Source organism: Helianthus annuus, chromosome 12 (genome assembly GCF_002127325.2).
Source record: "Helianthus annuus cultivar XRQ/B chromosome 12, HanXRQr2.0-SUNRISE, whole genome shotgun sequence".
Classification (NCBI taxonomy): Eukaryota; Viridiplantae; Streptophyta; class Magnoliopsida; order Asterales; family Asteraceae; genus Helianthus; species Helianthus annuus.
In genome coordinates this window covers 4038304-4110392 of record NC_035444.2, presented here as the reverse complement: position 1 = coordinate 4110392, position 72089 = coordinate 4038304, and the positions used below count along the sequence as shown (strand labels likewise).

The window sequence follows — 72089 nt, the reverse complement described above, 5'->3', positions numbered from 1 at the left end:
CTATCTTTCAAAACTTGGATTTCAACCGTGAAATCACCAAGATCTAGGTGTTCTTGGGTGATGTCATCATGGTGTTCTTCAAGAACACTAAGTTTTGACATCATTCCACTATGAATAGCTTAGATCTAACCGATTTCCACATAAACAACCTAAAATCTACCAAGGATCTTAACATTTCACGGTGAAAAAGGATTGAAAGATGGGTTTTTCTCTATCTTTCAACTCTTTTACACTCAAACCGGTGAAAACGGGACTTGAACCAATTTACAAATCAATCTAAAACAAACACATGGTTCAAGGTTCGGATTCTACCACGAGATTTACCGGTTTCGGGTTAAACGTTAAACTTAGGTCCTGAAATACTCACTGACCGGACTTGGGTGATTCCTGCCCGAGTCAGTGAACCAAGCAAGGACTTAGGTTTTGTGGTTCAACTCGTAATCAAACTATCTCCAAACCACGACAAATAACGGGAATAACCAAGTGTTAAGAGATAGGCTAACCAGGTCAGAATGCTGGCCGAACGGCTAGGCTGTCCAATCGGACAGCCCAACCGAACGGGCTACACCAGCCGATCGACCGGGCCACCCGATCGACTAACACCTGGGCCCACAAACTCACAAAGTGTAGTGTTGACGAGGTACTGTTCGATCGAACCTACCACTCGATTGAACATTGCTACTCGAATCATGAGATACTATACTTCAACACTCAACCTTTTCGAAACATTGGAATGTCACCCGATCGAGCATGCCACCCGATCGAGTGACACGTTGCCAAATGATTACACTAGAGTGTCTAACCGATCGGTTGGGCTAACCGATCGAACGACCCGTTCGAACGACCGACCTGAAAGGTAAGAACACTTTGATGTTCTCAAATGCTGAAACTAAAACTTCAAAAGTTCAAACCATCATACACAAACACATCCTTCTCATTAAAGGAAGAAACAATCCACTTGAAAGGACCAGCCGATCGAGCCAGCCGGCCGATCGAATGGGAATGTTCAAAACGGACTTTCAAACCAGTTGAACAACCTGTCCGATCGAACCAGCCGTCCGATCGAATGGCCTACTCGATCCAATACCCATTACTTATTTTTCCGCGTTACTCATCGTTGTTATACCATCGAACTATTCAGGCTAACCTATTCTCAGTGCTCCATTCAATCCACATCAAACCACTGTGAGTATACTCGATCCCCTTTTTGCTTTTAGCACTTTTGGGTGTTACATACGTAAATTATCAAAATCACAATCAACACAAACTATTTGCACGCTAACCTATCTGCATGTGCTACTTGACTAAATGATTGCTGTTTATTATGTTTACACGTGGAGTGTTATCTACCTGCTTTAGCAACATAGTACTATAGTTTGGACTCAGCACCCGTTCACACGGGGGTTGCTAAGGACAATTACTTGCATGGATTACGGTGGTAATCATGTATTGCGAACTGTCTCGGACAGTCAACCCGCAGTCGTTGGTATCGATGGTCCCATGTTGATAATTTACATGCATCGTTTTCCCTTGTGTACGTGCCTGGTTATGCGTAAACTATTCGAACTCTATATGCTATATCAAACTTGTGTACTCACCTTTACATTATATGTATTGACCTTTATTTTTACGTATGTGACAGGTGTTTAATGTGTTAGCTTGCTAGGGAAGCGAGGCGCTAATAAGCTTCTAGGAGCCCGTAACCTATGGTCCCTGTCCACGTACCTGTTCCAGGGCCATAGTTATCTGTAGATCTTGCCACTGGCACCTGTAGCCAGAGGGGTCCACAAATTAGGGGTCTTAGAAACATCAAACAATATTTAATTCGGTTTGTAATAAGTAGAATCTGAGTTGTCGGAACAGTGCTACTTGTTTAGTTGCTTTCTGTAATAATTAATTTGAATATTTGGGATACGGTATGGGACGTATCTATAACTGAATATTATAAATAGTTGTTGTGGAAACTTCTGAACAATCTGTTTCGATCAGTGCCGCGCCCCGATGATTCCGCCATCGGTTGGGGTGTGACAGATTGGTATCAGAGCCATAACTATAGGGAATTAGGTTAGACACGACCTAGTCCGGGTCGCTGTCTTAGAGACCTAGACTATAGCTAAGAACCAAGAGACCAAGTTTATTTGCTTATTCATGATATTCATTCTATTCTACCACTGCACTCAAACTCCAAGCCAAAACCTGCAGTTTGGACAGGACTAGGTGTGAAAGCCGTAAATTCCTGCCTAAATTGCTGGATTTTGCTGATTATTTATGTGTGATTTCAATCAAAAAACGGGGGAAAATTATACCAAATCAGGGCTGAAACCCACAATTTGATGCAAATTTTCCTCTGAGATTTCTGAAAAACAAGGAAGAAATTGCTAAGCTAGGGGTGAAACCCTAACCTTGGCAGTTGTTCCAACCCTATTTCATCTCGCCAAGGCAATTGACGGACTCCAACGACCTGAACTCACAAGTATGACCTCGGGAACACGTGCATAATGCCCGAGAATTGAGGCAGAAACACGACCCCTAGAGTCGAAAGTGACGACAAGTCTAATGTGAATAGTTGAATTGCCATGGTTAGTCGATGTCTAGTAGCCGCAGACAATCTATTTATCAATTTTAAGTGTTGTTTCGCTAAATTTTATACGTTTTGCCTGTTTATGTGTTTTAAATTTCCGTTGATTAGTCGATCTTGTTGTCAATCTGCACGATTTGTAGTGCTATCCTACCCCGATTCGATTCCCAGCTGACGTAAACTAGACGATACTAGTATGCTATACTACGCTAAACGATCAAGTTAGACGATATGATGTGATACTACTCAATGTACTATACGAACGACACTTGAACTAGAATGAACAGATCTTGAGACAGTCAGAAAACTGCATGTGCCTATAGGAGTATTGTATTAGAATATCTGCCTCTGTGATAAAATGTGTACGTGTTTAGGAAATAATGTGCCCTAATTGCTTGTTTGCTTATGTGCCCTACCTGCTTATGTGCTTCTGTGAATTATGTGCAATCTGTGTTTTGTGCCTAGTTGTTATGTGTTAAGTACTTCGGCATGATTCTAGGCTTTAGTAATTTAAGACGTGTGGGATAAGAATCGAATTCGTTGTGTTGAGCCCTGTGGCGATGTCTATTGCAGACCATGTCGTCATCATCAAGGTCTCGCCAACGTCTTACCCGTCAGGAAAAGAGGGACAAACGCCTTGCTGCAATCATCGCGAAGCAAGTGGCTAAGGCTGTAAGTGACGTGTATGAGAACGCTAGCAAATCTTCGGAGGAGTCCAGAATCGACGCTCCGAAAGACGCCAACAAAGCTACTTTTAGCTTCAAACAATTCAAGGCATGTGGACCAAAGGAGTTCACCGGTGAGAATGGCCCTACGGCTCTGTTCCATTGGTTTGACTCGGTAGAAGTTACCCTTCGACAAAGCGGATGCCCAGATCACCTCCGTACTCTCAATGCTACCGGTGTCTTCCAGTCACGAGCTTTGGACTGGTGGACCGCCGAAAGGAACAAGCGCAGGAACGGCGCTGCATACGAGCTGACGTGGGAGGAGTTGAAAGCGATCATGTTGGACGAGTTCTGTCCTCCTCACGAGCGCCAAAAGTTGGAGGATGAGTTCTGGAGTATCAAGCAGAAAGAGGGCGACAATGCTGGTCTCACTGCCCGTTTCAAGCAGTTGAGTATTATCTGTCCCGACCAGGTCAAGACTCCTGACATGACCATCAAGAAATACATCCGTGCTCTTCCAGACTGTGTCGCGGATTTCGTTCACGCCTCTAAGCCCGCAACGATTGAAGAAACCTACTTGCTCGCCGCTGAGATTAACGACAAGCGAGTGAAAGCTGGTTTTTGGGATAAACAAGCCAAGTCTCTGCATCAAGTCACCACCGCATCAACCGACAACACCACTGCTCAAGCCTCCAAGTCATCGAGAAGAAGAAAGAAGAACAAGAGTTGCGCCGCCGCAACCACTGCTGCTCCCATTCAGTCTGTACCAGCACAGCAGCAGCAACCACAGCGCACCGCTCCAGTGATCAATGCGCCGCCAGCTAAGCGTGCGTACACCGGCCCCCACCCACTTTGCCCAACGTGTTCATATCACCATCCAGCGGGTGTGGCTTGCCGATTCTGCGCACACTGCAACGTCTACAGGCATTTCACTGCGAGTTGTCGCTATGGTCCCCGTCAAGCTCAAGCTCAAGCCGCTGTCAATCAGGCTCTACTCCCTGCTCCTCAAGCTCAACAAGCCGCTCAGGCCCCAGCAACAAATGTTCGGACCTGCTTTGCATGTGGTGACCCTAACCACTTTGTGAATCGGTGCCCGAACAGGGTGGTGAAACAAGAGGCCCAACAACCCCAGCCCCAGCAACAACAGCAGCCTCAACAACAAGCAGCTCACGCCAGAACCTTCAACATCAATGCACGTCAGGCTCAAGCTGACAACAACGTGGTCAATGGTACGTTCCTTGTGAATGGTATATATGCATCATGTTTGTTTGATACTGGAGCCGATAACTGCTTTGTGTCATTTGAATTCGAGAAGCTTCTTAGTCGTAAGCGCTCTTATCTTTCGTCGTCATTCGAAGTTGAAGTCGCTACCGGAAGAACTATCGCTGTCAATTCAGTGCTCCGTGATTGTACTCTCGAGCTCAACAATCATATTTTCCCTATCAACCTCATTCCGATGCAGCTCGGAAGTTTCGATGTCATAGTAGGCATGGACTTTCTTCGCGAAAACCATGCTGAAGTTGTGTGCTTCGATAAAATGATTCGATTTGTGTTAGCTAGTGGTGATATTCTATGTGTATATGGTGAAACTACTGCGAAAGGTCTCAAGCTCATGTCATGCCTTCAAGCTAGCAAATATCTCCGCAAGGAATATCGAGCCTTCTTGGCCAACATTGTTGTAGCAGAGGAGGACAAGAAAAAGAAAGTTGAAGTCAAAGATGTCCCAGTTGTCCGAGAATTTCCTCAGGTATTCCCTGATGATCTTCCTGGATTACCTCCAAGTCGTGATATCGACTTTCGAATCGACCTTATTCCTGGAGCCAATCCTGTAGCCAAAGCTCCTTACCGACTAGCTCCATCCGAAATGCGCGAACTTTCGAACCAACTCCAAGAACTACTCGAAAAAGGCTTTATTCGCCCGAGCACTTCTCCTTGGGGCGCACCAGTCCTTTTCGTTAAAAAGAAGGGTGGGTCGTTCCGGATGTGCATCGACTATCGGGAATTGAACAAGCTGACTATCAAAAACCGATACCCCTTACCCAGAATCGACGATTTGTTTGACCAGTTGCAAGGTGCTCAGTGCTTCTCCAAGATCGATCTACGTTCAGGCTATCACCAGTTGCGGATTCAAGAGGAAGATATACCCAAAACCGCTTTTCGAACCCGATATGGCCATTACGAATTCGTTGTTATGCCTTTTGGTTTGACAAACGCACCCGCGGTCTTCATGGATCTGATGAATCGCGTGTGTAAGCCATTCCTAGACCGTTTCGTCATTGTGTTCATCGACGATGTCTTGATCTATTCCAGATCGAGGGCCGAACATGCGCAGCATCTGCGGTTGGTTCTCGAGTTACTTCAGGGGAATCAACTCTACGCCAAGTTCTGCAAGTGTGAATTTTGGCTAGAGGAGGTTCAATTTCTGGGTCACATTGTGAATAGTCAGGGTATACACGTTGATCCCGCGAAGATCGAGGCAGTTAAAGGTTGGATTACGCCTAAGAATCCGTCAGAAGTTCGTTCTTTTCTCGGATTAGCAGGTTACTACCGACGATTCATCGAGGGATTCTCGAAGATTGCTGTGCCGCTTACCTCTCTTACTCATAAAGACAAGCCTTTCGTGTGGGGAACCGCACAAGAGACAGCCTTTCAAACCCTCAAACACATGCTGTGCCATGCACCGATTCTCACACTGCCCGACGGAAGCGATGATTTCGTTGTCTACTGTGATGCTTCAAACCTTGGTCTTGGCTGTGTCCTCATGCAACGAGACAAGGTTATAGCTTACGCTTCTCGACAGCTCAAGATCCACGAGAAGAACTATACGACCCATGACCTCGAGCTAGGCGCAGTTGTCTTTGCGTTAAAGATTTGGCGACACTACCTGTATGGTACAAAGTGTACGATCTTCACCGATCACAAGAGCCTGCAGCACATCTTTAATCAGAGAGAACTCAATATGCGTCAACGCCGATGGGTAGAACTCCTCAACGATTACGACTGCGAGATCCGTTATCACCCAGGCAAGGCGAATGTAGTTGCTGACGCGCTTAGCAGGAAGAATTATGTGATAGGTGTTCGAAACATCCAAGCGCAGTATAACCTCGAAGCTCTCATTCGTGAAGCACAACATGCTTGTTTCAACGAGCGCACGTTGAAGAGAGAAAGAATCTATCACGATGGAGCTCATCTCATCAGCAAAGCCAATGGGATATTCTATTATCTGGACCGAATCTGGGTTCCGAGGAGGACAGATTTGCGAAAGATCATCATGAACGAAGCCCACAAATCCCGATACTCCATTCATCCCGGCGCAGACAAGATGTACCAGGATCTTCGCTACAAGTACTGGTGGCCTGGGATGAAGCGGGATATCGCTCTATACGTTGGTAGCTGCCTAACTTGTGCAAGAGTCAAGGCTGAACATCAAAGACCTTCCGGCTTACTCGAACAACCGCCGATACCCGTATGGAAGTGGGAGAGCATAGCTATGGATTTCATAACTAAGCTTCCGACCACGCCATCAGGTCACGACAGCATTTGGGTTATAGTCGACCGTCTAACCAAATCAGCCCACTTTCTGCCAATACGAGAAGACTATAAGGTGGCCAAGCTAGCCCAAATCTACACTGACGAGATCATTAAGAATCATGGTACGCCTCGAGACATCATCTCTGATCGTGACGCTCGGTTTACTTCGAGATTGTGGGAAACATTTCAAGCGGCTCTTGGTACGACGCTGAATTTGAGTACCGCATTCCACCCGCAAACCGACGGACAGACTGAAAGAACGATCCGTACTATTGAAGACATGCTCCGTGCGTGTGTTATCGATTTTGGCGGTAGCTGGAGCAAACACCTGCCATTGGTCGAATTCTCGTACAATAATAGCTACCATTCCAGCATCGAGATGGCACCTTTCGAAGCCTTGTATGGTAGGAGATGTCGTTCGCCTATTGTATGGCACGAGGTCGGTCATTCGCAATTGACCGGGCCCGAGATTCTGCAAGAAACGACCGACAAGATCCACCAGATCAGGGAAAACCTGGTAAAGGCCCGGGATAGACAAAAGATGTACGCCGATAAACGACGCAGGCCCCGCGAATTTGCTGTTGGTGACTACGTACTTTTAAAGGTGTCCCCTTGGAAGGGTGTAGTCTGATTCGGCAAAAGAGGGAAACTTGCGCCTCGATTTGTTGGACCTTTTAAGATTCTGGAAAGAATCGGAAAAGTCGCCTACAGACTCGAATTACCGGAGGAACTCAGCAATGTCCACCCGACTTTCCATGTGTCAAACCTTCGAAAGTGTGTAGCCGATCCCGACACAATAGTACCGCTTGACGATCTTCAGGTCAACGAGACGCTACACTTCGTGGAAAAGCCTGTCGAAATCATGGACCGACAGACCAAGCAACTCAGACGCTCTCGCATTCCGATTGTGAAGGTCCGATGGGAAGGCAAACGAGGCGCGGAGTTCACTTGGGAACTCGAAAGTGACATGAAGGCTAAGTACCCGCAGTTATTTAGATAGATCTGAAGCGTCAAAATTGGTAAAATCACACGGCGATGTACGACTCTCAGCCTAATTTCGGGACGAAATTCCCTAAAGGAGGGGAGGCTGTAACACCCCGTGTTTTCCAAAAGTCAAAGTCAAAGTCAAGTGTTGACTGTGATTGGAATTAAAGATAATTTTATTTAGTTTCATTTTGATTTTCATATTATGTGGTGTAAGTGCAGTATAATCAAACTAATCGATCGACAAATCTAAACCGCGAATCAATGACCGACTGTGAATGATAGGAAGTAACAATGTGATAAAGTTAATCAATCAATGATCAAGCTAGTCAAATCAATCATCGAACCCCAGTGCGGAATTTTAGTACTTTTATACGTGTGTGTGCCTTACGTGTTACTTGTGCATGTTTATTTACGTAACGTTGTGCGGTGAATCAATTAAATCAAATCGAAACTCGAAGGATAATCAAACTCAATCGACATCGAATGTGAAGATTAGGTTGTAAGGATGCTTGTATGTTAAATATAGTCCCGACTACTACTAAAAGTAATTTGAGTAGAAACTCTATCCTACTCTATTCCTCATCCATCGAAATCGAAATATCAAAAATCGTCGCGAAACGCTCAAAACAGGACATTCTGATCGAACAGGGCATCCTGATCGAGCAGGCTAGCCGATCGAACAGGCTGTTCGATCGAGCAGCCCACTCGACCAGGAATGCTGCTCGATCGGATAGACCTTTCCTCTTTTGGAAGCCTATAAATAGGGCTGTCTTTGTCAAACTTTCCACTTTTGGAAAAGCTCTGACCGACCAGCCTCTTCTTCTCGCTAAATCTCAGATTTCTCTCAATCCGGTAAGTGTTTCACTCAAATTCTTGTATGTTCTTGTTCATTAATCGATTCTACACCTTTCTATCTTTCAAAACTTGGATTTCAACCGTGAAATCACCAAGATCTAGGTGTTCTTGGGTGATGTCATCATGGTGTTCTTCAAGAACACTAAGTTTTGACATCATTCCACTATGAATAGCTTAGATCTAACCGATTTCCACATAAACAACCTAAAATCTACCAAGGATCTTAACATTTCACGGTGAAAAAGGATTGAAAGATGGGTTTTTCTCTATCTTTCAACTCTTTTACACTCAAACCGGTGAAAACGGGACTTGAACCAATTTACAAATCAATCTAAAACAAACACATGGTTCAAGGTTCGGATTCTACCACGAGATTTACCGGTTTCGGGTTAAACGTTAAACTTAGGTCCTGAAATACTCACTGACCGGACTTGGGTGATTCCTGCCCGAGTCAGTGAACCAAGCAAGGACTTAGGTTTTGTGGTTCAACTCGTAATCAAACTATCTCCAAACCACGACAAATAACGGGAATAACCAAGTGTTAAGAGATAGGCTAACCAGGTCAGAATGCTGGCCGAACGGTTAGGCTGTCCGATCGGACAGCCCAACCGAACGGGCTACACCAGCCGATCGACCGGGCCACCCGATCGACTAACACCTGGGCCCACAAACTCACAAAGTGTAGTGTTGACGAGGTACTGTTCGATCGAACCTACCACTCGATTGAACATTGCTACTCGAATCATGAGATACTATACTTCAACACTCAACCTTTTCGAAACATTGGAATGTCACCCGATCGAGCATGCCACCCGATCGAGTGACACGTTGCCAAATGATTACACTAGAGTGTCTAACCGATCGGTTGGGCTAACTGATCGAACGACCCGTTCGATCGACCGACCTGAAAGGTAAGAACACTTTGATGTTCTCAAATGCTGAAACTAAAACTTCAAAAGTTCAAACCATCATACACAAACACATCCTTCTCATTAAAGGAAGAAACAATCCACTTGAAAGGACCAGCCGATCGAGCCAGCCGGCCGATCGAATGGGAATGTTCAAAACGGACTTTCAAACCAGTTGAACAACCCGTCCGATCGAACCAGCCGTCCGATCGAATGGCCTACTCCATCCAATACCCATTACTTATTTTTCCGCGTTACTCATCGTTGTTATACTATCGAACTATTCAGGCTAACCTATTCTCAGTGCTCCCTTCAATCCATATCAAACCACTGTGAGTATACTCAATCCCCTTTTTGCTTTTAGCACTTTTGGGTGTTACATACGTAAATTATCAAAATCACAATCAACACAAACTATTTGCACGCTAACCTATCTGCATGTGCTACTTGACTAAATGATTGCTGTTTATTATGTTTACACGTGGAGTGCTATCTACCTGCTTTAGCAACATAGTACTATAGTTTGGACTCAGCACCCGTTCACACGGGGGTTGCTAAGGACAATTACTTGCATGGATTACGGTGGTAATCATGTATTGCGAACTGTCTCGGACAGTCAACCCGCAGTTGTTGGTATCGATGGTCCCATGTTGATAATTTACATGCATAGTTTTCCCTTGTGTACGTGCCTGGTTATGCGTAAACTATTCGAACTCTATATGCTATATCAAACTTGTGTACTCACCTTTACATTATATGTATTGACCTTTATTTTTACGTATGTGACAGGTGTTTAATGTGTTAGCTTGCTAGGGAAGCGAGGCGCTAATAAGCTTCTAGGAGCCCGTAACCTATGGTGCCTGTCCACGTACCTGTTCCAGGGCCATAGTTATCTGTAGATCTTGCCACTGGCACCTGTAGCCAGAGGGGTCCACAAATTAGGGGTCTTAGAAACATCAAACAATATTTAATTCGGTTTGTAATAAGTAGAATCTGAGTTGTCGGAACAGTGCTACTTGTTTAGTTGCTTTCTGTAATAATTAATTTGAATATTTGGGATATGGTATGGGACGTATCTATAACTGAATATTATAAATAGTTGTTGTGGAAACTTCTGAACAATCTGTTTCGCTCAGTGCCGCGCCCCGATGATTCCGCCATCGGTTGGGGTGTGACACCTGATAGGTTCTCTCAGGTACTTATTGCATACAAGACCAGATCTATGTTACCCAGTCAGTCTACTTAGTAGATTCATGCAAGAACCAAAGGAGCAACACCTAAAAGCAGTAAAGCAAATACTACGTTACATCAAAGGAACTAAAGAGCATGGAATCATCTACAGAAGACAAGGAGGATGTAAGATCACAGGTTATAGCGATAGTAGTTTTGGAGTTAATACAGACAAAGGAAAAGGAACAACTGGTCTGGTATTCTACTTTGGAGAATCACCTATAACCTGGTGTACACAAAAGCAACAAACAGTGGCACTATCATCATGCGAATCAGAATTCATGGCAGCCACTGCAGCAGCATGTCAAGCACTGTGGCTTAAAAGATTGTTAAGTGAAATCACAGGCTGGAAGGAAGAGAAGATAACACTCAGAGTAGATAACGTTTCAGCAATAGCACTTATGAGAAATCCAGTCTTTCATGGAAGAAGCAAGCACATTGACACACGCTATCACTTCATAAGAGAATGCGTGGAAAACGAAGATATCACTGTGGAACACATAAGCGGAGAACTACAACGAGCAGATATACTAACAAAGGCATTAGCAAGGATCAAGTTTGCTACAATGAGGGAACTGCTCGGAATTCAAGATTTAAAGCAACTCATGGATGTTCGAGATTAAGGGGGTGAATGAAACCAGTTAATCTCTTAACATCATGTACATAGTTAGTTAGTTTGAATTATTATTAAGTAGCGGTTACAAAGTACGAGGACCAGAAGTGACAAAATGGAAGTTGGAAACTACCCTAATAACCGAATGGGTGTGTCTCTACACACACACCATTTCGAATCGGTGCAAGGCAAAGAACAAAGGGACGCGACTGTTGATCAAGTGGACAATATTCGACGCACCTCTTCAAGATTCAATCTCAACCACATATCCAAGAGACGTGTCCTTTCACGAAGAGACGCAACTATTCACTCGTACCCGTAGAAAACTATAAATAGGGACATGTAGATTCATTTGTAACATACTCTCATTCGATTTGTAAACATTCATTCGTTTATTACAAGTTATTGTTATTCAAGTTATTCACGCTCATTTAGAGATCAAGATCCAAGTTCGGGCCAACAGTTTTAACCTTTCTCTTGCACGGTCTTACTGTGTTGTGGACAATTGCTTTATGTGCAGATCCGGTGACAAATCCAACTAAACCCTATGATTCCGCATATAATAGGTCAACGTTAGGTATTTTCATAGTACAATCTATCAGAATCATACTTGGTACAGTCGCACCATTTGTTAGATGTTTTGCATCCTTAAGCTTTAAGCTGTCCATTAAAAGCATGTTTAAAGTAGTGAAATACTGGTTTCAAAAGTTACTAGAGTGGAAATATGGAAGTATTTCTCTCCCATTACTTAGTATTTCATTCCCATTTGGTAAACACAAATCCAAGGTGGTCATCAGGACTTTGAAAAACGTAGTTCTCAACTTTTGTATAATACTTCAGGTGGTAGTTGTGGTAGTATGCAAGGTAATAGTGTTGGTCCCCTTTCCCCTTACCATATGTTTGCGTTGTTTGAAGTGGTTATTTCGGGCCGTGTTTAGTTCGGGGGGAAAACGAATGAAAACACAGAAGAACGCAAATATGTTTTGCAAGTTGGAAATGAAAACCAGCTTGCTGACAGCACGTTGAAACGTTTATTACGATCTTTCAGTGAATTGATCAAAAAGAGTGAAAAGAAAGAACCCAAAAGTCTCTTGAACCTAATAAAAGAAAACCCCAATAAAATTTTTCAAGGAGTTAGAATGTTCGACAAGGACGATCATCATGTTCAGTGTTCACCATTAAAAGTAGAATATCAGGATTGTTGGAGCTTAACAGTGGTAACCTTAACAACCATTGCCATTACTCTTCCTAACATTGAAAAGGTGAAACTTGATAACTTGTTGAAAAGTGTGCGGCAAGGCCTTCAATACGTTACACTTGTAGAAGAAACCCTCGATGTTAATGTTAGCATTCAAAAGGCTGCAAAAATACTGTGGGAAGAGGTTGATTTCCGCCACAAATGGTTAGGAAACAAGTTGAAAAAAATTGCTTCTCAAGTGAAAAAAGATGGTGCCCAAGTAGATACAAATCTGCAAATTGTTCAGTTGTTCTTGAAGAAAGCTACATCCAAGATCGAGGAAGGGAGGGGAAGTTCAAATATTTGTGCAAACTCAATGTCTCGTGTCACTGAAACCATCATTAGAGACAAAGAAAGCCACAAGAAATTATTCGATGAATTATCATCAAGGATCACCGACATAATGGCTGCATGTCTCACCAACCTACCTCAAGCCATAGCAAAGAAATGCCACACTAGTGTGATAGAGAAAAGGGAGGAAAGTGTTAAAGGTGCTGTCAAACTTCTAGGTGAGACTAAGGAGATAATCAACATCCTTCAAGAAGATTACGATATTCCAAATATGGAACTAAAAGACTTGCCATTTATTGATAAATGGTGTGCTTATTTAAGTGGACCCTGAATCACAGCAATAAAGTAAGTTCATTTAGATTTCCCTCTCATATGATTTTCTGAGCATACATATGTAATTGTACCAACACTTTTTTATGTACCACAGTGCCAAGCTAATATGATTCATATGGACCACACCTACTCCTCAAAGTAAATCTGATGAGATCAAGATCGAATTAAAATGATCCTTTTAAATAGTGTGTTTTATATTGGTTTCTAGTTAATTGTAAAGTTATATAACAAGTTCTTCTGTTGAAGTCCTTGTTTGTAATAATGTACCCTTTCCTATCCTACATGTAAGATATATTTTGCTCGTTATATTGTATTTTATTTTTGGTGTGGTTTAGAGAATGTTTTAAATTTCATATGTGTTGGTTTTAATCATTTGATCAAGCTTGATAAATGTGGAGAATTAAAGTTAAGGTGTAGGCACCTGAGGTGTCACACACGGATCAAACAAGATCAATCACACTAGAAAATCGTGCGGATACGATCTCTATGTCAAACGTACCATCTTGAATTGCACTATCTATTTTAGGACTAGTTTTGATTACCTTATGGTCAAAGCAGATCAATCTAGCAATGGTTATACCCTTCAAAACATATTGAGGAAACTTATTAATCTCCCTCTCACATCCCCTTCAAAACATATTGAGGAAACTTTTCTCCTTGACATATCAAAACCAGTAAAATACAGGAGATTTGGTTATACCCTGTTCGAAGTATTTGGATTTTATTTATTGGTTTGGTTTCATCATATTTCTAACTGAGACGGAGAGTCGTGACATCTACATCATAAACTAAAACACAACAATCATCTCCTCTATATAAAGAAATCGATGGTAAGAGTTCTTGTTATTCTGTATTGATTGATACAAAACATGACCAAGATCAAGGAAATAAATACAGAAAATGAATGCAAAATATAGAAGGTTGATATAAGGACCAATTGAAGGGAATGATGGAGAGGAAATTATGTAGAGAGATAAAGAGAATATCTCGTTTCCAATATTCCCCCTCAAGGTGGATGGAGCATGTAAGTCTTTAACGCCCAGCTTGTCAAGTAGTGATCTGAGTTATTGTGTCCCCAATCCTTTGGTGAGAAGGTCGGCTATCTGTAGTTTTGTATTAATGGCCATCGGTCTCGTTCTTGAACAAAATAACAATCCATTTCCACGTGTTTCGTTGTTTCATTTTCACGGGATTGTTAGCAATGTGCCTAGCGGCCTGATTGTTGCAGAATAGGGGAGTTGGTCGGTGGATGTAATATCCAATTCACTTAAGAGCTAACTTAACCATAGGACTTCACTGACTGTAGCTGCCATAGAACGATATTATGCTTCTGTGGAAGAGCGTGAGACCACAGACTGTTTCTTGGTTTTCCAGGAAATTGGTGCACCGCCAAGAAGAACTAGGTACCCTATTCGTGATTTTCTAGTGAAAGGACACCCGAGCCAGTCTGAATCACTGTAGGCCGTGAGATTGTATCCTCCTTTTCGAGGGAGAAGAATGCCTTGTCCCGGTGTCCCCTTTAAGTACTTCAAGACCCGATATATAGGATCCAAGTGGTTTTGTCTTGGATCAGCAACAAATTGACTTATAATATTTACTAAGTAAGCGATGTCAGGTTTCGTAGCCTGAAAGTACAATAATCTTCCCACTACGATAACAGCTGGTATCTACTTTAGGTTCGACACTATCCTTTACCAACTTCAGATTTTGTTCCATTGGAAAGGCACTTGGTCTGCATCCTTGAAGGCCATAATCTTCCGGTATGTCTAAGATATATTTTCGTTGACTTAGAACAAGACGCAGTCGAATTCCCATAGTCAAGGTTCAATGGGAAGGAAAACGTGGCGCAAAATTTACTTGGGAACTCGAGAGTGAAATAAAGACCAAGTATGCGCATCTTTTCGTTGAGTCTTCCTCTTGAATAAATTTTGGGACGAAATTTCCTAAAGTAGGGGAGATTGTAACGCTTCGCATTTTGTACCTTCCTTATTTAGAAAATGTAATCGTATTTCTGTTTATGGAAACTTGTATTTGTATCACGTTCGTATTTCATTTCCAGTTTTGTAATTCAAGACTTTGATCATAATGAAGTTCACCTTTTATACATACTTGTTATTCGTATAATTAATCAATTAAATACGTGTTTACTTGTAAACCAACACTTGTTATACATGTAAATATCCATACATACATTCCCGATACTTGAATTAAACATGCATACACATTTCATACTTAAAAACACATCAAAAACCAAGTTATTGCATGAAATAATAAAGGAATCAAAGTTAAGGGGCCAAAATGCAATAAAGCAAACTTGGGGACGGATTCTGATAGCGCCACTGGGCGCGACACCCTAGGCCTTTTCCATCGCGGTCCATCAGACTCCTTGATCTGCAGATTATTGTTTCTTGGACATGGATTGGCCACTATTTTCACTCCCCAATCACCATTTAACCTCCTTTAACACCAAACCCTACCTTATCCTTATATAAACAAGCCTCCATCCTCCTATTTTCACTTTCCCAACTCATCTCCACACTCAAATTTGCTCTCAAATCAGCTGTAACACCAAGAAAAGGTAGAATTATTCCAAGTTCAAAAGTGAGTTCAAACTCACTTTTCTTCATCTTTTCTTCCACTACAAAGCTTAGAACACCTCTAGGAGTGTTTCCACAGGTTTATCATGGTAAACTAAGGTGGAACATCACCATTTTGAGCCCCAAACTTTCTGTTTTGGAAGAACTTTTGTATAAACTTTATGAACATGTTATAATCTTGTACCTACCTTGCCTCCAATCAAGTCCATGGTTAGAGAGTTTGTGTATGGTTGATTCTTATGAGTTTAGTGGTGCAAACATCCTCTAAGCTTTCTATTTTGATAGGGTTTAGACAACACACAAGTGTTGAAACCATCCAAGTCTACCATAGTTCATATGGCAAGACTTGTGTTTTGGTGAATGTGTGAACCTTGGAAGCCTTGGCTATCCTAACCTGTTCCACCACCTCACTTGATGTTTTTATTCATATCCACTAAGTAGTTTCCTAGCCCAGATCAAGTATACTCACAGTGCGTGCTCAGCAAGTAAACACGGTCTGGAATGGAGTGGACGCCGGATCAGCCTGTGTGCGGGAACAGAAGTGCGTAAGTCCTCCAAAGTGCTGAAACGGTCGAATCGGAGTGTCGAGTAGTGAACAGGCTCTTGGTTCGAAGCTGGTGCCTTCGTACGAAGGCGTGCCTTCGTACGAAGGTGGTGGCTTCACACAATTGGCTTGTTCCGTGTTCAAAATCGAGTGTTCTTCGCGTCGTGCTTCAAGAAATCGAGTGTTCATCCCTTTAGCCTTAAGCTACTGATTAAACTTAGAGCCGGAGAGATCTTTGTTCAAGTCACAGGTGAGAACTTGTGTTGGGTTGGGTTGTGTGAAACCAGTGCCTTCATACGAAGCCATGTGCCTTCGTACGAAGGCAGTGCCTTCGTACAAAGCCGGCTTCGCACAGAACAATCCAGTTTTCACAAATGGCTGTTTCTTGCGTTCGGAGCTGTGTTTTAGTCTGAATCGGATGTGTTTCGAGTCCTATTCATGACGGTTTCGACACTACCTCGTCCCACTATCCAATGAACGAGATACACGTCGTTTTAGGTCCGATTCAGTGTAAAAATCAAGTTTAAAAGTGGTTTTAGAGGGTTTTTACCTAGATCTACCATTTGGTGACTGTGAAATCCGTATATTTCTAACTTCGGAAGCCGAAGCTAGGCCCAATACACTCGGTTAAGTGTAGATCTGTGATAAAATAAGAAGATTTGATGAAAAAGATGAAGGTTTTCATAAAAATAGAGAAGTTTAGAGGAAAAATATGAAGTTTAAGTGAAAACCCAAGAGTTTGGATGAAATCGAAGTGAATCTTGTGGAAAATCGTAGTGGAAAACGTTGTGTAATCGTGCAAAAATGATAAATCTTACCTGAAAATAGCCGAACAACAATTCAGCAGCGTTTCAGTGCGAATTTCAGCAAGTTAGAATGAGAGGAGTGCGGATAGGTATTTATAGAGGAGGCTGGCAGCCTTTGTTCGAAGCTAGCTGCCTTCGTACGAAGCTGCTGGCTTCGTTCGAAGGTGCCAATTTTGCTTGAAAAGTTTCTGTTTCGCGTGTAGGGTGCTCGTTAGGTGTGTTTTGTTGCGTTAGTTAGTTCAAGTACTTTACGTATTTTAGCAAGGTATTAAGTGTTGCTTTACGTTGCATATTAGAGCGATAAATCGAGTTGTGCGAGTGAGCATTTGAGCGTTTTAAGTGAGTATCACCACATAGATAATGATATATAACTAAGAATATAATATATATAAGTAATCGCGTTTTGAGTTTGCGTTGCGATAGTGCGAGAGCGAGCGAGTATTTTAGATACTCACGTGATGTAGTAGTGTAAGCGTAAGCGTTATTAGCGTAAGTGTTGTGAAGTGCGATATAGCGTGTTGTAATAAGCGTTGTAGTGCGAAAATATGCGATGTAGCGTAGTAAGCGATATAGTTTACATTATGATCCGAATCTCAGTGCTAGGCGTAACGAGAGTAACGAGTGCGAAAGTGCGGGTTGTTACATTAGGGGTGTTGCAGGTGGGGGTGGCCGGAGTGTTGGTTTCAGGATGGTGAAGTTGGGTTAGGCGGTGGTGGGAGGTGGTGTTAGGGGTGTTTAAGGTGGATTGATGTTGAAGATAGGTAGATTTATAAATTATTTTGTTTTATTTTTTAAAATGGTATTAAATAAATGGGGTAAAAAGACTAAAATACCACTGGGTGACCAAATTTAACAGAAAAAAAACTGGGTTAAGCTCAAAGGATATACCGTGCAAGATTTTGAAACATTAAAATACAAAACTTGTCAATTTTAAAGGCAAATGACACCGCATGCAATTTGGTGTAAACATAAATGACAAAACTTGTAATTTACTCTTATTAAATTTAAATAAAGATAACATCCTAGGTCTCGGTTTAAAGCGGCTGCCCTAGTTTGTAGTTGTGACCATGTTTCTTCCTCTTGCTCCTCTCCATGATCATCTGTTCTGCGTGCATAAGGAAGTTCGCAAAAAATAATTCGCTATCACCCGAAGATGACGAACACCACGGACACCACGATGAAGAAGAAGAAGACATGCCTATAATTTTATAAAAATATGGCGGTGTATAAAAAAATGAGAGAGATTGGAAAGATTTGGGTTAAAAGTGAGGGAATAAAGGGTATATTGTTGTGAAACTACGACTTACTAGCAACTAACATACAGATAAGAACAAGGATTATATGTATTGTAGAGAGAAATATAGAATATGGAATTTGTATTCGTATTTATTGAGATGTAATCATGCAATACAAAGAACCTCTATATATAGCGTTCTTACATTAATACAAAGGATACAAAGAGACGGGAGTTAGAATGTGGATAGTCACCATAATATAGTTTATTTATAACACTCCCCTTTGATTATCCACGTGATATAAGAAAACAGTTTATTATACGCTTGGTGGTGCTGCCTCGTTAAAAACTTGCTTGGAAAACCCAGTGGTACAAAACCTCAGCTAAGGGAAAAAGAGTGCAGCGCGTATTTTCTCCCCCTGATACTATTGGATCAGGGATTTTGTCTCATTAGAAACCTTACTAAGAAAACAAAATGGGACAAAACTTAGTAAAGGAAAAAAGTGCAACTTGAATAAGTCTCCCTTCATTTTAACATGTATCCTTTAAGTGACGTGTGTCAATCTTCCTTAAAAGTCGAACAAAGCTTTTGTAGCCAATGATTTGTCGCTTGATCCCTTAATGTGCAATCCTTTATGTTGAGCAATGTTGTGTTTTGTTACATTCCTGCATCTACAAAGCTAACCAAACTTGTTTTGATGGGTTAGTAATATATTATCAAATGTCGTTTATACTTGAAAGATTTCTTTGAACTCATTCCAATGTCTCTTCGCTTGACAAAGGTTATATTATGACAATAAGCTCAAGTGAAAGATATTATAACCATACATAGCTAACAGAACATATTAATGCACTTATGCATTTAACGATGTTAATTCTAGAATGAGAATCTCTACTTTAGTAGGAGATGATAATAGGCATTTCTTATAACAAATGACTTAACAACCTGTAACATACTTTAATGTTCAACTATGTCCATACATCATCTTCTAGATATACTTGAGAGATTAGTAAAATATAATTACATATATACTCGAACTATAGTTCGAGTAATAATTAGACCGTGCCAAGGTCATTCAAAAATTTTCCCTCTAAAAGCTCGACAATTTCTCTCGATGATGCCTAGACATCATTACTGGAAGTGCACCTGCAACTTCCAAAGTTGAATTAAGTGCACCTACAATTTGAAAATGATAAATGGGGGCCAAATTTTTACAAGTTGGGATCGTTGGAGGGAAACTTTTAGAGTTGGGATTATTATCGGCCAACAAGTGAAACTTACCCTATTTAAATATTTAATGAAATGAATATCAATTTTCAAAGAACTTTACTATTTGAACATGTAATCGAAATCTAATGTGTGTTAAAGTAAAAGGTCTGAAGATGCATACGAACTGCTCGATGCAATGCTTTAACCAAAACGACCTCTATTTCACATGTTTTCTAATTAGATAATGGATCTTTGAGAATTACTTTCTGTTGATACTTGAAATATGCAGATTCGTTTATGCAAACCTTTATTGGCGGGGATATGAACAGAAACATGTTGCTGTTGGAAATCTTTTGAAACTTGAATAGGGTTCTGCAGATTTCTAAAAGATATTGTTCATATGTAAATGAATTGATGATTACAAATGTGATAATACAGATATATATATATATGCGTACATACATAGGGATATAACTTGTAACTGCCCTATAATATAACTTAATAATAATAATAATAATAACTATATCTAGCTTATCAATATATATATATATATATATATATATATATATATATATATATATATATATATATATATATATATATATATATATATATATATATATATATATATATAAATGCCGGACATATATGAATCCATATATATCTAACACCCTCCCGTAAGCTAGATTATTTCTGGTGACATGCGAAGAAGCTCCTTAAGTCGAATGAAGTCCTTTGGTTGTAGTGCTTTTGTCATAATATCAGTTATCTGATCTTTTGTTGCACAAAAGATGACAGTTAATTCCCTTTTCTTGATAAGATCTCTGATAAAATGATACTAAACCCTTATATGTTTGCTTTTTCCATGATAAACCGGATCCCTAGCCAAACATATAGTAGACTTATTGTCGCAGTATAAAGGAATTGAGGAATCGTTCTTTTCTTGTAAGTCATCTAAAATTCCCTTAATCCATAAGGCTTGACAACCTGCCAACGATAATGCCATGTATTATGCTTCCGTTGAAGATAAAGCTACTACCTTTTGTTTCTTTGACTGCCATGAAATGGGACCTGAACCTAAATGAAATATATACCCGGAGGTGCTTTTGCTATCATCCATATCTCCTGCATAGTCACTATCACTAAAACGTACAAGAATTTTCTTTCCTCCTTTGGAGTATGTAACTCCTTGGTTTTGTGTTCCTTTGATGTATCTAAGTATTCGTTTAGCTGCTTCCCAGTGACTCCTCCTTGGATTTTCCATAAATCTACTGACTTTGCTTACTGCAAACATTATGTCTAGTCTCGTATTGGTAAGATACATTAGACTCCCTATTAGACTTCGATACACACCTTCATCTACAAACTCTTCTGGGTCATCCTTTGACAACTTTAATCCATATTCCATAGGTGTGGATACAGTGTTGCATTGTGTCATTCTATATTTATCTAATAAATTTCTCATGTACTTTCTTTGAGACAGTATTATGTTTCCATTCTCATAAATTACTTCCATACCCAGGAAATAATGCAATCTTCCCATATCAGTCATTTCAAACTCCTTATTAATCGACTCTTTGAATTCCGTAATTAAGTGCATAGAACTACTTGCAATGATTAAATCATCGACATATAAGCATATCACTAATTTTCCCTTATTAGTGTCTTTTATATACAAAGTGTGCTCATATGCACATTTTCTAAATTCATACTGTAAGAAGTATGAATCTATGCGACTGTACCATGCTCTTGGTGTTTGTTTAAGACCATAGAGAGCTCGTTGGAGATGACATACCTTTCGTTCTTCTCCTTGTTTAATGTATCCTTGAGGTTGCTTTATGTAGACTTGTTCGTTCAGTTTTCCATTCAGAAAGGCTGTCTTAACATCCATTTGATGAAGATACCATCCATAATGTGCAGCTAGAGCTAACACTATTCGAACTGTTTCAAACCTTATTACAGGTGCAAATACCTCTTGATAATCTATACCATATTTCTGCCTGTATCCTTTCACGACTAACCTGGCTTTGTATTTATCTACATTTCCCTTTTCATCATATTTTGTTTTATAAATTCATTTTACTCCTATTGGCTTCTGATGCTTTGGTGGATCCACCAGTACCCAAGTTTAATTTTTGTTGATGGAATCCATTTCCCTGTCCATTGCTTCTATCCATCTTGTATCTTTACTTGCTTCTTCATAACTCGTCGGATCTGTACTTGCATAGAGAACAAAATTCACCACTTGATTTTGGTTGTATTTCTGTAACACCTCTGCATTTGAGAGTTTTCTAGTATTGCGATATACATTACTGATGCTTTTAGTTTTAATAACTTCATTTTATGAGTCTGTAGATGAAGTGTCATCATTGTGTTGTTGATCTTGATCAGTATTTTGCTGTTGTGCTTCATCTGTCCCTGAGTCACTAAAAGCTTGTTGATCATTATTGGTTGTTTCTTGATTTTGTTCTCCATTTGTGTTATCGGCTGTGGAGTTATCAACTCCCTATTCTCGGTTCTTGTTATTCTTACCATCATCTTGAGTTAGTATTTCCTCTCCATCAGTGATAACAAACGGTACGTTTGATCCTTCACCTTCGAAAACCCATCTTTTATTTTCATCAAAGATCACATCACGACTGATGATAATCTTGCTAGTTTGAGGGTTATATAGCTTGTAACCCTTGCTAGCTTCACTGTATCCAACAAATATTGTTTTTACTGTCTTGTTGGATAATTTGTCTCTGTGTTGTTTGGGTACAAGAGCATAAGCTCGTGTAACAACTCTCATTAAAATCAATAATTAGGATGGTAATTTTCTATTAAGAAAACCCTAATTGAGACACCCAAGTAATTCTACATAAACCCTAAAATTTCCAGAACAATCGGAATAAGGATCAGGGCCCCTAAAACTCAGGGGGGATAAACCCTAGCCAACGATTATCAATATAACTCGCTGTCCAAAATTCGTTTGAGAAAAGTGTCAATTCAGCAAAGCTAGTCCCGAACCTAGGCAGCCTATAAATAGACTGCTTCCCTTACGGACCGTAAGGGAAATGGCTTACGGTCCGTAAGCGTGTCCAAAAATCAGTATAAATAGCAGACATTGGCACTTGCCTTCTGTCTTTGAAACGACGTCCAAATTCCCTGTGTACATCGAGTTATAGCAATAACAGTCCACACCACACACTAATTCACGAAGTGCTGCCGCAATCAGGGTAATAACTCGATCGCTATTACGATTCAACGTCCGATCAATTATAACTATCCAACGATTGTCCGAGTGTTGCTCAAATTGAGCTTGTACTTTGATTATTCGTCGTGATTTCGACTTGAATATTTGAGTGCTGTTCGAATTCGGACTATGCTCTGTTATTCGTCATGAATCTGTTGAATTATTAAGTATTGCACCTTATTAATCGTTGTGAGGGTTTAATCTCGTGAATTGTCGTAACTGTTGTATTAGTTACTAACCCGTTTGTGTGTGTGCTGTTGTTAAATTAGGTTAATCAAAGGCTAATCAGTAGGCTTATATCTTGCTCGTTAAATTTGCAATGTGAGTCATTCTCTTTTTATCAATTGTTTTACAAAACTCCAAGTTATTTTCAAAGTTATAATTACAGGGATTAAGTCTTTGTAATCACCAAGTTAGCCGGTATGTGGGGTTTTGTATACATTACTTGATAATCGTCACCATTGGACAACGAGTTAGCCAATGGGTGATATGACCATAGTCACAGACACCATTGGACAACGGGAGGGCCAATGGGTCGAGTGACAAATACTGTGGGTAGTTGGTTGATATCTGAAACATTGTAATCGCTCTTAATACTGTAAATTATAACAACCATATTGTTTTCAGTAAAATGAATGATTCACTTAGTATTTCCCCGCTGACAAAACCTTTTTCAAACATGTTTAAGGTGATCTGTTGTGATCCAAGAAAAGTGCCGTGAAGCACTACAAGCTCAGAGAAGTGGCTCAATGTGAATAAATAAAGAAACATGTTTTGAGAAATAAAGATTTCCTTGCGAAATCATCTTATTGTAAATTATGGGATTTTATCCCTAACTTTATGTAATATATATTAAACGGGCATTTTCAGTATTAAAAGATCCCGAATTAAAAGACTTCCGCTGTCGCCTAAATTAAATACCACGGGATTCCTGCCTCGCGGCTCTTGAACCGTGTCAAACCGGGGTCGAGGGCCGTGACAGCTAGACAACCAAACACTTTCAGATGTTCTACGTATGGTTTTTGTCCATTCCAGGCTTCAAAAGGAGTAATGTTTGGTCTAGTCTCCGTGATTGTTCGATTTAGAATGTAAGTAGTGCATGCTACAGCTTCCGCCCAGTAACAATTAGGTAATTGCTTAGTATTCATCATGCTCCTACTTAATTCCATTAAAGTCCTATTCTTCCGTTCGGCTACTCCGTTTTGTTGAGGAGTATAGCTGTTAGTAAGTTGATGCCGAATTCCATTGAGTCTCAGATAATCTTGAAATGATTTGCTGCAATATTCTCCTCCGCGATCCGACCTTAATGTTTTGATTACATGATTCGACTGTTTCTCGTTCAAGGCTTTAAAGTTCTTGAAGTGATATAGTGCTTCGGATTTAAATTTGAGAAAATATACCCATGTCTTTCGAGTGTAATCCTCGATGAATGTGATGAAGTATCTACATCCACCTATGGATTCTGTTCTCATTGGACCACATATGTCAGAGTGAACTAATTGTAGTGGTTCAGTTGCTTGCCAGGTCATTTTCTTTTGAAAAGGTTTCCTAGCATGTTTTCCAGATATGCATCCTTCACATACACTATCGTCCTTCTTCATCTTTGGTAATCCAAATTCTAGTTCCTTGTTTCCCATATCAATCAGAGTATCCATGTTCACATGTCCATAGCGTTTGTGCCATAGATGTGAGGAGTCGTAGGTAGTCATATTCATAGCACATTGCAGATCGCTTTCGGGATGTAATGGAAACATCTTATTGTTGGTCATCTTGACAATACCAAGAAATTCATTATTTGAATCTTTGATAACGCATCTATCTTCTTTGAATGTAACTTCATACCCTTTCCTTATGAGTTGACCTACGCTTAACAGGTTATGTTTCAAACCCTTTACATAAAATACATCTGGTATCTTCCTTTCTCTCCCTCTAACAGTAATAGAGACATCTCCGCTGCCTAATACTTCCAACCGTTTATCATCTCCTGTTCTCACCTCCTTTTTTAATGATTCATCAAGGTGAGAGAATAATTCTCGGTTACCACTCATGTGGTTACTGCAGCCACTGTCAAGATACCAACAGTCACTTTTGACTGTCTCCTCCATATTGAATATCATGAACATAGTGTCATCTTGTTCATCGGCTTCGTCTTCTTTATGAATTAATACGTTATCCATTCTTTCTCGTTCATCCTTCTGTTGACAAAACTTGGCTGTATGTCCAAGTTTATGACAAAAAGCATCTTATCGAACTCATATTGAAATTCCTGCCCCTAGTTTTGTTTCGTCCCCTTCCTGTAGATTCATTCTTGAACGTCTGCCTAGATCGGTCTTGACTTGCATTTGTTACTTGAAATGCATGTTCAACCGGATTATCTTCATATCTTTTTAATCTTAATTCATGTGACTGAAGTATCACCATTAATTCTTCGGTGGATACTTCTGCCAAATTCTTTGTTTCTTCGATCGTTATAACAACCGATTCATAGTTCCTAGTCAGACTACGTAAGATTTTTTCTACAACCCTCTGTTCATCTATTTTTTCTTCATTCATCCGCAATTGATTCACATCGTTCTGTTGAAGTATTCCTCAACAGATTCACCATCTTTCATATTTAAAGAATCAAATTCACATCGGAGGGATTGGAGTCTTACAGTTTTTACGCGTGTTTCACCCTTGTATGATTTATGAAGAATAACCCATGCTTCCTTCGCTGAACTTGCCTGCGAAATTCTTTCGAATACTGTATCGATTACAGACTGAAATATAATGTGCAGTGCCCGTTTATCCTTTTTAATTGATTCTTGGTATGCAGCGGTTCTTTCTTCAGACGGACGTATCCTTCATCGACAACCGTCCACAATTCTTGTGATTCAAGCAATACCTTCATTTGAATATGCCAATGATAATAATTTTGTCCAGTCAGTTTGGGGATCTGCGTTTGAATTCCTTGTGTTTGATTCATGATCTTGTATTCGATAGTGAAGTATAACTGTTAACGTAAACGGATGTCTGTTTCTTGGATCAGATGTTGTGGCTCTGATACCACTTTGTTGGAAATCTTTTGAAACTTGAATAGGGTTCTGCAGATTTCTAAAAGATATTGTTCATATGTAAATGAATTGATGATTACAAATGTGATAATACAGAGATATATATATATGCGTACATACATAGGGATATAACTTGTAACTGCCCTATAATATAACTTAATAATAATAATAACTATATCTAGCTTATCAATATATATATATATATATATATATATATATATATATATATATATATATATATATATATATATATATATATATATACTAGTCACGTACCCGCGCGATGCGGCGGGAGTGGCAATTTACAATAGTATAATTGTTTACCGTTAGTTTATCCGTCGTCTCGTAATATATTGTATAGTACTTAAGTTAGTTTTCTTATTCGTGATATGATGGCACTGGTTTTTCTGTTAGTTTATCGATTCTTTGGTGATCTTCTACAAGAAGAGTACAAAACAAGGAAGTAGATGTAATTAAAAACAAGAAGAGTTCAAAATAGTCAAGTAGCTGGACAAAACAATAAAAACAAAATGTGGGGAGTCTCTTGTATAGGATGCATAGGAAGTATAGGGGGGTTTGAAGGTGGAGGATGCATAGGAAGTATAGGAGTGTTTGCCACCGGACGATGATGCCCCTCCTCAATTTGTAGTCCACCAAATTGTAGTTGAGCGAATGTATAGTCATACGCCCAATTCAACTCTTCATCCGTCCAACCAAATGGATCATCGTGTTCAAGGTTTGTCACCGGATGAGGGTTTGACACCGGAGGTGGGTTTGACACCGGAGGTGGGTTTGACACCAGAGTTGGGTTTGTTGATCCTTGTGGTTCAATAGGAATTGGATAACCACCACCCATACCTCTCAATTGATATTTGTTTGGAGTGATTTATAAACTGAAAAATACAATTTTGATTGTATATAAAGATCAATTTTAAAGCAAATAAAAATAGTTTGATTAAAAGGCGTTTCCTTTTTACTACAGGAAGTGGCTGAGCTTGTACACAGGACACATTTACTCTGTTTAATTGGACGGGGACGATTGATTGATAGTGTTTGAGTTCTTAAGTGTTTGACCATAAAAAAAATTCAATATCAGTCAGTAAATCAAATCTGAGAGTTCATAATGCCCACCTAACTGAGCATGCTATTGATTCAATATGTTAAGCAATATAAGAATTCATAATGGCGACTCTTGTATGTATTTCGCAAAAAAAAGTATACCCACCGTAACACCAACATATGTATACTTGTATATAAATATGTTGAAAAGTATACACACCATAACATCATTTCAGTTTTTAGTTTATCTCCAGTCACGGACATTTGTATGACAGCTCATATGTGTTGTAATCCTCCGGCTATACTTAAGTTAAAAGGCGTTTCCTTTTTACTACAGGAAGTGGCTGAGCTTGTACATAGGACACATTTACTCTGTTTTAATTGGACGGGGACGATTGATTGATAGTGCTTGTGATGATCCTTTAATTCAGGTTATTTTCTTAATCATTACTTATGTTATATATATATAGAAAAGAACAATATATATATGTATATATTAAATAAAAGATTTAACTGACTGTATAAAACGATTTAAAACGATTTAACTTTAGAAACAAATTAACAACTCAACAAAACACAAAGAAATTAGAACAAGAAATTAAAAACCTAAACGTTTAATGTGTCAAGTCCATTACAAAAAAACGTGTCAAATCTTTTTTCCATACTTTACACATACTTCACTTAGGTGAGTTGGTGACATTCTTTTTCAAAGATATTTTCATACAAGGAAAAGAACAATAACATATAACAACTAAAATAAATATTTTAACTTAATTATATGTATATGAAAGGTATGATTAATTGGTCGGGTAGATTAATAGCGGTGTATTAATGTTGTTATTTTTGTGACTATATGCATCGTTTGTGTGATTGTGTTTATCATGCAACTAAATAATGTAGTCACTGGTGTGGAGCTGGTTGCCAAAAAAACTCCAGTCACGCACATTTGTATGACAGCTCAGCCCATCAATAGACAACAGCCTTCTTTGATCCCTACCAACACATGATGTTCATTATTTCAGAAGTTGTGATTAGCGACTATAATTACATAAATAATTTGTGGTTTTAAATTTATTTTATGAAAATATTAGTGAGATAAATCATGTTCCAGCCCACTTAAACTTTTCATTGTTGCAAACTATGTGTGTGTTGGAAGGGGGTTGTATAACCTATTCCAGGCTATACAGTGTGGACAGTTAAATCCTTTTAATTGAACCCAAAAAAGAACGAACACTAATATATTTGATATACCTGAATTATTCTTTTTTATCAAAGAACGAACACTAATATATTTAATAAAAGAACGAACACTAATATATTTGATATACCAGAAGAGGGTGATTTTGCAATATGCATACCATAAACAGCAAACAGCAAATATGATAAATAAAGAAAAATATGAAACATCAAACAGCAAATATGAAAGAAAGAAAAATAAAACCAACACATGAGTCACTGGTACATATCAACAGCCCAAAAAACAAAGAGGCAGTTAAACAATACAGATCAAAAAACCAAGAAATTTGGAAGAACTTACAATAATGCAAGAGGCAGATGTAAAAAGCCAACAAAAAATGTGAAACCTTGATGTGAGAGCCGAGGAACAACGCAAGATCCAGATGCAAAGAGTCAATATATTCTGAAATCGAAGTAAAATAGAAGTTGTTAGGTTGATGTTTTGAAGGTTTAATTGATGCAAGACTTAAAAGTAGGATTTAGTTCAACTGAGATAAACTTACAATGTGAAAGTTTAATTCGTCTGAGTTGAGTGATTGTATAGTGTTGAGCTTGATGAAGTATTTATAGAGACTGAAGCAAGCATGCTCTCTTTCACAAAACAGTAAAATGTTGCTTTACAGCTGTAGATGTAAAAGCAGTAGTCAGTTGAGTGTAGTTGAGGGTTTGTGTACTTATAGACACTGAACCAAGCAAGAGACAACAGTAAAATCTTGGATACTGATATGACTTGGTTGTTGAAAAGGTTGACATGTAAAGAAGTGGTAAGTAGTAAAAAAACAAAAAGGACAAAAGTCAAAGAAAAGCTACTGACATGACTTGCTTTTTGAATTGTTTTGGATTATAAGTTGAAGTTGGATTCTAACTAAACACACTTCACATCCAATACAAATATAACACACATAAGAAACCAAAACAGACCATCATGCTTCATGGTTAAAATAGAATAACAAAGTTAGTTTCTTTAAATACAAAAAAGACCATTATAAAGCACACAAACTATATAGCTTTTAACCTAGATTCTTATTTCAAAATTCGAAACAACAGTAAAACAAAGCCAGTTGAATTTTTATAATATTTCAAATCTGCATAATCAAAACATAAAAACACATATAACTAATTATATCTCCACACACAAAATCTTTAATTTTTCCCCTAAATCCCCTAAAGAATCAAGCTTAAAAATACAAATATAACACACATAAGAAACCAAAACAGACCATCATGCTTCATGGTTAAAATAGAATAACAAAGTTAGTTTCTTTAAATACAAAAAAGACCATTATAAAGCACACAAATTATATAGACTACCAAAGTAATTGGATCAAACCAATCCTAAAAAAACAAAGTAACAGCAAACGGGTCAAACACTTACAAACGGGTCGATCCAATTCCGACTATGTTTATATCTAACGGGTCAAACAATAAATTAGCTAAAAAAATGTGGCAAGCAAGTCAAATAGGTCGACAGCCGTGCAAAGTGTACTTTTAGTACATAAAATTTTTGTTGTTGAAAAGGTTGACATGTAAAGAAGTGGTAAGTAGTAAAAAAACAAAAAGGACAAAAGTCAAAGAAAAGCTACTGACATGACTTGCTTTTTGAATTGTCTTTGGATTATAAGTTGAAGTTGGATTCTAACTAAACACACTTCACATCCAATACAAATATAACACACATAAGAAACCAAAACAGACCATCATGCTTCATGGTTAAAATAGAATAACAAAGTTAGTTTCTTTAAATACAAAAAAGACCATTATAAAGCACACAAACTATATAGCTTTTAACCTAGATTCTTATTTCAAAATTCGAAACAACAGTAAAACAAAGCCAGTTGAATTTTTATAATATTTCAAATCTGCATAATCAAAACATAAAAACACATATAACTAATTATATCTCCACACACAAAATCTTTAATTTTTCCCCTAAATCCCCTAAAGAATCAAGCTTAAAAATACAAATATAACACACATAAGAAACCAAAACAGACCATCATGCTTCATGGTTAAAATAGAATAACAAAGTTAGTTTCTTTAAATACAAAAAAGACCATTATAAAGCACACAAATTATATAGACTACCAAAGTAATTGGATCAAACCAATCTGTAGGTCCCTTTTTCACGGAGGATAACAAACCTAAACCTTGTTATACAAACCTACTAGCGAGTGCGGAATCCAAGCTAGCAAGCAAACCGAGTTAGTAGCAAGTAGAGAAACAAACACACAAGTTCACCGATTAACACAACTTGTATTAATGCAATGAGGGTTTGGTTACAAGCTCAATGTTTACAGAAATGTTCTATAAACTCTCAAAGTGTGTGAGTGTTTCGGACAGGATGCTCTCTGCTGTGTGTCTCTCTGTGTGACTTTTCTGTGTGCATCTGTCTTAAACTCAACATTGCATGGGTATATATATACCCAGCCTAGCATGTCTGATCGAAGGATCTGATAGATGGTCCGAAGGATCATCTATCGAAGACCAAGTATTCGAAAGATCATCAAGGACCTCGAAAGATTACCTTTCGAGGTCTATGATTCGAACCATATCTTTCGATGAGGTCGAAGGATCCACATTATCCTTCGACCTCTTATCCTTCGACACAGTACATCTTTCAACTGTTGACTAAGTCAAACCAGGAGGACGGTTGACTTTGTCAACTTACAGGACTGACAAGGACATCGTTTACATACAGACCGAATACAGACAAAGTACAGACACAAGTGCACCAACAAACTCCCCCTTGGCTGTAGCTTTGTCTTTATCTTCTATAGTTGTAGACTCGTCTCGAATTTCGACGGTCTTTGGTCTTCGAGTTCTCAAAAACTGATGTCCCTTCAAGTTTTCATTGTCGGAGGATCTTCAAAGTCTTCACGTCTTGAAAGCAGAGAGTGTATCAACAAACTACCCGTATCATATAGGAAGTGTGTTGACAAACTCCCCCTTAACATATGCTCCCCCTTGAGTTATGCTCGTGAAAAGACTTTATCTTTATGAAGTGAGATCCTTGTGGTGTTGATGATGGCCAGCGGCAACTCGATCATCTTCATCTTTTGAGCGCCTTCTCGTCGTGTCTTCATTCCAGAGCTTGTCATCGACCATGTTCTCCTAGCCTTTAGAATCTGCACATGCAAGAAATCTAAACGCGTAATGAGAACAACTGCTTGGAATATAGTATAAACAAATGACACACGAATGACCATGTCACAATCAAACACCGTCCGACAGTTTGAAAGTTTAATAAATTTATCAATTTTAAATTTTAACTTTCAAAATCTGCAAATTTTGACCGTTTATGAAGATTTAGTCAGTTCGGTTTTCAGTCAGGTTTCAGGTAACGAAGACTTGAGCTCCAACATCGTACGATCGAAAATAAAGCAGAAATAAAATCTTTTTGGCTTTTATAAAAGTTTATATTAAAAACACGGATTTTAGGCGTGTTTTTGAAATTAGAAGACAACAATTTAAAATCCTTTGAGTGTTATCAAACGACATCACCGCTAATGTCATGCTGATATGCACCAAACGACGAAACTGTTTAAAAGAAAAACCATAAAAGTTAAGCAGTAAATAAATATTTACAGACATTCTTTTTGCGAGTTTCGAGGGTAAGAGAATCATATCAGTGTACGGTCATGCCAAAACACTCTTGTTGTTCAATTAGTTAACATTAAGATAAACATCCTATAACAATTATCGGTATTGTTGTCCACTTAAGCTCAACTTATCAGATGTAATCATGGCGAGGGGATACGTTAAGGTATGTTTAATACTTACCGACCGATGTTCATCCACATCACGACACATTCCCGTATCAAGGTATGCACGAGGGTTCATCTTACCGGTGAGTATACCGATTATCATCTGTTTGACCGTATAAGTTGTGAGGTACTCACTTATTTTGATTTGAAAACAAGCCCTTTGTGATATAATCACTTATTGATGAGGAACTTGATTTTCGTATGCATGAGGGCACAGGTGCAAGTCCGTGAACAGGTCAGTACTTCCGTACAGCAGAGAGACGAACTTGACACCCGGATAAATGTGATATTTTATCACTTATTTGATATGGACATGTGATTGTTTATCACTTATTGAGGTCGAATGCAGTATGTATTATGTACACGTATGTATAGTATCATGGAAGATCTAGACTTGCGTCCCCGTTATTTTTCGGTAAAAGATACAACCATGATACCCAGATGATAAGCAGCATAAAGACCGAATATCTCAGAACCTCGGCAATCTATCAAACGAAATTTCGGTACTAAGACCATATGCCAATGAATGGTTCCCACCTGGTCTTCAGTCGATTAAGATTTATATCACCCTGCACACTTTAAAATGATTGTGAGCCTACCGATACATCTTATATAGAGCTGCTTATCGTTTTTCATTTAAGGTTTAAAGAGGTTTGGATAGACCGCTGATGTACTATCATTTTCTCTTTTGCTCGCCAGGAAACTCATTTTTGTTTTTCTATTGTTTTTGTGTTTTTGAAATTTTTCGATGTTTTTGTATTTTCAGATTTTTGGATTTACTCCCCCTAAAATCAATAAACTAAGACAAATTTAAAACACAAAGGTATTTACAAAAATGATTTTCCGATGTTGGTTTTACTCTTGCTTGACCTTAATGCCGTTTACCAATAATAAAAAGTCAAATCTTGATTTGTCAAAAGCTTTGGTAAATAAGTCGGCACGTTGGTCATCGGTGTGGACCTTAACAACATCGATTAGCCTTTTCTCAAAGCAATCACGTATGAAGTGATATTTGATTTCGATGTGTTTGGTCTTTGAATGCTGCACAGGATTTTTAGTGATATCTAAAGCAGCAGAATTATCAACGTAAATAGGAGTAGTTAGGAATTCAAAACCGTAGTCCCGCATTTGTTGTTGAATCCAAAGAACTTGGGAGCAACAACTTGAGGCAGCAATGTATTCAGCTTCGCATGTTGATGTAGCTACACACGTCTGCTTCTTGCACTGCCATGTGACTAGGCGATTTCCTAAGAACTGACATCCAGCCGTTGTGGATTTACCGTCGATTTTGCATCCGCCAAAATCAGAATCACTGAAAGCTACCAATTCAAAGTTATTATCCTTAGGGTACCACAGACCGGTGTCAGGGTACGCCTTCAAATAACGAAAAATCCTTTTAACAGCAGCAAGATGTGAGGCCTTCGGGTTAACTTGATATCTGGCAAGCAGGCACGTTGGGTACATTATGTCTGGCCTTGATGCTGTGAGGTACATAAGAGATCCGATCATAGCGCGATAGATTGAGGGACTAACAGCTTCTCCCTTCAAATCTGGAGTAATTCCGTGATTAGTTGGCAATGGGGTACCAATGGGCGTTGCATCAGACATCTGGAACCGGCTCAAGATGTCACCAACATATTTAGTCTGATGGATGAATATCCCAGACTCTGTTTGTTGTACTTGTAGGCCCAAGAAGAAGGTCATTTTCCCCATAGCACTCATCTCGAATTTATCCTGCATAATGCGCTCGAATTCCCTACACAAGACATCATTAGTAGAACCAAAAATAATGTCATCAACGTATACCTGTACCAGAAGAAGATCTCCATCTTGTTCCTTGATGAAAAGAGTACAGTCGATAAGACCTCTACGAAAACCGTTCTCCAGCAGATAGTGTGATAAGGTTGCATACCAAGCTCGCGGTGCTTGATGTAGACCATAGAGAGCTTTGTTGAGCAACCAAACCCGATCGGGATGGATAGGATCTTCAAAACCTGGAGGCTGTTCGACGTACACCTCTTCTTCAACCACACCGTGTAAGAATGCACTTTTCACGTCCATCTGATAAACCTTGAATCCTTTGAAGGACGCATAGGCTAGAAAGATTCGAATTGCTTCGAGACGTGCCACTGGTGCATAGACTTCGTTGTAGTCGATCCCTTCAATCTGACGAAAACCCTGAACGACTAAACGTGCTTTGTTTCGGATAACAACTCCGCGGTCATCCTTTTTGCATTTGAAAACCCAACGGGTACCAATCTTCTTGTATCCAGCAGGTTTCTCTACGAGTTTCCAGACACCCAGCTTCTGGAATTGTTGCAGTTCTTCCTGCATTGCTTCAACCCAAGCGCTATCTTTCAAGGCTTCTTTCCACGTTCTTGGTTCTTCTTGTGAGACATAACACGCGAATGACCAATCGTTTTGTTGCCCGGATTCTCGAATAGCTGCATACAAGCCTGCATTGTTGTTGTTTCGCAACATGTTTCTTGTTTGAACGCCACTTTGCACATTCCCAATGATGTTTTGTTGAGGATGGGTATTATGAATCCTTGTTTCTGGATTATCTGGAACTGGAACATTTATACCCAGGTTGTTAAGATTAAGATCAACAACCAATTCAAGACCCGGAATTGACGAAGAGGATGATGCAGTAGCCTCAGCTGTTCTATGTGTATCCACTGGAGGAGTACCCTCTGAAGTACCATGAACTGCTGTTGTAGGAGCTTCCTGATCTGCATCTAGAAATTCATCATCCTCTGAAGATTCGTTCAATTCGTTTGCATCATGAAAATCCTCATTGTTGAGAGTATTATTGTTCACCGAAGAAGATGGTCCTTGATTAACAAGAATTGGACGAACCACCGGTGAAACTGTTGCATTGTCACTCTCGAAAAACATCCTAGCCGCAGCATTTTCTTCAACGGCTTCAACATTGATCGAATTGAAAAAGTCATCATACTCAAACATCCAAGGTTGACCCGGATTTTTGACTGGCAAGGTGTGCCTTTGTACTCTGACCTCAGACCATTCCTCGACCCTTTTAGTCTCTAGATTCCAGACTCGTAAGTTAGGGGTGGCATACCCAAGAAAGTATCCATCAATTGCTCTTGCCCCAAACTTTCCATTAGGATCGATGATTGTGCATGGAGCTCCAAACGGTTCGAGATAAGACAAATCTGGTTTCCGTTTTTGAAGAAGCTCAAAGCAGGTCTTGTTGTGTCTTTTGACTGTAAGGACTCTTTTCAATGTGTAACATGCAGAGGCCACAGCTTCAGTCCAGAATGGAATGGGCAACTGTGACTCTACCAACATTTTCCTAGCAGTCTCGATCAATGTGCGGTTCTTACGTTCAGCGACACCATTCTGTTGAGGAGTATAAGCTGCACTAAACTCATGAAGAATACCTTTTGAAGTGCAGAACTCCGTCATGGAATGATTTTTAAATTCGGTACCATTGTCGCTACGTATCCGCCTAACCTTCAACTTATACAAATTCTCAATCTGAATGATCAAGTTTTTGATGATGCCAAAGGTTTCACTCTTGTGTGCCATGAACGCAACCCAAGAAAATCTTGAATAATCATCAGTAACCACGAGGCAGTATTGATCACCCCGAATACTCTTGTGCTTGACAGGACCGAACAAATCCATGTGCAAGCGTTCAAGAGGAACTGCCACCGTGTTGATCTTCTTTGTAGGGTGCTTCTTCTTTGTTTGCTTTCCTTTCTGGCACGAAACACAGACGTCTTGAAGATGGAAATTTTTGAGGGGAACACCATTCACCAATTCATTTGAAACCAAATGATTCATTTTGCGTAAGTGAATGTGACCCATTCGTCTGTGCCAAGAGATAGTGTCTTTTTCTGTGGCTTTGGAAACGAAACAAGTTGCTTGTGCAGACGTAGTAATAGCTTGGCTCATGTCAAGGACGTACAAATCATTTATCCTTGGAGCCGACAAGAGAATCCATTCTTTTGGAATTTTGAAGCCGGGTTTCAGCACATAACATCCATTAGCATCAAAGTGTACTGAAAAGTTCTTGTCACAAATTTGAGAAACACTAAGAAGATTGTGATCAAGTTGTTGCACAAAATTGATCTTGTCAAAGCTGACAATCCCGTTAGATATCATTCCTTCACCCGTTATATATCCACCCTTATCTCCAGCAAAAGCAACATAACCTCCTCTAATAGATTTAACGTCGTAGAGAAGCTTTATGTCGCCTGTCATGTGCCTGGATGCCCCACTATCAACAATCCAATGACTACTGATAGTTCCTCCTGAAGCACCCTGCACATGAACTCAAATGAATTAGTTGGAGATGGGGACCCAAGCCATTGTGGTCTTGGGTCTTCCATTTTCATCAATGACAATAACTTCTTGTCTTTGATGGTTGGTGAATTGTGATGGTCCCCTTGATTCAGTAACCGATTTAGGTTTCCAAGTCTGTTTTGTTTTACCAGTGTCTTTCTTTAAAATTTTAACTTCTTGATTGTTTGAAGTTTTGGAATTTTCTGGTTTTACATCAACAGATTGTTTTTGAACCACATCAGTTTTGATTGCTTTTTCAATCTTCTTGACTTGTTGGCGTTTCTGTTTCTTTTCCCTTTCTTTTACAAGTCGGGGATCTTGTTTTGTGGAAACAGATGGCTTACGGTCAGTCTTACCACGGGGATCATCAACCTTTCCTTTTTGTTTATGAAGATATGGACAATTACGAATAATATGTCCAATGGTTCCTCATTCAAAACATGATCTTCGTTCTACAAACCCCGAAGAATCATGTGATCGTCTAGCCGATGATGTTGAACTTTGTGAACCCGAGGTACTAGGTTTTGAACTGCTTGGTTCATTTCTTTTCTCGACAATAGCTTTCTTGACAAAATCTAAGTTAGATTGATTTTCAAACTTTTCAATTTTGTCCGTTCCCGTCGATTTCACAAAGTTAACCTTTTTCTTCTTCTTTTGGTTCGGTTTCTTGTTAGCTTGAGCCGGTGTTTTACCTTTGGGTTTGGTGTGATTTTGCTGTGTTGGCACTGTTGGTAATTTCTTGTTACCAAATTGTTTTCGAATTTCAGCCTTTGGAATAGGAGGACACTGTGTAACTGTAACTTTAGGTCCTGCCTTTCCCAAGAACTTACTCGTCGAATTCTCAAAGACTTTGCAGATTAAGGATTGATTAACATTCTTAATGGGAAAATCTTTGTCTGAGTAAATTTTATCATCACCAACTAGAGTGTACAGCAAATTCACACTCTCCGGCTCTTCTGCAGATGAGGACTCAGTTGCAATAGTCTTAGCGGGTTGTACAGGAGGATCACATAGAATGTGATTCTCAAGAGGTATGTCCTCATTTTTGACTACCGCATCAGACTTTGCTGGGACAGTATCATCAGATTCATCATCAGACGAATCAACATCCTCAATCACAACTGGAGGATCTTGATTCTGTTCAGCACTCACAAATGTATCTGCTGACACATCTGAATCTGAGGATACTTTCTTTTGGTATCCGAGTCCTGCAGCAAACTCCTTAACATCTAGAGGCACAGAAGGTTCAAAGAATACCCTGTCCTCTTCATCAGGCATGGCGTCATAATTATGTCTCACTGGTGGTGGACACTTCTTGTAGCCTATGCATGTGACATCTCTCTTTTCCTTCTGAACATCAATGATGTGATCTAACACATAGCTAGAGCTCAAATAACTGTCTAGCTTGAGTTGGATCGCATCACTTTCGGTTTTCACACAAGCCATCTCTTTTTGCATTGTTTCAAGACGAGAGATATACAAATTAATGTCCGTCTGTTTTCTTGAAACCATTTTTGTCAATTCAGTTTTATCTTTCTTTAATGTTTCAATCATTGACTTAAATTCTTTTTCATGGTTTTCATGAAACATATTGGCTTCTGTGCATTTTGAGAGATCCACAGTCAATTTCTGATTGTGGAGAAAGGTCACATCATATTTTTCTTGCAAAGCGTCATGCTTACTTTGCAAGTCACTCAAATTCTCATTCACAGTAGTATGTTTGTCTTGCAAGTCAAACAAACTAGCTTGTAAAGCATCATGTTTGCCTTGCAACTCAGACATACTTTTCTCCAGATCAGCACATCTAGCATGCAACCTAGCACATTCATCACAATTAACAGCAGTGGGTTCATCGACACATACCTGACTTGATGAACCTTCGACATTAGGCATAAAGGCTGAATGGAGAGAAGATGAAGTATAAGCAGCTTGATCCACCAGAATAGATCTTCTTTGAGTTTCTGCTGCAGCTTCCTCCAAAAGTTCATCAATATCTGCATCGATTGCTGCATTTGTTGTCTCACCCATATGATCATCACCAGAATTGGATGATTCTTCATCAGCACTCCTGCTATAACCAGAAGAGTCTTCATCTTCAGATGATTCACCACCACTGGCAGAAGATTCTCTACCACTGGTGTGAACTAACTCTTTCACAATTTGAGCAAAACATGCTGTTCCATCAGGAGCATCACCACCCAACTGGATTGACCAGTCACAACCTTCATCCACCTGAACTGCAAGTGCTCGGTTGGTTTGGTTATTTGCAGGCACCAATGAACGCTCAGTGTTTCTGTTCTGATTCTGCTGGTTGCCTCGGTTTCTGAAGGGATTTTGATTCCCGTGCTGTGCTGGCTTTGTACATTCCCTTTTAAAGTGGCCCCGTTCACCACAGTTGAAGCACTTAACAGCCTGCTTATCGAACCCATACTTGGTGTCTCGCTTACTTTCCAAGCTGGTTCTGCCAGTACTTTTCATCCAATCCTTTGCTCTTCTCACAGCACTCGCAAAGGCCCACTTGATATCCATCAAGTCCATCTCTTCCTTATCAATCTGCCTGTAATCTTCTTGTGTCAGATTAATGTTTCCAATCTGACCTTCTATCAACCCACAGTACGCGCTCACTACAGTTTTAAGTAGCTCCATGTGTTCCTTAGCTACTTCTACACTGACTTTAGAGAAGCTTGAAGTGTCAAGCTGTACTGTATTTGGCTTTGATTGTTGACCTGCAGCAGATGATGTTCCTCCATAACACGCATATTGTGGTTGTTGAGCAGGAGGAGGAGGAGGTGGTTGTATTGGATTTCCATACAGATCTGTGGTTGGAGGCGGCTTTACAGGAACTTGCACTGGATTGCCATACATATCCGTGCTTGTGACAAACGCCGTTTGAAGTGGAGCATGTGAACCGGCTTTTGCAGATGAAGAAGTGGAGATGCCATAATACATCTCTGGATTCTGTGGCACTGCAACTCTCTTTGCCTTCAACGTTTCTTCCTGATCCTTGTTCTCCAGAAGCTGCACGAAATCGTTGATATTTGTAGTTTTCAACGTTCCGTTGTACTTCAAGATTTCCAGGAAGTTATTCCATTGAGGAGGCAATGCATCGGCAAACTTCTTTACCACCTCTGTTGGAGTCGTTGTGACTTCAAAGTTGGTCAGCTCAGTAAGTAGGTGATAGAAACGGCTTGTCATATCTCCCAAGGACTCCTTATCCATACATGTGAAGCCATCGAATTCTTTCTTCAGTAGATCTCGTCGTAGTTGACGTGTGGCTTCATTACCTACTCCTCTTGTCTTCAATGCATCCCACAGCTTCTTCGTAGTCTTGAAACTGACGAACTGATGATAAATATCCTTGCTCAGTGCTTGAGTGAGAATAGCGTATGCTTTCTTTTCTAAGTCATACGTCTTCTTTTGATCATCAGGAAGATCGGCAAATGTAGCTGTCGAAGAAGCAGCAACCTCGATAGATTGATCGAATTCCGTAGTGAACCGCAACCACAACTCTGTATTTTGACCAAGAATGTATGTATGGAAACGATCAACCCACCCCGGATATTCATTAAGATGCATCAACTTTGGAGGCCTGTTCAAACTTCCGGTTTCACTTTCGCTTAGTAGAAGACTTTGAATACTCGGAGTTTGATTTGAAACAAACGCCCATTGACTAGCTGGAGTGGCATTTGTTTGTGAGGATGTAGATACCGGAGATTCGGCCCATGATGGAGATTGACTGGTATTCATGTATTTTCCACTGTCTGGAGCCGGATTTCCCCACCAACTCGGATTCATCTATGTTCAAGTCACGAAAGATGATGAGCACCCGAAAGATCACACACAGTCGAAGGACCCTAGTTCGAAAGATCTTAAAAGAAAACAGAAACTTGTTAGCAATAAACAGACCACACTTCGAAAGATCAAATCTTGTTCGAAGGATCAACAGTGCTCGAAAGATCACTGTTGAATCTCGAACGATGATTTTGAAAGATTCAAGAACTCGAAGGATTCCCCTTTGAAAGATCCTTATCTTTCGAGTTAAATCCTTATCTTTCGGACACCTGTCTTTCGAAAAGATTCCTTTATCGAAAGATATGCTTCGGACTTCGAAGGATGGGTCGAAGGATAATAATCTTTCGAGCCTTCTTTGATCGAAAGATAGTCTTTCGAGGTCGAAGGATATCTTTCGAGAGGTTCTGACACACTGGCACAAAGTGATGGGTTGGTGAAAAGGTGACAGGTTGGTAAGTCAACTTTCGGCAAAAGGAGATAAGGTCTGACACAGATTTCTACCAACTTTGAAATGACCTGAAAATTTACCAAATATGGACAATCTTATCCACACAGTCCGGTGACCGGAATAGTTACCGGAGTATGCCGGAAATCACCAAAACACTCAAAAACAAGTTTTTAAGTTACCCAACCCCACTTTAAACACTCCCGGTTAGTTTAGACACGTTTTTACTCAAAGAAAATGCAAGAAACTAAGGAAAAACAGGTGCAAAACCAAGTGTTTCAACACACCAAAACTTGTAAAAACCCGGTTTTAAACAAGGTAAAGAGCCAAAGCTCTGATACCACTTGTAGGTCCCTTTTTCACGGAGGATAACAAACCTAAACCTTGTTATACAAACCTACTAGCGAGTGCGGAATCCAAGCTAGCAAGCAAACCGAGTTAGTAGCAAGTAGAGAAACAAACACACAAGTTCACCGATTAACACAACTTGTATTAATGCAATGAGGGTTTGGTTACAAGCTCAATGTTTACAGAAATGTTCTATAAACTCTCAAAGTGTGTGAGTGTTTCGGACAGGATGCTCTCTGCTGTGTGTCTCTCTGTGTGACTTTTCTGTGTGCATCTGTCTTAAACTCAACATTGCATGGGTATATATATACCCAGCCTAGCATGTCTGATCGAAGGATCTGATAGATGGTCCGAAGGATCATCTATCGAAGACCAAGTATTCGAAAGATCATCAAGGACCTCGAAAGATTACCTTTCGAGGTCTATGATTCGAACCATATCTTTCGATGAGGTCGAAGGATCCACATTATCCTTCGACCTCTTATCCTTCGACACAGTACATCTTTCAACTGTTGACTAAGTCAAACCAGGAGGACGGTTGACTTTGTCAACTTACAGGACTGACAAGGACATCGTTTACATACAGACCGAATACAGACAAAGTACAGACACAAGTGCACCAACACAATCCTAAAAAAACAAAGTAACAGCAAACAGGTCAAACACTTACAAACGGGTCGATCCAATTCCGACTATGTTTATATCTAACGGGTCAAACAATAAATTAGCTAAAAAAATGTGGCAAGCAAGTCAAATAGGTCGACAGCCGTGCAAAGTGTACTTTTAGTACATAAAATTTTTGAATCAGTTTATTCAAAGTAGTATATTATAATAATGATACAAAATCTGTGCTTATATTGGACACCCTAATTATTTATCAAAACCATTCGAAACGTGTTTTGGGTCGACCTGCCCGTAGTTTTGGCCCGTTACACAGCCCGCCTAACCGGCCAAGCACCTAGCATGAAGCAATGAGAAAAAGAGCAAAAATCATACCTACTCCCATTGATGTGGGAAAGTTGTTCACCACAAGCAACTTGAAAAGATAGATTGAAATTACTACCTGCAGGAGAAGGGGCAAGAAACAAAAAGCTCATGAACAAATAAATACGTTATACGATGACAACAGGAAAGATGCATTAAATATTAAGTAAATAAAATCGGTAAATACCTTAAAAAACAAACTCCAGTCGCTTCCTTCTGCCAAGATTCTAGGTACATTACCTACTTCATTCCTTATTCAATTGAGCCGCACCAAGTTCGACGGTTGAAGCGTGTTAAGCAAACTTCAACCTACAAACCGTAGAGCTGCACAATAAGAGTATCACAATTAGTATAATTCATTGAAAATTAAAAACTGAAAACAAATTATGTGTTTGAACTTTAAACAAAGAGATGGGGTCTCACTTGACTGTCAATGTAGCACCGTATATCCTTCCATAGTCCTGTTGTTTTAAACTTCTCCTGAAATGATGTCGAAATTCCCATTTAATACAAAATTCAATGATTTTTAAAACCTTTAAACGTCAAAAACAAAATCAATTACCCCTAAACCATGTGGGGAATCAGATCGAGATGGCTAGTAGTCGAATCAGCAATTGGATCAAACCAATCCTAAAAAAACAAAGTAACGGCAAAACTACTTTTAATTAGAGAGATTCAAATTTAAATCATATTAAGCGATGACTATTTGGTATGTGCATGCACTCACCATAACTCCCATGTTGAGGCTGTCCGCCAGCCGATTCCTGTATGCTTCCTTCGCCGGTGAGCTTGCAATCGGATTCTCCTTACAAACAAAACCATAATTCAGTAACCGATTAGATCAAACAAAAAGCCCTAATTATGAAACAGAAATTACGTTTTCGTATAATTCATTGAAAATTAAAAACTGAAAACAAATTATGTGTTTGAACTTTAAACAAAGAGATGGGGTCTCACTTGACTGTCAATGTAGCACCGTATATCCTTCCATAGTCCTGTTGTTTTAAACTTCTCCTGAAATGATGTCGAAATTCCCATTTAATACAAAATTCAATGATTTTTAAAACCTTTAAACGTCAAAAACAAAATCAATTACCCCTAAACCATGTGGGGAATCAGATCGAGATGGCTAGTAGTCGAATCAGCAATTGGATCAAACCAATCCTAAAAAACAAAGTAACAGCAAAACTACTTTTAATTAGAGAGATTCAAATTTAAATCATATTAAGCGATGACTATTTGGTATGTGCATGCACTCACCATAACTCCCATGTTGAGGCTGTCCGCCAGCCGATTCCTGTATGCTTCCTTCGCCGGTGAGCTTGCAATCGGATTCTCCTTACAAACAAAACCATAATTCAGTAACCGATTAGATCAAACAAAAAGCCCTAATTATGAAACAGAAATTACGTTTTCTCTATAAATCTCACAGAACATTAAAATAATCACAAAACCAACACAGATCTAAAAGTATTATCACACATCTAAAAGTATTATCATAGATCTAAAAGAATTATCACAGATTCACAGATCTAAAAGTATTATCACAGATCTAAAAGTATTAAAACAGATCTAAAAGTATTATCACAGATCTGACAAAGCCCTAATGCAAGAAATTAAAATTGGTCCATTCACAGATCTGACAAAGCCCTAATTATCAAACAAAAAGCCCTAATGTTGATCCATTCACAGAACATTAAAATAATCACAAAACCAACACAGATCTAAAAGTATTATCACAGATCTAAAAGTATTATCACAGATCTAAAAGTATTATCACAAATCTAAAAGTATTAAAACAGATCTAAAAGTATTATCACAGATCTGACAAAGATTAAAAAAAACGTACAAAATAGGGTTAAAAACATGACCTGTTCCATGGATGAAAGGGGAGAAGACGGTGTTCACAGAACATTAAAATAATCACAAAACCAACACAGATCTAAAAGTATTATCACAGATCTAAAAGTATTATCACAGATCTAAAAGTATTATCACAAATCTAAAAGTATTAAAACAGATCTAAAAGTATTATCACAGATCTGACAAAGATTAAAAAAAAAACGTACAAAATAGGGTTAAAAACATGACCTGTTCCATGGATGAAAGGGGAGAAGACGGTGATGGCAAAGACAGGTTCCATGGATGAGCGGTGGAGGTGCGGTGGAGGTGCGGTGGAGGTGCTTCAGTTATGCGGTGGAGGTGCTTCAGTTATGCGGTGGAGGATCTAGGGTTTAGAAAGTGAAAGAAATGTGGAGCGGCGGATGAAATTGTGGTTGTAAACTGTGATAATACGAATATATTGGATCCATCAAACAAAAACCGGGTCAAGTAGATCCGCGTGGTATCATCAGGTGTTGAAAACAAGTTTTCAACACTTGTGCTTAAGAGGTTTGTACAATGGGCTTTAAAGAGTTGTAAAGTGGCAAAAGACCATTCTATCCTTCCTATATGCTTTATAAAGTAGTATAGATATAAATGCCGGACATATATGAATCCATATATATCTATGATGCGGGCCCAAGCGTGGAAGAGCGGGCCATCCTGTATTTGGAGGCCCAAGATCGCGTCACAAAAGGGGCTTCACTGAAATGGCTCTAACTTGGGTTACGGGGGTCCGTTTTGGGCGTGTGACCAGTCAAAACGAACGAGAGAACGAGCTCTATCTTGTTGCAAATGCCTACGGCGGTTTGGGTCATCGTCCGGGCTGAAAAAACGCTTATTTCTATTAGTTTTTTTCCATTTTTATGTTTTTTCAAGTATTTTGGGCTTTTTGTTTTTGGGCTTGTGTTTGGCCCGTTGTCTTTTTTAGGCCCGTTTCGAATTTCTGTCTCTATTTATGTATTGCCCTAGTCATTTGATCAATCAGAATTGAATTTTGAGAAAACAGTTTTTTCACTTCAAATTCCGAGCCCTTTGGGTTGAATTTTGGGGTTGGGGAAGAACGACACGGGTATTCACAGAATCAACGTGTTTGATCTTCATTATCGTACTACTCACTACATCAATCTAACAGTTGCAACCTGTTGAGGTTTTGATTATTATGTTTTCACCCATGTAAGATTATTCGTGGAATATAAGAACTCAGGTTGTATTTCATTTTTTTCACCCATGAACAAATTATTATTGTCATTGATTTGATGCATTACAACATGTGTACATATTTGGTTTTCTCTTTTGCTGGAATCTTGTTGATATGTTTTCGTTGTTTTGCTGGAATGTGAACCATCATTTCTAGAACAGGCTTTTTGGGACACTTTTAGACAAGTGAAATTTCAAAGCCATGGGATTGCATCTTATAGAGGAGATGATTGTTATGTTTGAGTTTATAATGTAGGCTCTCAGTCTCAGCTCTTAGAACTATGATGAAACTAAACCGGTAAATAAAATCCTAATACTTCAAACAGGGTATAATCAAATCTCCCGTGTACAACGAGAAAAATTTCCTCAATATGTTTTGGAGGGGATCTGAATGCAACTGTTCTTTGGCTCCAATGCTAGATTGATCTGCTTTGACAATAGGTAATCAAAACTAGTCCTAAGATAGATAGTGCAATTCAAGATGTATGTACGTGTTGAGATAGAGATCGGATTCCGCACGATTTTCTAGTGAAATTTGATCTTGTTTGATCCATTTGTGACACCTTAGGGACTTACACCTAACTTTTATCCTCCACGTGTATAAAGATTGATCAAACAACTAAAACCAACACATATGAAATAATTTGAAACACTCCTTAAACCACACCAAAAATAAAATACATATAACGAGCAAAATATATCTTACATGTAGGAAAATATAGATAGGGCACATTATTACAAACAAGGACTTCACCAGAAGAACTTGTTACAACTTTACAAATTAACTATAAACCAAAATACAACACAATTTTTAGAAAGATCATATTAATTCGATCTTGATCTCATCAGATTTACTTTGAGGAATAGGTGTGGTCCATATGAATCATATTAGCTTGGCACTCTGGTACATAAAAAAGTGTTAGTACAACAATTATATATGTATGCTTAGAAAGCAATGTTAGAGGGAAATCTAAATGAACTTACTTCATTACTGTGATTCAGGGTCCACTTAAATAAGCACACCATTTATCAATAAATGGCAAGTCTTTTGGTTCCATATTTGGAATATCGTAATCTTCTTGAAGGATGTTGATTATCTTCTTAGTCTCACCTAGAAGTTTGACTGCAACTTTGACACTTTCCTCTCTTTTCTCTATCACACTAGTGTGGCACTTCTTTGCTATGGCTTGAGGTAGGTTGGTGAGACATGCAGCCATTATGTCGGTGATCCTTGATGATAATTCATCGAATAATTTCTTGTGGCTTTCTTTGTCTCTAATGATGCTTTCAGTGACACCAGACATTGAGTTTGCACAAATATTCGGACTTCCCCTCCCTTTCTCGATCTTGGATGTAGCTTTCTTCAAGAACAACTGAACAATTTGAAGATTTGCATCTACTTGGGCACCACCTTTATTCACTTGAGAAGCAATTTTTTTCAACTTGCTTCCTAACCATTTGTGACGGAAATCAACCTCTTCCCACAATATTTTTGCGGCGTTTTGAATGCTGACATTAAGATCGAGCGTTTCTTCTACAAGTGTAACGTATTCAAGGCCTTGCCGCACACTTTTCAACAAGCTATCACGTTTCGCCTTTTCAATGTTAGGAAGAGTAATGGCAATGGTTGTTAGCGTTACCACTGTTAAGCTCCAACAATCTTGATATTCTACTTTTGATGGTGAACACTGAACATGATGATCGTCCTTGTCGAACATTCTAACTCCTTGAAAATTTTTATTGGGGTTTTCTTTAATTAGATTTAAGAGACGTTTGGGTTCTTTCTTTTCACTCTTTTTGATCAATTCGCTGAGAGATTTTAATAAACTTTTCAATGTGCTCTCAGCAAGCTGGTTTTCATTTCCAACTTGCAAAACATATTTGCGTTGTTCTGTGTTTTCATAATGAAGATTTAGTCAGTTCGAGGTAACGAAGACTTGAGCTCCAACATCGTACGATCGAAAATAAAGTAGAAAGAAAATCTTTTTGGCTTTTAAAGAGTTGTAAAGTGGCAAAAGACCATTCTATCCTTCCTATATGCTTTATAAAGTAGTATAGATATAAATGCCGGACATATATGAATCCATATATATCTATGATGCGGGCCCAAGCGTGGAAGAGCGGGCCATCCTGTATTTGGAGGCCCAAGATCGCGTCACAAAAGGGGCTTCACTGAAATGGCTCTAACTTGGGCTACGGGGGTCCGTTTTGGGCGTGTGACCAGTCAAAACGAACGAGAGAACGAGCTCTATCTTGTTGCAAATGCCTACGGCGGTTTGGGTCATCGTCCGGGCTGAAAAAACGCTTATTTCTATTAGTTTTTTTCCATTTTTATGTTTTTTCAAGTATTTTGGGCTTTTTGTTTTTGGGCTTGTGTTTGGCCCGTTGTCTTTTTTAGGCCCGTTTCGAATTTCTGTCTCTATTTATGTATTGCCCTAGTCATTTGATCAATCAGAATTGAATTTTGAGAAAACAGTTTTTTCACTTCAAATTCCGAGCCCTTTGGGTTGAATTTTGGGGTTGGGGAAGAACGACACGGGTATTCACAGAATCAACGTGTTTGATCTTCATTATCGTACTACTCACTACATCAATCTAACAGTTGCAACCTGTTGAGGTTTTGATTATTATGTTTTCACCCATGTAAGATTATTCGTGGAATATAAGAACTCAGGTTGTATTTCATTTTTTTCACCCATGAACAAATTATTATTGTCATTGATTTGATGCATTACAACATGTGTACATATTTGGTTTTCTCTTTTGCTGGAATCTTGTTGATATGTTTTCGTTGTTTTGCTGGAATGTGAACCATCATTTCTAGAACAGGCTTTTTGGGACACTTTTAGACAAGTGAAATTTCAAAGCCATGGGATTGCATCTTATAGAGGAGATGATTGTTATGTTTGAGTTTATAATGTAGGCTCTCAGTCTCAGCTCTTAGAACTATGATGAAACTAAACCGGTAAATAAAATCCTAATACTTCAAACAGGGTATAATCAAATCTCCCGTGTACAACGAGAAAAATTTCCTCAATATGTTTTGGAGGGGATCTGAATGCAACTGTTCTTTGGCTCCAATGCTAGATTGATCTGCTTTGACAATAGGTAATCAAAACTAGTCCTAAGATAGATAGTGCAATTCAAGATGTATGTACGTGTTGAGATAGAGATCGGATTCCGCACGATTTTCTAGTGAAATTTGATCTTGTTTGATCCATTTGTGACACCTTAGGGACTTACACCTAACTTTTATCCTCCACGTGTATAAAGATTGATCAAACAACTAAAACCAACACATATGAAATAATTTGAAACACTCCTTAAACCACACCAAAAATAAAATACATATAACGAGCAAAATATATCTTACATGTAGGAAAATATAGATAGGGCACATTATTACAAACAAGGACTTCACCAGAAGAACTTGTTACAACTTTACAAATTAACTATAAACCAAAATACAACACAATTTTTAGAAAGATCATATTAATTCGATCTTGATCTCATCAGATTTACTTTGAGGAATAGGTGTGGTCCATATGAATCATATTAGCTTGGCACTCTGGTACATAAAAAAGTGTTAGTACAACAATTATATATGTATGCTTAGAAAGCAATGTTAGAGGGAAATCTAAATGAACTTACTTCATTACTGTGATTCAGGGTCCACTTAAATAAGCACACCATTTATCAATAAATGGCAAGTCTTTTGGTTCCATATTTGGAATATCGTAATCTTCTTGAAGGATGTTGATTATCTTCTTAGTCTCACCTAGAAGTTTGACTGCAACTTTGACACTTTCCTCTCTTTTCTCTATCACACTAGTGTGGCACTTCTTTGCTATGGCTTGAGGTAGGTTGGTGAGACATGCAGCCATTATGTCGGTGATCCTTGATGATAATTCATCGAATAATTTCTTGTGGCTTTCTTTGTCTCTAATGATGCTTTCAGTGACACCAGACATTGAGTTTGCACAAATATTCGGACTTCCCCTCCCTTTCTCGATCTTGGATGTAGCTTTCTTCAAGAACAACTGAACAATTTGAAGATTTGCATCTACTTGGGCACCACCTTTATTCACTTGAGAAGCAATTTTTTTCAACTTGCTTCCTAACCATTTGTGACGGAAATCAACCTCTTCCCACAATATTTTTGCGGCGTTTTGAATGCTGACATTAAGATCGAGCGTTTCTTCTACAAGTGTAACGTATTCAAGGCCTTGCCGCACACTTTTCAACAAGCTATCACGTTTCGCCTTTTCAATGTTAGGAAGAGTAATGGCAATGGTTGTTAGCGTTACCACTGTTAAGCTCCAACAATCTTGATATTCTACTTTTGATGGTGAACACTGAACATGATGATCGTCCTTGTCGAACATTCTAACTCCTTGAAAATTTTTATTGGGGTTTTCTTTAATTAGATTTAAGAGACGTTTGGGTTCTTTCTTTTCACTCTTTTTGATCAATTCGCTGAGAGATTTTAATAAACTTTTCAATGTGCTCTCAGCAAGCTGGTTTTCATTTCCAACTTGCAAAACATATTTGCGTTGTTCTGTGTTTTCATTCGTTTTCCCCCCTGAACTAAACACCGCCCGAAATAACCACTTCAAACAACGCAAACATATTGTAAGGGGAAAGGGGACCAACACTATTATCTTGCATACTACCACAACTACCACCTGAAGTATTATACAAAAGTGGAGAACTACGTCTTTCAAAGTCCTGATGACCACCTTGGATTTGTGTTTACCAAATGGGAATGAAATACGAAGTAATGGGAGTGAAATACTTCCATATTTCCAGTCTAGTAACTTTTGAAACCAGTATTTCTCTACTTTAAACATGCTTTTAATGGACAGCTTAAAGCTTATGGATGCAAAACATCTAGCAAATGGTGCAACTGTACCAAGTATGATTCCGATAGATTGTACTATGAAAATACCTAACGTGGACCCATTATATGCTGAATCATAGGGTTTAGTAGGATTTGAATCCGGATCTGTACATAAAGCAATTGTCCACAACACAGTAACACCGTGCAAGAGAAAGGTTAAAACACATATTACCCCAGAAGCAGTGGTTGTCACAGAGCATGCTGAGATGAATTGGGGGCTGCACTTCCTGCCATGATCCAGTACTTGCTCACTTGCTGGTGTAGCTTCTCAACGGTTAATAACTTTCCGGTTGAGTGAAGGTTGTCTATTAATTCTTTTTCATGAACTTCTTGGTATTTTAGTTCTATAATTTGTTTGTATTATCAACAACAAGAGCAACAAAGCCACATCGAGTATGGCTATTGCTGTCAATTGCTGATCCTGATTATTAAGAGACCATAATTCCGTTGCCTCATATTCAAAGTCATATACATCTTTAAGTAATTCAATATCAAACTTATTGTTGGGAATATTTCCAACAACACCAGTAGATATTTGGATGCAAATATTTACCACCAAGGTTATTACTAGAACACCCAAAGCTATGACGTTTGTCAAAAGCTCATTGCTGTTCATGGTTGCTAGAGAAGGGAAGAAATTAGCCATTATGGTACACATGAAGGCGATGCTTCCGACCTTTGCCACTTGGTCCACAACACCAGGCATAGAATCACTTCATTGCTATAGTTATCCCGGCGAGAGTGTACAACATTAAGAGGAAAGTATTTAACCGGGAACCATAGCCTTTTGCTCATAATACCATGTGCTAAATCAAACCCCATTGCAATGATGCAACACAGGGATGCGAAAATGATGTAGTACCCAATCACTTCCAGAGGTTCGCCATACTTTTTCTCGAGATCTGATTCGTATATAGAGATCTTGAACCTTGTCAAGTTTCTTACAACATCGTCAGGAGTTTGGGTTTGGTTTAGTCGACGCATAAGATCGAGGTACTCTATGGTATTAATGAAAGCCATAGCTATGTTCCTAGCTTCCAGGAAAGAAATGAGTTTTTGATCAAGATACGTTGAAGTTGGGATTAGTTTTGAGAAAGAGTTGAGTATAACTTGTAGTTTTACAAACCATGTATATATAGAAAGAAGGAACAAATGAAGGGTTTAAGATGATAATTAGTTAAGGGAAACTCATTAAAAGTATGCTATTGACCAAGACATTTGGCAATTGTAACATTTGAGTTTTGTCTTCACGAAAACTCGTTGATGCTACCCACCTCAATATCCAACTTGTATGTATTAAGTGGAGTGGGGGTGGTCACTAGTGATGAAATTCCATCACTCACAAACATCCAATCATGTTCCGCCATGTCAGCAACCACTATTCTATCACTCACAAGCATTCTTTAGTGGCGGTGGTCATCACTAGTGATGGGATTCCAATGTACAAGTATTAATACACAATGTACAAGTCATACACATACATTCAACAATTCTTCAATGCGTGATAAAATCCACGCGTTATAACTATCACTCGTTATAACTATGGTGGCGGCGGTGTTCGTGATACTATCACTCGTGATGGGCAGTCCATAACGGACCACCCCCACTCCCCTAAGTCATCCACAAAAATTCGTTATTTCTGATACCAATTGGTATTTAATATAATTTGTATCTTTATGTAGAAAATCTTCTATATATTAAAACTACAACAGAATGAATAGTAACACCATAAAGGGTACAAACAAATGGTATTCGATACCGGTACCGGTATTAGATTTATCAAACCAGATATATTCGGTACTGACTTTTGACATTTTCGGTATCGGTTCGGCACCGGTATTCAGGCGTTTTTACCCTCAAATACCTGTACCGTACCAGTACCAAGCGGTACCGAACCGTACAGTATCAGATACCGGTACCGGTATCAAATTTATCAAACCGGGTATATTCGGTACCGACTTTTGACATTTTTGGTATCAGTTCGGCACCGATATTCAGCGGTTTTTACCCTCAAATATCGATACCGTACCAGTACCAACCAATACCAACTTTTGACATTTTTGGTATCGGTTCGGCACCGGTATTCACCGGTTTTTACCCTCAAATACCGGTACCGTACCAAGTATAATCGGTACCGGTACCCACTTTTGGTGATTTTCGGTAACGATATTTTCGGTACCGTTTGGTACTAAGGTCATCAAATCCTATAGCAACGAAGCTAGGGTCGGCTCAACCATTTTAGAGGCCTAAAGCAAGTTTCAAAATTGGGGCCATTCTTGCCTTTTTTTTCTTATCCAAAAATAATAAAAGATGGTCGATTGACCTAAATGAGATTCGAACCCGCCCCCTTAAGGTACACAGATGGCATGCGCGCCAACTGGGCTACAACCTTTTAATGACAAGGCTCATGCCCATATAATATATAATTTTTTTTTAAATCTTAAGGCCCGATAGATTTGGTGGCCCAAGGCCCAAGTCTCAAAATACTTGGGCTTGGGCCGGCCCTGAACGTAGCAACGCAAGTAATTGCGCCATTTAGATAAAGTTTTATATACACAACAACTTATTTTGTTTTCTTTTTTGTCTTTTTCTATAATGAATGAATTGTAACATGTAAAATTAACTTGGATATTTCGATTATTGATGAGCAAATCGTATTAAATCCTGTAATCAAACCGCTATCGTATCAGTAGTACCAAATTTACTATACCAATAATTTTCGGTACCAATTTGGTACCTACCTTTTGGCGTTTTCAAAATCCGTTACTTTCGGTTCGACACCGGTCTAGCATCATACATGTATTTACTGATTTTTACCTTCAAATACCATATCGTATCGTATCAAGCATTTTCTGTGCCGGTACCTAATTTCGATGATTTTCCGGATCGGTACTTTCGGTGTCGTTACCGGTACCGAGCTCATCCATATTTTAACGTGTTAGCACCGTAATAACTAAACTAAAAACAACTGAATTTCCAACGTGTAGGACGTGTGCGTCATATTATTATATATTAGATTATTTAAAATCTTTTTTTTAGGACGGAGTGACTATCATTACAACGTCATTTTTATTTATGTTTTGATAGTTGGTATCGTATCTGCTTACCATTGCCGACACGCGTTTTGCAGACAATAGATCCCCGCCGCAACGCGCGGTCGGAAAATCAACTAGTTTAACTTCAAACTCAAATTTTAGGTGACTAATTTTTTAAATTACATGTATTTAAATTTTTAGATGACTAATTTTTAAATTACATGTATTAAATTTACCTTTTTTACATACAAAATACAAGGTTGAGTTTTAATAACTTTTTAGATCTACAATGTCTAAATTAGGCTTATCAACTACGTATGAAAATTCGTCCAGGTAATTCACATAGATCTACGGCTAAATTAGTATGATAACCATAGAAGAAAAACATAGCAAATCATTGTACCTTGCATTTATTAATTAGAAGGTAAAAGATTCACAATCCTTAATGTTTTACTAAACCATTAGAAAATTTACAACATAGTGGCAGGTAAACATGCAAGAAGATGCATTGCAACCCCATTTAAAAAGCAAACCTGATCCTACCGTAAAAAAAGCAATTGTTCTTCGTCGTCGAGAAAATTGTTGAGCACGACCCGCTGGCCGCTGCACTGATATGTTTAGAAAATCGACAACTTCGGGGGCCAGGGACCCAAATGTATCAAAAGCGAAGGAATGAATACATGTTGATTCTTCGCACAAGCTTTCTCATGCTTATCAACTTTCCCTGATACTTCCTTCAACACAATCTAGCCAGCCATGAACCGGTTGTCCTTGAGTCAAATAAGAAGGGATACTTCAGTAAGGTCCATACAAGTGTGTTTCTTACCTTCCCATCCAAACACGAGAACAACCGCTTCCCAAAGAGTGGACCTCCCTTCAAACAGATCAGTTAGGAAATTCAAAGGAGCCTCTTTTTTGCGGAGATTCCTGCCCACTTTAGCACATCATAGGGAACATCCTCGACCACATTGCGTATGTACCTGAAACCCGACAGCTCCTTGCAATGAATTGCATACACCCCGTAATTATCCAAACAAACCTTATCGCAAACTGGGCAAAGCTCATCAACTAGAAACAAAGAAATCATTAAAGTTATTTAATGATTAGTTAATTAATTTAACAGTCACGAAGCATATGGTATACACATTAAAATAAGGAATAATGGATTTTAATAATCCAAACTTTTACCCATTGGCCGGAAACGGACCCAACTTCAAAAATAACCGGTGGTGGTCCCAACTTTTCGTATATTGTAAACCAATGGACTTTTACTAAAAAAAAACCTTAATTTCTTTTTGTCTCCTTATCCTTTTCGGTTTAGTAAAGGTCCATTGGTTTACATTATACGAAAAAGTTGCCGAAAAGGATAAGGAGACAAAAAGAAATTAAGGTTTTTATTAGTAAAAGTCCATTGGTTTACAATATACGAAAAGTTGGGACCACCACCGGTTATTTTTGAAGTTGGGTCCGTTGCCGGCCAATGGGTGAAAGTTTGGATTATTAAAATCCATTTTGCCTTAAAATAATTGTTACTATTATTATTAGAGCACTTTAGTACGAGTCTTCGTGTTATGTTAAATTCTTAATAAGTCTTATGTGAATTGATATTGCAATATGATATCCTAACAACACTATGGGGCTGTTTGTTTACTTTTTAATGGGGTTTCTAATGTTTTTACTGGTTCAACACTTAGTGGTTCAGAACTCTTACTGGTTCAACACTTAACCATTCACAAGTTATCAAACAACCCCTATGTGACGTCAGTTAGTATGGATGATGCGTGTGACGCATGTCATTTCTCTTTTCCAATTCCACATAGCCCATGCAGTAATTAGTTAGTAGATTAGAACTTAGAAGGTTGTTATTTCATTAGGGGGTCATCATCTAACTAGTGCAGTAGTGGGTCCGGGTCATTAGATTGGGCCGGTTGTTATGTAAATCTATTAGCCTATTAGTTAGGATATATAAACCATGCACGTTTATTTCTTTCACTATCAATGAATCATATGAATTAAGCCCTGATTATCTCTTGTTCTTTCGAATCTTCTCATTTCTAAAATGGTACACAACAATGGTATTAGTTCCAGTTCGTTGATGACCACTTAAAACCAAACCCAGGACGAATTCGGCCAGTGGGTGCACTAAGTCTTTTATCACAAAACTGCTGGTAATTTTGTTAATGAAAGAAGAACGTCAAACAATATAAACAACAAGACAAGCTCTAATAGTCTGTTATGAACAAAACAGTAAGAGATAACAAGAAAACTGAGACAAGTTGTAACCAGGGGCAATTCGGTCAGCTAAGCCGCGCGACGGCCCAAGCCCCAAATTTTCAGAGGGCCTGAAAAGTTTTTTATAAGTTTTATATTATATATATAATAAAAGGCACAAAAGAAAAACCTATATACCTATCAAATTCTGCAACGAGCCCAAATCTGCTGAAGGCCGAAAATTAACCCACTAAAAATGATTATTTGTTGAGTTGTGGGGCGCTAAACATCGACTTCTCAGGATTTTTTGGGGGGACTCTTTTTGGGGGACGATTGGAGTCTTGGACGAACGACTTACGACATCATCAATTCATCACGTTAATGATCAACAACAATCTAGTTTTTAACCAAGTAAATGGATAGGGGTTAGTGATGGGGCCAAGTGAGAAAATATGACGTTGAGCGCTCAAATGCTAAAAGATTTTTTTAGGCTGACAGGGTTAAACTAATATGACCCCGGGGGTCAAAAACGTAAGCTTTAGTCATAATTCTATTCCAAACAATTTAAATCTATTGGCTTTAAAATTAATCATATTGTATCTTAAAAACGGGATCACGTCCTAGGGAAAGGGTATGCAATTACTATATATAATTATGAAATTTTATTTTAAGTGGTTGAAAATTAAAGAAATTGCGTTACAAGTCCGTAGAAGAGTAATTATATCATTTTGTGCAGGAACATGAGATGTGATTCTACAGGCTTCAAAACAACATAATTTATATATCATTTCATTAGAACATTTTGCATGGAATCATAATGAAGCAACTGATTCCAATTTCCAAATACAACAAACATTACACACAAGAAAATGCTGAATATGCCAAGTAGAAAGCATTTTCTCTTTATTCATAATCGTATGACATTTGCTACATACTCAAGGTTTGGCTGTCGCCTTTTCGGGTTCAATCTTCTCCTTGGCGAGCTCTTCCGCTCTGAGTTTATCCTGAGCCAACTTCTGGGCTTTGGAACAGTTGAAGTAGCAGAAGCACATGTGTTTCCCATCGCGCACGTGACAAGCTCCATGGGCTGCACCCTCCCAAGACTTGCACTGGTCATCACAGTGTTTTGTCTTGCCACATGTTCCGGACCATGTCTGGCTTGCCTTCTCACATAATTCTCCTTTCACCGATCCGATTTCTGTACACGTTATACAAAAGAAACTGTGTTAGGTACGTTATACACGAAACTAGAATGTCTAACGAATGCAGTTTTGTGATGAATATGATTAGTTTCTGCACGAAATAAAAGCTAATCAAATCACTTTTATATACTTATAAAATGCTTCTTTTTGCTGCATTATTGAAGTATGATTGCTAGCTTAATGTCACGGTCTACTTTACTAAACTAAGCGTCATCCGAAGGGTCAAAATATGTGACATTAAGGTGTAAAAGTCTGAATATAACGAACACAAAGTGAGTGTAAATAAGATTGATTGAGAACCTGAGATAGCAAGAACAAAGAGAAGCAGAAGAAAAGCATTGAAAGCAACTGAAATTTTGGCCATTTTTAAGTTACTGAACTAAGCTCAAGAACACTTGTTGCAAGGTTGGTGAAGAGAGGATGAGACAATGAGGGGTACTTATAGGAAAAAATATGCTGAAAGTCATGAAAATAAAAATAAACAATAAACAAAAAATGGCTAAAGTTTCCACAAAATTTGTCTTATATTGACTTTTGTGGTGCGTGCATTGTATACATGTTGTCCCCAAAATGAATCTTTGCTGTATAGACAATCGAATAACTTGAAATATATAAAATGAGAGTTTGAATACAATACAATAGAATGTGATGAACGAATTACAAATGAAACTATCTATCCCTATTTATAGTTTCTAAAAGGTGCGATCCAATAGACGTGTCCTTTCACGAACGGGTGCGTCTCTTGAATATGTGGATGTAATTAAACATGAAGGGGTGTGTCTCTAGAATCAAAAGTTACGTCCCTTCCTTCTTCCTTTGCAGCCATCGATCAAGGGGTGTCTCTCAAGGGATTTCGCCACCCTTGGGGTGGTAGTTATTAACTTCTGAAATGTCACATTCAGTGCCTATACTTTGTAACCGCCAATGTTTACACTAATTACCATATAACCCATGTACTTTAAGGATGTGTAGTGATTAGTAACTTCATTCACCTCCCTAATCAAGAACATCCTTAAGTTGTTGCAGATTTTGAACTCCAAACAGTTTTATCTTCTCGAATCTCCTCTGTATTCAACACTTCACATGGAATCTTCTTATTCATTAATCCTTGCTCCTTACGAACCTTTGTAGGTCCCTTTTCGCGGAGGATTACGAACCTAAACCTTGTTATACAAACCTACTAGCGAGTGCGGAATCCAAGCTAGCAAGCAAACCGAGTTAGTAGCAAGTAGAGAAACAAACACACAAGTTCACCGATTAACACAACTTGTATTAATGCAATGAGGGTTCGGTTACAAGCTCAATGTTTACAGAAATGTTCTATAAACTCTCTAAGTGTGTGTGTGAGTTTTGGACAGAATGCTCTCAAAGCTCTCTATCTCTCGGATGTGCAAATGGCAGAACTCTTTTTCACACATACACTGCATGGGTATATATATACCCAGCCTATGATGCCAGATCGAAGGATCCGATAGATGGTCCGAAGGATCATCTATCGAGGATAAGTTGTTCGTATCATCAGCATTGACCTCGAAGGATCATCCTTCGAGGTCTAACAATCGAACTATATCTTTCGTGCACCTCGAAGGATCAACAGAATCCTTCGAGAAGCTATCCTTCGATCAGAACATCTTTCAATATACAAACTGTTGTCCAAGTCAAACCGGAGGATGGTTGACTTGGTCAACTTACAACACAAATCAGGACATCGTTACATGCAGACCGAATACAGACAAAGTACAGACACAAGTGCACCAACAAACTCCCCCTTGGCTGTAGCTTTGTCTTTATCTTCTATAGCTGTAGACTCGTCTTGAACTTCGACGGTCTTTTGTCTTCGAGTTATCAAAACTCTGATGTCCTTTCAAGTTTTCAATGTCGGAGGATCTTCAAAGTCTTCACGTCTTGAAAGCAGAGAGTGTATCAACAAACTACCCGTATCATGTAGGAAGTGTGTTGACAAACTCCCCCTTAACATAAGCTCCCCCTTGAGTTATGCTCGTGAAAAGACTTTATCTTTATGAAGTGAGATCCTTGTGGTGTTGATGATGGCCAACGGCAACTCGATCATTTTCATCACTTGAGCGCCTTTTCGTCGTGTCTTCATTCCAGAGCTTGTCATCGACTATGTTCTCCCAGCCTTTAGAATCTGCACATGCAAGAAATCTAAACGCATAATGAGAACAACTGCTTGGAATATAGTTAACATACACACATGACACACGAATGACCATGTCATAATCAAACACCGTCCGACAGTTTGAAAGTTTAAATTTGTCAATTTTAGTTTTTAACTTTCAAACATGCAAATTTTTTTTGACCGTTTATGAAGATTTAGTCAGTTCGGTTTTCAGTCAGGTTTCAGGTAACGAAGACTTGAGCTCCAACATCGTACGATCGAAAATAAAGTAGAAAGAAAATCTTTTTGGCTTTTATAAAGTTTATATTAAAACACTCCTAAAATCTTTTTGGTATTTTTGAAAGTAAAAGACAACAATTTAAAATCCTTTGAGTGTTATCAAACGACATCACCGCTAATGTCGTGCTGATATGCACCAAACGACGAAACTGTTTAAAAGAAATAATAAAAGTTAAGCAGTAAATAAATAAATATATACAAACATTCTTTTTGCGAGTTTCGAGGGTAAGAGAATCATATCAGTATACGGTCATGCCAAAACACTCTTGTTGTTCAGTTAGTTAACATTAAGATAAACATCCTATAACAATTATCGGTATTGTTGTCCACTTAAGCTCAACTTATCAGATGTAATCATGGCGAGGGGATACGTTAAGGTATGATTTATACTTACCGACCGGTGTTCATCCACATCACGACACATTCCCGTATCAAGGTATGCACGAGAGTTCATCTTACCGGTGAGTATACCGATTATCATCTGTTTGACCGTATAAATTGTGAGATACTCACTTATTTTGATTTGAAAACAAGTCCTATGTGATATAATCACTTATTGATGAGGAACTTGATTTTCGTATGCATGAGGGCACAGGTGCAAGTCCGTGAACAGGTCAGTACTTCCGTACAGCAGAGAGACGAACTTGACACCCGGATAGATGTGATATTTTTATCACTTATTTGATATGGACATGTGATTGTTTATCACTTATTGAGGTCGAATGCAGTATGCAATATGTACACGTATGTATAGTATCATGGAAGATCTAGACTTGCGTCCCCGTTATTTTTCGGTAAAAGATACAACCATGATACCCAGATGATAAGCAGCATAAAGACCGAATATCTCAGAACCTCGGCAATCTATCAAACGAAATTTCGGTACTAAGACCATATGCCAATGAATGGTTCCCACCTGGTCTTCAGTCGATTAAGATTTATATCACCCTGCACACTTTAAAATGATTGTGAGCCTACCGATACATCTTATATAGAGCTGCTTATCGTTTTTCATTTAAGGTTTAAAGAGGTTTGAATAGACCACTGATGTACTATCATTTTCTCTTTTGCTCGCCAGGAAACTCATTTTTGCTTTTCTATTGTTTTTGTGTTTTTGAAATTTTTCGATGTTTTTGGATTTTCAGATTTTTGGATATACTCCCCCTAAAATCAATAAACTAAGACAAATTTAAAAACACAAGGGTATTTACAAAAATGATTTTCCGATGTTGGTTTTACTCTTGCTTGACCTTAATGCCGTTTACCAATAATAAAAAGTCAAATCTTGATTTGTCAAAAGCTTTGGTAAATAAGTCGGCACGTTGGTCATCGGTGTGGACCTTAACAACATCGATTAGCCTTTTCTCAAAGCAATCACGTATGAAGTGATATTTGATTTCGATGTGTTTGGTCTTTGAATGCTGCACAGGATTTCTAGTGATATCTAAAGCAGCAGAATTATCAACGTAAATAGGAGTAGTTAGGAATTCAAAACCGTAGTCCCGCATTTGTTGTTGGATCCAAAGAACTTGGGAGCAACAACTTGAGGCAGCAATGTATTCAGCTTCGCATGTTGATGTAGCGACACACGTCTGCTTCTTGCACTGCCATGTAACTAGGCGATTTCCTAAAAACTGACATCCAGCCGTTGTGGATTTGCCGTCGATTTTGCATCTGCCAAAATCAGAATCACTGAAAGCTACCAATTCAAAGTTATTATCCCTAGGGTACCACAGACCGGTGTCAGGGTACGCCTTCAAATAACGAAAGATCCTTTTAACAGCAGCAAGATGTGAGGCCTTCGGGTTAACTTGATATCTGGCAAGCAGGCATGTTGGGTACATTATGTCTGGCCTTGATGCTGTGAGGTACATAAGAGATCCGATCATAGCGCGATAGTTTGAGGGGCTAACAGCTTCTCCCTTCAAGTCAGGAGTAATTCCGTGATTAGTTGGCAATGGGGTACCAATGGGCGTTGCATCAGACATCTGGAACCGGCTCAAGATGTCACCAACATATTTAGTCTGATGGATGAATATCCCAGACTCCGTTTGTTGTACTTGTAGGCCCAAGAAGAAAGTCATTTCCCCCATAGCACTCATCTCGAATTTATCCTGCATGATGCGCTCGAATTCCCTACACAAGACATCATTAGTAGAACCAAAAATAATATCATCAACGTATACCTGTACCAGAAGAAGATCTCCATCTTGTTCTTTGATGAAAAGAGTACAGTCGATAAGACCTCTGCGAAAACCGTTCTCCAGCAGATAGTGAGATAAGGTTGCATACCAAGCTCGCGGTGCTTGATGTAGACCATAGAGAGCTTTGTTGAGCAACCAAACCCGATCGGGATGGATAGGATCTTCAAAACCTGGAGGCTGTTCGACGTACACCTCTTCTTCAACCACACCATGTAAGAATGCACTTTTCACGTCCATCTGATAGACCTTGAATCCTTTGAAGGACGCATAGGCTAGAAAGATTCGAATTGCTTCGAGACGTGCAACAGGTGCATAGACTTCGTTGTAGTCGATCCCTTCAATCTGACGAAAACCCTGAACGACTAAACGTGCTTTGTTTCGGATAACAACTCCGCGGTCATCCTTTTTGCATTTGAAAACCCAACGGGTACCAATCTTCTTGTATCCAGCAGGTTTCTCTACTAGTTTCCAGACACCCAGCTTCTGGAATTGTTGCAGTTCTTCCTGCATTGCTTCAACCCAAGCGCTATCTTTCAAGGCTTCTTTCCATGTTCTTGGTTCTTCTTGTGAGACATAACACGCGAAGGACCAGTCGTTTTGTTGCCCGGATTCTCGAATAGCTGCATACAAGCCTGCATTGTTGTTGTTTCGCAACATGTTTCTTGTTTGTACGCCACTTTGCACATTTCCAATGATGTTTTGTTGAGGATGGGTATTATGAATCCTTGTTTCTGGATTATCTGGAACTGGAACATTTATACCCAGGTTGTTAAGATTAAGATCAACAACCAATTCAAGACCCGGAATTGACGAAGAGGATGATGCAGTAGTCTCAGCTGTTCTATGTGTATCCACTGGAGGAGTACCCTCTGAAGTACCATGAACTGCTGTTGTAGGAGCTTCTTGATCTGCATCTAGAAATTCATCATCCTCTGAAGATTCGTTCAATTCGTTTGCATCATGAAAATCCTCATTGTTGAGAGTATTATTGTTCACCGAAGAAGATGGTTCTTGATTAACAAGAATTGGACGAACCACCGGTGAAACTGTTGCATTGTCACTCTCGAAAAACATCCTAGCCGCAGCATTTTCTTCAACGGCTTCAACATTGATCGAATTGAAAAAGTCATCGTACTCAAACATCCAAGGTTGACCCGGATTTTTGACTGGCAAGGTGTGCCTTTGTACTCTGACCTCAGACCATTCCTCGACCCTTTTAGTCTCTAGATTCCAGACTCGTAAGTTAGGGGTGGCATACCCAAGAAAGTATCCATCAATTGCTCTTGCCCCAAACTTTCCATTTGGCTCGATGATTGTGCATGGAGCTCCAAACGGTTCTAGATAAGACAAATCTGGTTTCCGTTTTTGAAGAAGCTCAAAGCATGTCTTGTTGTGTCTTTTGACTGTAAGGACTCTGTTCAATGTGTAACATGCAGAGGCCACAGCTTCAGTCCAGAATGGAATGGGTAACTGTGACTCTACCAACATTGTCCTAGCAGTCTCGATCAATGTGCGGTTCTTACGTTCAGCGACACCATTCTGTTGAGGAGTATAAGCTGCACTAAACTCATGAAGAATACCCTTTGAAGTGCAGAACTCCGCCATGAAATGATTTTTAAATTCAGTACCATTGTCGCTACGTATCCGCCTAACCTTCAACTTATACAAATTCTCAATCTGAATGATCAAGTTTTTGATAATGCCAAAGGTTTCACTCTTGTGTGCCATGAACGCAACCCAAGAAAATCTTGAATAATCATCAGTAACCACGAGGCAGTATTGATCACCCCGAATACTTTTGTGCTTGACAGGACCGAACAAATCCATGTGCAAACGCTCAAGAGGAACTGCCACCGTGTTGATCTTCTTTGTAGGGTGCTTCTTCTTTGTTTGCTTTCCTTTCTGGCACGAAACACAGACGCCTTGAAGATGAAAATTTTTGAGGGGAACACCATTCACCAATTCATTTGAAACCAAATGATTCATTTTTCGTAAGTGAATGTGACCCATTCGTCTGTGCCAAGAGATAGTGTCTTTTTCTGTGGCTTTAGAAATGAAACAAGTTGCTTGTGCAGACGTAGTAATAGCTTGACTCATGTTAAGGACGTACAAATCATTTATCCTTGGAGCCGACAAGAGAATCCATTCTTTTGGAATTTTGAAGCCGGGTTTCAGCACATAACATCCATTAGCATCAAAGTGTACTGAAAATTTCTTGTCACAAATTTGAGAAACACTAAGAAGATTGTGATCAAGTTGTTGCACAAAATTGATCTTGTCAAAGCTGACAATCCCGTTAGATATCATTCCTTCACCTGTAATGTATCCACCTTTATCTCCAGCAAAAGCAACATAACCTACTCTAATAGATTTAACGTCGTAGAGAAGCTTCATGTCGCCTGTCATGTGCCTGGATGCCCCACTATCAACAATCCAATGACTACTGATAGTTCCTCCTGAAGCACCCTGCACATGAACTCAAATGAATTAGTTGGAGATGGGGACCCAAGCCATTGTGGTCTTGGGTCTTCCATTTTCATCAATGACAATAACTTCTTGTCTTTGATGGTTGGTGAATTGTGATGGTCCCCCTGATTCAACAACCGTTTTTGGTTTCCAAGTCTGTTTGGTTTCACCAGTGTTTTTCTTTAAAATTTTAACTTCTTGATGATTTGAAGTTTTAGAATTTTCTGGTTTTACAACAACAGATTGTTTTTGAACCGCATCGGTTTTAATCGCTTTTTCAATCCTTTTGACCTGTTGGCGTTTCTGTTTCTTTTCCCTTTCTTTTACAAGGCGGGGATCTTGTTTTGTGGAAACAGCTGGCTTACGGTCAGTTTTGCCACGGGGATCATCAACCTTTCCTTTCTGCTTATGAAGATATGGACAATTACGAATAATATGTCCAATGGTTCCACATTCAAAACATGATCTTCGTTCTACAAACCCCGAAGAATCATGTGATCGTCTAGCCGATGATGTTGAACTTTGTGAACCCGAGGTCCTAGGTTTTGAACTGCTTGGTTCATTTCTTTTCTCGACAATAGCTTTCTTGACAAAATCTAAGTTAGATTGATTTTCAAACTTTTCAATTTTGTCCGTTCCCGTCGATTTCACAAAGTTAACCTTTTTCTTCTTCTTTTGGTTCGGCTTCTTGTTAGTTTGAGCCGGTGCTTTACCTTTGGGCTTGGTGTGATTTTGCTGTTTTGGCACTGTTGGTAATTTCTTGTTGCCAAATTGTTTACGAATTTCAGCCTTTGGAATAGGAGGACACTGTGTAACTGTAACTTTAGGTCCTGCCTTTCCCAAGAACTTACTCGTCGAATTCTCAAAGACTTTACAGATTAAGGATTGATTAACATTCTTAATGGGAAAATCTTTGTCTGAGTAAATTCTATCATCACCAACTAGAGTGTACAGCAAATTCACACTCTCCGGCTCTTCAGCAGATGAGGACTCAGTTGCAATAGTCTTAGCGGGTTGTACAGGGGGATCACATAGAATGTGATTCTCAAGAGGTATGTCCTCATTTTTGACTACCGCATCAGACTTTGCTGGGACAGTATCGTCAGATTCATCATCAGACGAATCAGCATCCTCAATCACAATTGGAGGATCTTGATTCTGTTCAGCACTCACAAATGTATCTGCTGACACATCTGAATCTGAGGATACTTCCTTTTGGTATCCGAGCCCTGCAGCAAACTCCTTAACATCTAGAGGCACAGAAGGTTCAAAGAAAACCCTGTCCTCTTCATCAGGCATGGCATCATAATTATGTCTCACTGGTGGTGGACACTTCTTGTACCCTATGCATGTGACATCTCTCTTTTCCTTCTGAACGTCAATGATGTGATCTAACACATAGCTAGAACTCAAATAACTGTCTAGCTTGAGTTGGATCGCATCACTTTCGGTTTTCACACAAGCCATCTCTTTTTGCATACTCTCAAGGCGAGATATATACAAATTAATATCAGTTTGTTTTCTTGAAACCATTTTAGTCAGTTCAGTTTTATCCTTCTTTAATGTTTCAATTACTGACTTAAATTCTTTTTCATGGTTTTCATAAAACATGTTGGCTTCTGTGCATTTAGAGAGGTCCACAGTCAATTTCTGATTGTGGAGAAAGGTCACATCATATTTTTCTTGCAAAGCGTCATGCTTACTTTGCAAGTCACTCAGATTCTCATTCACAGTAGTATGTTTGTCTTGCAAGTCAAACAAACTAGCTTGTAAAGCATCATGTTTGCCTTGCAACTCAGACATACTTATCTCCAGATCAGCACATCTAGCATGCAACCTAGCACATTCATCACAGTTAATAGCAGTGGGTTCATCGACACATACCTGACTTGATAAACCGTCGACATTAGCCATAAAGGCTGAATGGAGAGAAGACGAAGAGTAAGCAGCCTGATCCACCAGAATAGATCTTCTTTGAGTTTCTGCTACAGCTTCCCCCAAGAGTTCATCAATGTCAATATCATCCGAAACATTAGATGTCTCACCCACATGATCATCACCAGAGTTGGATGATTCTTCATCAACACTCCTGCTGTATCCAGAGGAGTCTTCATCTTCAGACGATTCATCACCACTGGCAGAAGATTCTCCACCACTGGTGTGAACTAGCTCCTTCACAATCTGAGCAAAACATGCTGTTCCATCAGGAGCATCACCACCCAACTGGATTGACCAGTCACAACCTTCATCCACCTGAACTGCAAGTGCTCGGTTGGTTTGGTTATTTGCAGGCACCAATGAACGCTCAGTGTTTCTGTTCTGATTCTGCTGGTTGCCTCGGTTTCTGAAGGGATTTTGATTCCCGTGCTGTGCTGGCTTTGTACATTCCCTTTTAAAGTGGCCCCGTTCACCACAGTTGAAGCTCTTAACAGCCTGCTTATCGAACCCATACTTGGTGTCTCGCTTACTTTCCAAGCTGGTTCTGCCAGTACTTTCCATCCAATCCTTTGCTCTTCTCACAGCACTCGCAAAGGCCCACTTGATATCCATCAAGTCCATCTCTTCCTTATCAATCTGCCTGTAATCTTCTTGTGTCAGATTAATGTTTCCTATCTGACCTTCTATCAACCCACAGTACGCGCTCACTACAGTGTTAAGTAGCTCCATGTGTTCCTTAGCTACTTCTACACTGACTTTAGAGAAGCTTGAAGTGTCAAGCTGTACTGTATTTGGCTTTGATTGTTGACCTGCAGCAGATGATGTTCCTCCATAACACGCATATTGTGGTTGTTGAGCAGGAGGAGGAGGAGGTGGTTGTATTGGATTTCCATACAGATCTGTGGTTGGAGGCGGCTTTACAGGAACTTGCACTGGATTGCCATACATATCCGTGCTTGTGACAAACGCCGTTTGAAGTGGAGCATGTGAACCGGCTTTTGCAGATGAAGAAGTGGAGGTGCCATAATACATCTCTGGATTCTGTGGCACTGCAACTCTCTTTGCCTTCAACGTTTCTTCCTGATCCTTGTTCTCCAGAAGCTGCACGAAATCGTTGATATTTGTAGTTTTCAACGTTCCGTTGTACTTCAAGATTTCCAGGAAGTTATTCCATTGAGGAGGCAATGCATCGGCAAACTTCTTTACCACCTCTGTTGGAGTCGTTGTGACTTCAAAGTTGGTCAGCTCAGTAAGTAGGTGATAGAAACGGCTTGTCATATCTCCCAAGGACTCCTTATCCATACATGTGAAGCCATCGAATTCTTTCTTCAGTAGATCTCGTCGTAGTTGACGTGTGGCTTCATTACCTACTCCTCTTGTCTTCAATGCATCCCACAGCTTCTTCGTAGTCTTGAAACTGACGAACTGATGATAAATATCCTTGCTCAGTGCTTGAGTGAGAATAGCGTATGCTTTCTTTTCTAAGTCATACGTCTTCTTTTGATCATCAGGAAGATCGGCAAATGTAGCTGTCGAAGAAGCAGCAACCTCGATAGATTGATCGAATTCCGTAGTGAACCGCAACCACAACTCTGTATTTTGACCAAGAATGTATGTATGGAAACGATCAACCCATCCCGGATATTCATTAAGATGCATCAACTTTGGAGGCCTGTTCAAACTTCCGGTTTCACTTTCGCTTAGTAGAAGACTTTGAATACTCGGAGTTTGATTTGAAACAAACGCCCATTGACCAGCTGGAGTGGCATTTGTTTGTGAGGATGTAGATACCGGCGATTCGGCCCATGATGGAGATTGACTGGTATTCATGTATTTTCCACTGTCTGGAGTCGGATTTCCCCACCAACTTGGATTCATCTTTGACAAGAAAAATAAATTCTATGTCCAAGTCACGAAAGATGATGAGCACCCGAAAGATCACACACAGTCGAAGGACCCTAGTTCGAAAGATCTTAAAAGAAAACAGAAACTTGTTAGCAATAAACAGACCACACTTCGAAAGATCAAATCTTGTTCGAAGGATCAACAGTGCTCGAAAGATCACTGTTGAATCTCGAACAACGATTTCGAAAGATTCAAGAACTCGAAGGATTCCCCTTTGAAAGATCCTTATCTTTCGAGTTAAATCCTTATCTTTCGGACACCTGTCTTTCGAAAAGATTCCTTTATCGAAAGATATGCTTCGGACTTCGAAGGATGGGTCGAAGGATAATAATCTTTCGAGCCTTCCTTAATCGAAAGATAGTCTTTCGAGGTCGAAGGATATCTTTCGAGAGGTTCTGACACACAGACACAAAGTGATGGGTTGGTGAAAAGGTGACAGGTTGGTAAGTCAACTTTCGGCAAAAGGAGGTAAGGTCTGACACAGATTTCTACCAACTTTGAAATGACCTGAAAGTTTACCAAATATGGACAATCTTATCCACACAGTCCGGTGACCGGAATAGTTACCGGAGTATGCCGGAAATCACCAAAACACTCAAAAACAAGTTTCTAAGTTACCCAACCCCACTTTAAACACTCCCGGTTAGTTTAGACACGTTTTTACTCAAAGAAAATGCAAGAAACTAAGTAAAAACAGGTGCAAAACCAAGTGTTTCAACACACCAAAACTTGTAAAAACCCGGTTTTAAACAAGGTAAAGAGCGAGGCTCTGATACCACTTGTAGGTCCCTTTTCGCGGAGGATTACGAACCTAAACCTTGTTATACAAACCTACTAGCGAGTGCGGAATCCAAGCTAGCAAGCAAACCGAGTTAGTAGCAAGTAGAGAAACAAACACACAAGTTCACCGATTAACACAACTTGTATTAATGCAATGAGGGTTCGGTTACAAGCTCAATGTTTACAGAAATGTTCTATAAACTCTCTAAGTGTGTGTGTGAGTTTTGGACAGAATGCTCTCAAAGCTCTCTATCTCTCGGATGTGCAAATGGCAGAACTCTTTTTCACACATACACTGCATGGGTATATATATACCCAGCCTATGATGCCAGATCGAAGGATCCGATAGATGGTCCGAAGGATCATCTATCGAGGATAAGTTGTTCGTATCATCAGCATTGACCTCGAAGGATCATCCTTCGAGGTCTAACAATCGAACTATATCTTTCGTGCACCTCGAAGGATCAACAGAATCATTCGAGAAGCTATCCTTCGATCAGAACATCTTTCAATATACAAACTGTTGTCCAAGTCAAACCGGAGGATGGTTGACTTGGTCAACTTACAACACAAATCAGGACATCGTTACATACAGACCGAATACAGACAAAGTACAGACACAAGTGCACCAACAACCTTGTTTCACACGAACTCGCTTCACACGAACTTGCTTCACACTTGTCTTGACCGCACTTGATTTGTATCACACAAACCTTTTCTTATGTAGTTGTCTCAACACGAACTCCAATGGTCTTGATTAATTTCTTGAAGAAATCTTTCGGAATCGTCTTCTTGGGGAACTTGTTAATTGGCGACTTCCATGAACGAGTGGATGGCTTCCCATGCGCGTACTTGCTCTTCCTTCCGCTGCCCTGGTCGCACTTTCCCTTGTTCACTCTGGTGTTGCGAGAATCGACACCAACCGATTTACCCTTGTTCACCCTCAGACAATCTCCAATCTCCGAACCCGTCATCCTTCTTCTAGATCTGTCACAGATTTAATTAGAGATGGGCATAATAACCGGTTCCAAACCCGACCCGGTGGAACCGACCTGGACCCGGTTCCGGTTCCTACCCGGCTAATAGTAGAACCGGTTCCGGGTTCAAAAAACCCGTAGGTTCCGACCCGGTTCCACATTTTATAAATAAAAACGGTTCATACCCGGCTCCTACCCGGACCCGGTGCGTACCCGGAACCCGGTTCCTACCCGGACCCGGTGCGTACCCGGAACCCGATTCCTACCCGGAACCGGTTCCTGGGATTACAAAAAGAAACCGATATGCTCATATCTAAATTATCAATTAATTGTTTAATTAGTAACTTTATGGTATTTACCAGATCCAAAGAATGATTCGATGTTTAAAACCAACCATTCAATCAAATACGTGAAGCAAACGAAATTGTACAGGTTATAAAAGCATAACATGATGAGATACAGATCAGTTCTACAAAAAATAAACATTAAAAAATACAAAACCAAAAATAGCAACAATCCTTATTAAACCTAAGACCTTTACAAACTGATGTTTACCATAAAAATGAGTTGACATGTGTTGTTGGTTTCGTTCGGTAGAAAAAGTAAAAAAAAAAAACAGCTTTTATCGAGTAAAAACAGGAGGAACCGGTTACGTACAGTATTGACAACTTTTTGTATTGAACAACTCAAAAAGCTGGTTTCAAACAATACCCGTACCCGGTTCCAAACAGGACCCGTACCGGTTCCATTGTACCCGAAACCGGTTACGCCGGATCTAAATATATTGACGTGTACCCGAGTTGTACCCAGAACCGGTTCCACAGAGAACCCGGTTCCACTCACTTGTATCCTTACCCGGTTCCGGGTTGGAACCGGTTCCGGGTTTTAAGAGTACCCGATTATGCCCATCTCTAGATTTAATATCCTCTTCATGGTTGTCTCTCACAACGGTTTTTCATCATTTATTGCTTCCCTCACGGATTCTCCACTTTTACTAGATCTAGTAACTGAACTGTTTTATTGTACCTTTCACAGGTTATCTCCGCATCACACGATTCTTCTTTCCTTCGACTCCTCACAAATCGACTACACTTTTCCACACGGTTTCGAATCACACAAACCTTTTTTTGATGTCTCACCAATAGTGTTCATTGTTTCAATAACTTCAACTTTTTCTGCATTCACTGCACTTTATTTTTCTACACTTACTGCAACAATTTTCTCTTCTTGTTTCCTACATTCACTGCATCACTTTTCACTATCCTGCATCCGCTGCATCATCGTGTTTCTATGCATTCACTACATCTATAATTGTCTATTCCGCATTGCACTTTGTTTCTGATTGAAAAAAACATTCCAGCCTTCACTTGGTAATTCTAGATTCTTCGAACACACTTCGAATCACTCGAATGATTCCGTCTTTACTCGCTTCTTCTTCACGATCGACTCACTTGATTTCCTTTTTCCCAATTGATTCGCTCAATTTTATTTTATATACTATGAATTTGGCCTTCCAACCTTCACTCGCGAATAAAACTGATCGCGTACAACCACCGGATTAAATTTTGATTCTGTCTGGCCCTCCAAATGAAACAAAAAAAACCTGTTCTGCGCTCCTGTACTCAGTTCGATACACTCACGAACCCTAGTCTGATTGTTAACTTAAAATTCTCACAACCCTTACTTTCCTGTTTCTAAAATCTCCTGATCGCGAATTCCCTGCGATGCCTAGAGCCTGATGCTATGATACCAATTGTTGGCCCCAAAATGGATCATTGATCTCTAGACAATCGAATAACTTGAACTATATAAAATGAGAGTTTGAATACAATACAATGGAATGTGATGAACGAATTACGAATGAAACTATCTATCCCTATTTATAATTTCTAAAAGGTGCGATCCAATAGACGTGTCATTTCACGAACGGGTGCGTCTCTTGAATATGTGGATGTAATTAAACATGAAAGGGTGTGTCTCTTGAATCAAAAGTCGAGTCCCTTCCTTCTTCCTTTGCAGCCACCGATCAAGGGGTGTCTTTCAAGGGATTTCGCCACCCTTGGGGTGGTAGTTATTAACTTTTGAAATGTCACATTCAGTCCCTATACTTTGTAATCGCCAATCTTTGCATTAATTACCATATAACCCATGTACTTTTAGAATGTGTAGTGATTAGTAACTTCAATACATCCAACTTTCATAGTTAGCAAACTAACCACAACATCCAATCAAGTTCTGCCACGTCATCAACCATTTTTTTATCACTCACAACATTTTTTAGTGGCAATGGTCATCACTCACAACACCCAACAATAAACCCTCACACCCCCTCACATCCAATTATCACATAACAAGCCATAACGCGTGAATTCTTTCACGGAAATTGTTCTTCATGCGTGAAGATTGCATGGTGGCAGTGGTTTGTTGCCTTCCATCACTCGTGGACCATGTTCATCACGGAGAAACTTTTCTCCACCCCTAGTCCCCTTAAAACAACTCGGTAGTCAGGTCAAGTGAAAAATAACAATAAATCATTGTAAAAGAAAAATTCATTGAAAATTTGCGACCAATTATATATATATTGTTAACGACGGGCCATGAATAGTAACTTTATTTTTATAATAATATATAGCTTTTTATTATTATTTTGTTAATATTATAATTTAATAGTTTATTATTATATATTCTTTTAATAACATATTTTTAATTTTTACCTTTTTTAAACCATATATTTCCTTTATCATTTTTTAATAATTCTTTTTCTTTTTTAAGAACATATATTAATTTATCAATTAATTTGATACTTCTTTAATAAATTACGTTTATAATTTTTTTCTAAACTTAAGTACGTAGTTGTGCTTGATTTATTCACTCGACATTCCGTTATATGTTTTGTTAAAACGAAGTTGTATTCAAAATAAAATATTTATTTGTTATCATAAAACGGTACGATGATAAATTAAACCGTTTTAATGGTTTGTCTTTCTAAACAATATGTTTTATATTCAAATCACGTTTGATTTACATTATCATTTGTTCGGTTTCGCTACATTAAAAAAACTAGTTTTGTTTAATTGCTAACTTTGAGACTGATATTGTTTTGGTCGCTAAATTTGCAATCAATT

The 72089-nt window shown here is 39.1% G+C and overlaps 2 protein-coding genes and 2 long non-coding RNA genes across 5 annotated transcripts; all 4 read right to left on the bottom strand.

Annotated features, from left to right (window-relative positions):
• Nucleotides 1–41766: 41766 nt before the first annotated feature.
• Nucleotides 41767–42723, bottom strand: LOC110896296. Its single transcript, XR_002567814.2, has 5 exons — nt 42574–42723; nt 42409–42476; nt 42270–42326; nt 42034–42170; nt 41767–41925 (listed from the first exon to the last, which is right to left on the bottom strand). It is a non-coding gene; the product is annotated as an uncharacterized LOC110896296 (long non-coding RNA).
• A 78-nt stretch (nt 42724–42801) lies between these two features.
• Nucleotides 42802–44294, bottom strand: LOC110896297. The gene is made up of 3 exons (XR_002567815.2): nt 43107–44294; nt 42943–43010; nt 42802–42860 (listed from the first exon to the last, which is right to left on the bottom strand). It is a non-coding gene; the product is annotated as an uncharacterized LOC110896297 (long non-coding RNA).
• Nucleotides 44295–45619: 1325 nt separating this feature from the next.
• LOC110893836 lies at nt 45620–50173 on the bottom strand. 2 transcript variants are annotated; one of them, XM_022140980.2, is made up of 3 exons: nt 49476–50173; nt 45912–46808; nt 45620–45828 (listed from the first exon to the last, which is right to left on the bottom strand). In XM_022140980.2, exons 1-2 carry the CDS (start codon nt 49775–49777, stop codon nt 45926–45928), a joined length of 1185 nt encoding a protein of 394 aa, XP_021996672.2. In that variant the 5' UTR covers nt 49778–50173; the 3' UTR covers nt 45620–45828; nt 45912–45925. The 2 variants fall into 2 exon arrangements, with proteins under 2 accessions (XP_021996672.2, XP_021996673.1); XM_022140981.2 differs by lacking the exons at nt 45620–45828; nt 45912–46808 and adding an exon at nt 48260–48495 and having other exon boundaries at nt 48579–50172.
• A 5654-nt stretch (nt 50174–55827) lies between these two features.
• LOC110893837 (anther-specific protein SF18-like) lies at nt 55828–56705 on the bottom strand. Its single transcript, XM_022140982.2, has 2 exons — nt 56576–56705; nt 55828–56271 (listed from the first exon to the last, which is right to left on the bottom strand). Exons 1-2 carry the CDS (start codon nt 56637–56639, stop codon nt 56009–56011), a joined length of 327 nt encoding a protein of 108 aa, XP_021996674.1. The 5' UTR covers nt 56640–56705; the 3' UTR covers nt 55828–56008.
• Between the last annotated feature and the right edge of the window lie 15384 nt (nt 56706–72089).

Excerpts from the sequence above, each read along its gene's own strand:
- LOC110893836 (XM_022140980.2), bottom strand. The coding sequence starts at position 49,777 with ATGTTTAAAGTAGAGAAATACTGGTTTCAAAAGTTACTAGACTGGAAA. Across the intron at positions 46,809-49,475 it reads GAAAACACAGAACAACGCAA|ATATGTTTTGCAAGTTGGAA; the intron begins ATATGTTTTGCA and ends AGAACAACGCAA.
- LOC110893837 (XM_022140982.2), bottom strand. The coding sequence starts at position 56,639 with ATGGCCAAAATTTCAGTTGCTTTCAATGCTTTTCTTCTGCTTCTCTTT. Across the intron at positions 56,272-56,575 it reads CTTTGTTCTTGCTATCTCAG|AAATCGGATCGGTGAAAGGA; the intron begins GTTCTCAATCAA and ends TAACGTGTACAG.